Here is a 68,097-nt window from a genome sequence, read left to right on the forward strand (position 1 = left end):
AACCCTTTGCATGGGTGCTCCGGGGGGTTTATATAGGCCTACCCTCCGGGGGTACAATGGTAATCCGACTGGGCGCGGGGCCCAGCCGTCTGTGACTGCGCTCGCCGGCTTCTGCGCCGGCTGCTGGGGCCCGCCGACTGGTGGGTCCCGCCGGCTGCCGGCCCCTTGGTCGACAGGAAGGCCCCACTGTCCAGGGCCTGGTCGGCGGCTGGTTACTGTGGCTTCATCTTGTTGACGTGAGCTTCATCGTGGTAAGCGTGGCTACAGTACCGCCGCCTGTCAGGCGATCGCTGTAGCCTTACCGCGTCTTGTCTCCTTAATGGGGCGTCTTCTTCGAGGGAGGCGGCAAGCCGGCTGCGGGGAGCCGGCTCTGTCTTGGGCCGACTGGTTGGAGGCGTGGCCGCCTTCGTGCGTCTCTCTGCTCAAAGGGGCCCACCGCCTGTGGGCCATGCTGGCAGCCCGTCGTGGGTGATGCCAGGGTCAACATGGCAACAGTGCTGCGCCGGACGGGTCATGCCTACCCCGTACGGCGCACTGTGCCAGGCGTGCTCCGGGATTCGGGGGTGGCAGGCTCTTCTGTAGCCACGCCCCTTCGCACCGCCATTAGGTGGGTGCAAACTTTTGTGAGTACGGTCTGGACCGCTTTATGGGGAGCCGGCTTTTTGGAGTCGGCCTTCTCATGGCCGGTTTCTTGGAGTCGGCCTTCTCATGAGGGCTAAAGTCGGACCGCCTTCCGAGAACCGGCCTGGGTGGCAGCCAGCGAGGGGAAGGCGGACCCATGTCTTTGATTCTTGAGAGCCGGGCGGGCTCGTAACTTTTTTCAGAAGGGCCAAGGGGAGCCGGCTAGGCTACCCATGGCTATTTACTCCGACACATACGTACCAGAGTTTATATGAGTTTAGTGTATTTCAAAATTTATGATGCCCCTGTCATGCTCATGCTAAAGGTATGCATGCATCCTGGAATACACAAGGCATTTTGCAAAAGTTGATTACTTCTAAAGTACATGCAGACAGGCATCAACCTGGGTTATGGACTGTTAAGTCCAGCAGGTTTCTGAAAGAAAACTGCTGATTGCAGAGTAGCTATTTCAATGTGTACTGTAGCTCGACGGCCGACTAGTTGTTTAATTGTGATCACACAAGTACCATTGAGAAAATACTAAGACGTCGGTCGAGATTACTCATAGAGAAAAAATAACAAAACTAGTAAAATGGCAGTGGTCTGAAGGGACCCAAATCGTATTTTCTGAATTTGAAAAAAGTCCTTTAAAATCTTCAGAACCTAGACTGTTCAAGTGCATAGAGATAATTTTGGTGTACATACATTAACTCAGCAAACACTACTCGGGTGAAACTATGGTGCGTTAGTACTAATCACCGGACTGATCGAGGACTATATAGTTGGCGTCTGACATCTAAATTCAGAAAGGGTCGTTGCAGCCTTGCATGTGTGCAAGTTTCAATGTGTAGTCAACACAGAGAAATACGTGTGTGCTGGGCATGAAAGAGATGAGCGCCTAACCTGGACTCCTGGAGTCGTCGCGCTGCTACCTTCAAGCGGCGATCATCCCGTCTTGCCCCGCCGCCGTCTCGTCGAAAGGAAATAAGGGAGACGATGCCCAAACAAACCGGAGGAGCAGTTAAGTCTCAGACCCACCCTACCAAGCCGACGTGGCCATCCTGTACAGCCACGCAAGCAAAACCATCGGCAGATACCACTTTAATTGGGATTAGGGGGTGCCTTGGCTGGTATTAGATATCTCAGGGGATTAGTTAACTGGTTTCAGAGTTGGGGGGTGGGTTAGCCGGTTTCTGAAACCACAGGGGGTGATGTGGACTTCTTTCTTCATTTTCTGTATTTTGGATAGAAATTATGAAAGGGATGGATCGTCTGAAGCGATAAGGTTAGAGTGAACTCAGTGGACACGCACAAATGGACGGCCACCGAAGAATGAACCCTACTGTGATTGCACATCCAATTAGAACACATGCACATCACCTAAGTTGAAAAGATGCGAAAGAACACACACAAGACGTGGCAAGGGAAGAAAGAAAGACACGCACATCAACTAATATAAACATGAGCAGAGTGCACTGTACCCGCGTCGCAGTGCGACATATACATGGACGCCTCGTCGCCTTTTGCATTGTTGCATTCACCCCTGCTCCTCCTCACCCTGCTCGTGCCGATCTTCGTCTCTTTCCTCCTCTTCCTCACCGAGAAGCCTGGTCCATCCCGCAGCAATGGCGGCGCGCGCCTGCCTCCGTCGCCATGGGGCATTCCCGTCCTTGGCCACCTCCCTCTTCTCGGTTCCCTGCCGCACCGGAAGCTCCGGTCCCTGGCCGAGGCGCACGGCCCCGTCATGCTCCTGCGCCTCGGCGGCGTGCCCACCGTCGTGGCCTCCTCGGCGGACGCGGCGCTGGAGGTCATGAAGACCCACGACCTGGCCTTCGCCAGCCGCCCCGCGGTGCGCATGGCGGAGCGCCTCCTGTACGGCCGCGACATGGCCTTCGCCCCCTACGGGCAGTACTGGCGGCAGGCGCGCCGCGTGTGCGTGCTCCACCTCCTCAGCGCCCGCCGCGTGGCCTCCTTCCGCCGCGTCCGGGAGCAGGAGGCCGGCGCCCTGGTCGACCGCGTCCAGCGCGCTGCCGCCTGCTGCTCGCGGCCCGAGGATAACGTCGTGAACCTGACCGACGAGCTCATATCCTACACCAGCGCCGTCATCTCGCGGGCCGCGTTCGGCGACGATGGCGGGTACGGGATCGACGACGACCTGACGGAGGTGTTCGCCGAGTTCGAGGAGCTGCTGGGCTCGGCCACGGTGGGGGAGTTCGTCCCGTGGCTGGCGTGGGTGGATACGCTCATGGGGCTGGACGCCAAGGTGGCACGGGCGCGCAAGGTGATGGACGGGCTCCTCGAGCGGGTCATCTCCGACCACCGCCAGCGGCGTCTCGGCAGAGGACGGCGGCTCGTTGGCGACGGGGAGGACGATCACCGGGACTTCGTGGACGTGCTGCTGGACGTCAGCGAGGACGATGGAGAAGACTCCGGGGGTGTCCGGTTCGACACGGTCGGCATCAAGGCCATTATCCTGGTACGCAACGTTGGCGCTACAACTATTTAGCTTCACCATCACCATCATCAAATCAATGAAATGAAATGTAACCCTATGCCTTTCTACACGGTTGATGAAACAGGACATGTTCGCCGCGGCCACCGACACGACCTACACGACTCTGACATGGGCCGTGGCGGAGCTCATCAACAACCCATCCGAGATGCACAAGCTCCAGGACGAGGTTTGCGCGGCCGTCAATGGCGCCGGCCACGTCACCGAGGACCACCTCGAGAAGATGAGCTACCTGAGGGCCGTGATCAGGGAGACGCTCCGGCTGCACGCGCCCCTGCCGCTCCTCCTGCCCCGGGAGACGCTGGAGGACACGGAGCTGCTGGGCTACCGCGTCCCGGCGCGGACGCGCGTGGTGATCAACGCGTGGGCCATCGGCCGCGACCCGGCGACGTGGGAGCGCGCCGAGGAGTTCGTCCCGGCGAGGTTCGCGGATGGCCCGGCGGAGTACGTCCTGGGGCAGGACTTCAGGTTCGTGCCCTTCGGCGCCGGAAGGAGGGGCTGCCCCGGCGTCGGCTTCGCCGTGCCGTCGATCGACCTGGCGCTCGCCAGCCTGCTGTACCATTTCGACTGGGAGCTGCCGGCGGCGGCGGCCGGGGCGAAGCTGGACATGAGCGAGCTGTATGGGTTGTCCGTCCGGCTCAAGGCCACGCTGCATCTGGTTGCTAAGCCGTGGACCCGTGGTCTCCTTGAGCTGCACCTGCCACTGTGGACACGACTTTGGGATTGCTTGAAGAAACAGAAATGATTTTCTATCATGCACGAGATATATTGTGCATGTATCCATCGTCTATTGGTGCTTACAGATTAAAGATTTGTGCCCAGTGTTGCGGTCGAGTCTAGGTGGCACAGAACACTAGACTGTGCACCAAACGAAAGTGCCCAGTGTTGCGGACGACACGCCATGCACGACAGTGGAACAACGCCGAATCCAGCCGTCGAATGCACTTCATTCATGTACATGGACGGACTGATATATATATGATCGCTCACAAATCGTTCGGACACCATCGTGTGCATAGCATCGCTCGTGCACCAAATTGCTATTATATAATTTGTACTCCGCAATTCATGCAACTTATGAATGCCTCAAGTGAGGATGGAGCGTCGACCTGTTGGCTGAGCAGCTGAGGTTGCTGTCAGCTCACCCGAGCTTGAGGCCCTGTTTGGTAAGTCCTAGGACTTTTTTTAGTCCCAACTTATAAGTCCCAAGTCTTTAAAAAGTCTCTAACTGTTTGGTTCCTGGGACTTAACAAGGATTAAAAGACCATACTATAATTATAAGTCCGTATAAGTCCCTCCTTGAGAGTCCTATTTCATAAGTCTCAAATGCCCACTTTAAGTCTCTATAAGTTCCTCCTGTTCGGTTTAGATGGGACTTATAGGGACTTTTTTAAGTCCCTAAACCAACAAGTCCCTGAAAACAAACACGCTCTGAGTCCCGGCATGGACGCGCGATGCTCACGAAGTTTCTTCTATAAAGAAAAGCAAACGAGGATTAGCTTTTGGGTTGGTCTCATTTTTTTTATGAATGCCTCAGCGATCCTTTTACTAGCCCTATGACAAGCTTGATGTGAAGAATATTGTGCCAATAGGAGACTTGTCATCTTGTGAAACATGAGCACACGTCTCCAGCTTGTTAAGCTCCAAGCTCTTCCAATTTCAGATATGCACTAGAGGCTAACGTGCGCTTTGCCGCGCCACTTTCACTCGTGGAATATTTCTCTCTAGCAAGTTGCTGTGGTTGATTATTTTGTTTTGATTTTACCCGTGTGCACCTGATTTTTAATTATATTACGATGGTGTTTTTTTGCATTCACATATCGTGCTAGAGTGCCCATAAAGACAATATTTGTGTTGAGAGAAAAATGAAGTTGTTGGATGAATGGGTGTGGTGTCTTTACATATTTTGACCATGATGTAAGACGGTGGCCATTGTGTTAGCCCCTTGGGAGCTGAACTCATATTTCAAGGTGAAACGGTAGAATTGCTGATATAAAGTTCACATGGGTTGGCCCACAAATCTCACGCTAGCCCAGCTCAGCTCTCTACTCCACTCGCATGCTTAGTAATATTAGAAGAACGTGCGTGCGTTGCAACGGGGTCACATTAACTTTAAGAGTTTAATATTAATCATGTTAATAATACATTTAATATTCTCATATATATCAAGTGATACTGGCGGCCTTTTTTGTCAATTTAGCAATGGACTCAATTGCAACGGGTTCTTTATACATATCAGACAACTCGCTACTACTTAAACTACAACTATGGCTACCAATATTTTTTTGTCAATTTAGCTCAGCAATAGTGCCTGACTTAATAGACTGCTTTGCATTCACCCTCTCAGAAGACAAAGAGAACCAACTCAACGTGTCAGAAGATTAACAGAAATTTCATTTGTATGACATGAGCATATAGCAGAAGCACCAACACATAGATCAGCAGAGAGCAGAGCACAGCATGCACACACTCGGGCCATCTATATCATACACACACAGCAACGCACACACGCATCACGCTGCCATACACATACAGAAAAGCAGGCACACACGCATTATGCGCATTGGCCGGTGCGACGCACGCAGAGCAAGTACGTACGCACGGAGAGCAAGCTAGCAAGCACGCACGCGTCCAACCCCGCCGCTGCATGCGCTGGCAGAAGGTGAGGCAGCAAGGGAGACTGTACATTGAAGCTGTCCATGCAAGGCTGGAGGTGCTGGGCCGGCGACGGCGGTGTCGGGACGGCGCTTGATTCGTTACCGGTGGCGTGGAGCTTGGGGCGGCAACGCGGCGATAGCTAGTGCTCGGGGATGGGGGTTTGGAGCGGGGGCAGTCGACCCGATGGCTGGCGAAGTTAACGGGCTCGGGCGGCTGGAAATTCGGCGGGTGGCGGCGGCACAACGCGAGGATGGGACAGGCGGAAAACCTAGCGGGCGTTCAACTACCAATACCCACGCCTTTTTTAGGGAAATTGCTTGTGAAAATAACGTGCGACGACGACTTAGCGAGCGGATCCCCTTAAAAAAGACATAGCGAGCAGATTCCCTTAAAACTGGTAGGAATGGATACGATTGATGACGTTGATAAATAGTGGTGAATGTTGGCCTAATTTACTATCATCATGCATGGAAACGAATCATCAAGAAAAAGAATACTTCCTATTACTACACTCATAGGAAGCTTCCTAATCTCTGCTACCAAACAGTTTCTGCCCAAACAAGAAAGGAAAGTTATGGACGTGATTCGGAAGAAAATAAACGTTATGAAGATTAATTAATTTAGATTTGATCTTTAAAAATTGATTGTGATTGATTCTTTTACATAAAGACATTACTAAATAATTTACGTCCGTATGGAAAGTTCTGATCCGTTCAGTTTTTTTCGTTGTGTGAGAGGGTGAAGTAAAAATAAACCGATGAAGTGGGGGAGGCGACGAAAAAAATCTACGATGGTTAACCTACGAAAAAACCCGGACGAAAGTGGTGGGACGAAAAAAAACCTGAAAGCGAGACTACCAACTGCTCCATTAGGAGTAGAGATTGTGTTTGCTCTCACTCCACTGTTATCTTATAAAAGCCGGCTATTTTTTGTCAAATAAAAAGATGTTCGCATATTTAAAAAAATCTTGGATTTTAAAAAATGTTGTAAATTAAAGAACCATGATTTTTTTAAATGCGTGGGAATTTAGAGAGTATTCATAGATTTAAAAACATTTACTAATTTGAAATAAAGCCCATAGGCTTAAAATATCTTCATAGCACTCTTAGCAATTTAATTTATAACATTGTCAATTCAACCCGTCATCCCGACATGCCGCTACAGCCGACCTCTCCTGGAGGCACAACAGAGCAAACTCAGCGGCCCACGAAGGCATGCAGCGCCTAGCTAATCTGATTAACCCCGGCCATCAACAATCTTCCACGCTACATGAAGGAGACGTACGAAAGCAAAATGGACGCACAAGAAACCCAGCTGCCCACACAAAACTATAACCCACTGTAAACAGGGTCCTATACACTCTCCACACCCACGATTCACCATGAGAGCTCCCATCGAGGGAGCTTAGAGTTTTAGATGATGGCAAGATGGTGGTGAAGCTACATGGGATAGCATCATTTTTTTACCGGATTCACTGGCATATTTTCACTGGATTTGTTAAAACTGATGCACACTGAACATAACCTATCATTCGCAATCCAATGACCAACGGGCAAATCGAAGTTTGGAGATATATCTTCGTAAGGAAAAAAAAAAGGCCTTTGTTTGGACCGACGCGCTTGTACCGTCATTGTCAGCGTCAGCGTCAGGGTGGTGCAAGTGCCAAATGCCACAGTGACCATCTAATGAAACATCCATATATAACTAGTTGAATGCCTGTGCATTGTCACGGGAATACAAAATATGATGTAAAAAGATAACTCGACATGAATTAACAATATTCATATCTATTAGTGACACATTCTGCAAAATGAAATACATATACAACTATATGAATTAAATATAGTACTACAATTTTTTTCTTGGAAATAGTATCATAATTCATATGCAACATGGAAAATAAAAGGTTAAAAGGACATACATCTAAGAAATTTGATAGCCCTCACAGAGCGTCTAAATACCTTGGTTCTACTCCTTCTGTTCCTAAATACCTTGGTTCGAACATGAACTACATACAAAGTAAAATAAGTGATTCTACACTCTAAAACATATCGTTATACATCCATATGTAGTGGGAAGTGCAGCACTGGACGCAGCGGCATCTGATCCCACGCCATCGACGGCGCGCAGGCCTTCGTGATTCGGATCAGAGTAGGCTGCTAGGGTATATGGGTGTCAGACATCGTTTTGTAGCGTATATATATACTCCCTCCGTTTCAAAATATAGCGCGCCCACGCTTTTCGAGGTTCAACTTTGACCATAAATTTAACCTACGAGACCGACTGCGGCGGGATCAAAAATTATATAATTAAAAACTTTTTTTGAATACGAATTCATTGGTATAATTTTTTCGCCTGCCGCAGTCGGTCTTGTTGATTAAATTAATGGTCAAAGTTGAAACACGGAAATCGAGGACGCGCTATATTTTGGAATGGAGGGAGTATGTATTATAGGCAGTATAACCTGACACAAAAGCAAGTGCATGCTGCAAATGTCAGTATGGAGCCGACAGTTGCCCCAGGCGTGGGCCTTCGTGATTCTGGCAGTATGAACGCAGATACCATTGTTGTGTGCCATTGCGATAGTGTAGGACGTAATTTCTTTTTACCAGCTATATAGAAGAGCACGCACCTGTACAACTTTGTGCTCCCTGGCATCCATTTCTACAAGTGCCCGAGTCAATCAGTAAGTAACTAGCTTGTTGATTTAACATGCACATGTCATTTTCGTTTGGGACGTGCAGAACCACGGACCATGTGATTTTTGGCTTTGGGAGGATCTTTTGACGGGAATAGCAGGAGCTCTGCTTTTGCATTGTAATGGAAGAGAGGAAAAATCAAGCAGTACAACATCCTTCTGGGACATGTCCCCGGATAGGATAGGGACTGCTCAAGAACACACAATGTTTCTCACAGGGCAGATTTTATGCAATAACCTGATCCTGACCAGTTGCCTCAACATATAATTTTACATCATCGCTGATTAAATCAGCCAACATGAACACAGTCAATTCCTTCTGCTGAAAGATCCTCTTGTTGTGTTCCTTCCACAGGTGCCAGGCGATGTAGGCCGCCAACGTGATATCCTCCTGTACCTTGTTCTTCGGACCGCGTGCGGAGCATAGCCTTCTCCACCAGTCTATAATCGAGCTAGCCGAAGACGCAATACGCCACACCCTACTGTTAGATCCGTGGAAGTGGAACCATATTTCCTTTGCAAAAGAACACCCCCGCGTCAAATGCATTGTAGATTCAGCCTCTTAATCACACAACTTGCATCGATCATTATGTGGCCAATTCCGCGCTAGTAGTCTATCCGCCGTCCAATTTCTGTTCTGCAGGAGTAGCCGAAGGTAGAATTTGACCTTCCCCTCCATCTTGCATCTCCATATTCTCTCCAGATCCAGCTGCTCGATCCCGGCCGCAAACTGGATGGCATAGGCAGAGCATGCAGAGTAGGAGCCGTTTGCCGTGAGTGACCACCTGATCACATCCTTTGCCTCCGAAAGGCTCACCTGCTGAACCTCCTCCCAAATTCTGACAAATTGTGCTAGCTGCTCCTCGTTGTTCATTCTTTGTAAACCTTGCATCCACCGGCCGTTTGTCAAAGCCTCTTTGACAGTAATTCTTTTAAAACGCGCCAGCTTGAAGATCTTCGGTGCAATCACATAAGGGGCCTCCCCATGCATCCATCTATCCATCCAGAACAGCGCAAGCTGACCATCACCCAACTGAATAGAGGAGCAGCTCGAGAACAACTGTCTATCAATGGCGTCGCACGGAGTAGGAGATCCTTTCCACGGTCGATCGACGTCATCCCATCTGAACCATTCCCATCTCAAGCGCAAGGCCCGACTGAAACACTCGATGTTCTTGATACCTAACCCACCAACAATCTTGGGGGAGCAGGCCCGCTTCCAGTTTACAAGACACTTGCCTCCAGCCGCTCTTTCTTCAATTTCCCATAGGAAATTTCTCCTGAGTTTGTCCACCTTTCTAATGAACCATTTATCCGGTTGGAAGGCTGTTAAGAAGTAAATGGCCGTGCTGGTGACCACCGAGTTGATGTAAACCAGTCTCCCCATCCTGTTTAGCAATCTACCCTTCCTAGGCGATAGCTTTCCCGCCATCTTGTCCAGAACCGGCTGCACCTCGGCCCTCCTGGGCTTCCTGACACCTAGAGGCAATCCCAAATATTTACATGGGAGAGCCCCTTGAATCCCACCAAACACAGCCAGCATGGGGTCCAGCTCAATTTCATCACAGGCAATGGGATACGCCACCGTTTTGCTGATATTAGTGGACAGACCAGAAGCATTACCAAAGATCTTGAGAATGGCCTGAACTGCAAGAAAATCATCCATGGTGGGGTTGATGAACAGAGCCGCGTCGTCAGCATAGAAGCTGGAGCGGAAGCGGGTAATCTGAGATCTCAGTGGGGATAGAATGTCTCGCTCTGCAGCCATCGATAGGAGCCGCTGCAATGGTTCCATGGCAATGATGAAAAGCAGCAGGGACAAAGGGTCTCCCTGCCGAAGCCCTCGCAAGTGAACAAAAGGTGAGCCAGGTATTCCGTTTAAAAGCACCCTTGATGATGTGGAGGACAAAATCAGTGAAATCATATCGCGCCATCTCTGACCAAACCCCATCGCCTCCAGGACCTCCATCAGGTATGCCCAGCTTACCGAATCAAAAGCCTTGGCGATGTCAAGCTTCAGGAATATCAAGGGCGACTTTGTGGAATGAGCAGCCTTGATCACGTTCTTGACGTACAGGAAGTTGTCTTGAATAGCCCTTCCTCTTATGAAGGCACTCTGATTATTTGTGACAAGCCCCTTGATCTCAGGAATCAGCGGGAAGCCAACATCTTGCTGACAATTTTTGGAACACTGTGCATTAGACTCACCGGCCTAAAGTCACTTGCCTCCTGAGCATCGTCCTTCTTGGGCAGCAGCACAATATTTGCGGTATTTAGCAGCTTCCAGTTGTGTCCATGGAGCGAGTGAACACAATTCACCGCAGCAAGGAGGTCCTCTTTAATCAGTTGCCAACAATGCTTGAAAAACATCCCCGTGAACCCATCCGGCCCAGGTGCTTTCTCACCGTGCATCTCAGTTACGGCCGCGTGCAGCTCATGCTCGGTGAAGGGGTTGTCTAAGTGCTGCAGATCTCGCCTTGGCAATCCCATGGCCTCCCAATTCATTTTTGTGGTCCTCGAGAACGGTGTGCCCATAATGCTTTTGAATCTATCGAATAGGATCTGAGCCTTCCCCTCATGATCAGTCACTCTTCCACTCCTTCCGTTCAAACTTGGTATGTGATTCTTGCGGCGCCTTCCACTAGCTCTGATTTGAAAGAACCTAGTGTTGGCATCTCCTTCTCTTATATCAGTTAGCCTCGATTTCTGCCTCCATTTAGCTCTGTCAATAGCCGCCAGGCCCAACAACTTGGCTTTCAGCATAGCACGCAGCCTCCTCTCCTCAGCGGATAGATCCCTCTCCTCTTGCGCCAAATCAAGCCTGAAGATCACCTCACTCGCCAGGCTCGACATGAAACTAGCCCATCGTACCTTTTTCTTGTTCCAAAGACGCAGAGCCTGCGCGGTTCTGGAAAGCTTGGTGTGCAAAACCCGAATAGGATCAGTAGATTTCACCTCTCTGTTCCATGCCATCTGAACCACTCCCTGAAAATCAGAACACTTACGCCAATGGTTCTCAAAGCGGAAGGCCTTATAATGCGAGCACTCCATCTTCTTTAGCACAATGGGACAGTGATCAGAAATATTAGTGGAGGCTGCCGATAGTTGATACTGAGGGAAGCTGGCCTCCTAGTCATTTGTCACCATGATTCTATCAATCTTCGAGTGAGTAACATTCTCCCGTTCATTTGACCATGTGAATCTCCTTCCCAGCAACGGGAAATCAATCAGCTCCATCTCCTCAATGGCAGCCCGAAACCGCCCCATCATTCTCAGATTTAAATTGTTATTGCTCTTATCACTTGCCCTGCTGATCATATTAAAATCACCGAGGATCAACCACCGCGGCAGCATTTGCATCTTGATCCTTCGCAGTTCATCAATGAACTGGATCTTCTCCTCTTCCAATTGCGGTCCGTAAACGCCGGAGATGGACCAGCTCTCCCCATTGGCTCTGCACCTGATCATCCCCGAGACTGAAAACTCCCCAGCCGCAGATGGATCATTTTTTATCTCGAAATCCTCATTGCAAGCAATGAGCACACCTCTCCTAGGGCCGTTCGCACGGAGGGAGATGAAATTATCCTTGAATCTCGGTCCTAGTGCCTCCACAACCAGCCCATTTGAAGGATCGTTGAGCTTCGTTTCTTGCAAACATACTATGTTGCATTTGAGGTCAGACACAAAAATCTGCACAGCCCTTCTCTTCGCGGGATTGTTTAAACCCCTCACATTCCAGCTCAATATGGAGAGATCCATAAAACAGTTTGACTCCTCTCAAGCAGCTTCCTTTCATGGCAACCATCATATTCCAACAGAACATTTAGACTTCTACCACTCCTCCCAAAGGGGATTACAGCTGAGCAGCACCACCACACCACAACCACAATACAACTCACACAGCCAGCACTAACAGGCGAGGGAAGGAAAAACACTAACATTGGCAAACTAGGAGGAACACCACTTGACCGATTTTGCTGCAAACAACGCACCAATCAGACCGGCACACCCTGCGCCAGTCCCTTCTTGCCCCCTTTCCTCTGCTTTTCTGGCCCCGTTGCCTCAAGCATGGCCTCCACCGCTGCGATGAAGCTGCCAGGGAGCGGCTTCTTGAACATCTCCCTATACCTTTCTAGATCTGCCGGCGCCGGGGTTGCAGGCAGCCCCTCTCCATCCCATACGCCACTCTTCTTGAGGAGGATGAACTGCACCTTGTCCATAGCCGACAACCTCGCCGTTGGCTTGGATGCCAGCCTGCCGCTGCTTCGCTTCGCGGCGAGCCCCGCCAGGCCAGGCCCCAAGTCGCCGCCGGCCATCGGGGTGGGAAGGAGAGGTGTGGGAGAGGGGAGACACAGCTAATGAGAAAGCGGCTCAGCGGGTCAGGTCGGTCCTCAATCTGTGTTCCAGTCCCAGCCTTGTCAGCCCCAGCTCCATCAGTGGTCGACAAGGCCTGGGCCGCAAAAGACGGCCCAACTTGACCATCTCCAACATCCGGCTCTCCCATCCTTCTTCCTGGGCTTTTGCGTGGCAAATGCGGCCTATACACACCGACGCCCGCCACACCATCCCCACTGCAAGCCACCAGTGCATCCTCCTGGTCAAAGAGCTCACGCCTGTCAGCGCCCCGTTCTTCTGCCTCTGCGGGCCCCACTGTTGCACGAAACCCCACATCTCGTTGTTGGGGAACGTAGTAATTTCAAAAAAATTCCTACGCACACGCAAGATCATGGTGATGCACAGCAACGAGAGGGGGAGAGTGTGATCTACGTACCCTTGTAGATCGACAACGGAAGCGTTAACTTGGTTGATGTAGTCGTACGTCTCCACGGCCCGACCGATCAAGCACCGAAACTACGGCACCTCCGAGTTCTAGCACACGTTCAGCTCGATGATGATCCTCGGACTCTGATCCAGCAAAGTGTTGGGGAAGAGTTCCGTCAGCACGACGGCGTGGTGACGATCTTGATGTAGTACCATCGCAGGGCTTCGCCTAAGCATCGCTACAATATTATCGAGGACTATGGTGGAAGGGGGCACCGCACACGGCTAAGAATATGATCACGTGGATCAACTTGTGTGTCTAGGGGTGCCCCCTGCCCCCGTATATAAAGGAGCAAGGGGAGGAGGCCGGCCGGCCCTATAGGCGCGCCAAGGAGGAGTCCTCCTCCTAGTAGGAGTAGGACTCCTACTAGGAGGGGGAAGAAAGTGGGGAGGGAGAGGGAAAGGGAGGCGCCGCCCCCCCTCTCCTCGTCCAATTCGGACCAGGGGGGGAGGAGGCGCGCGGCCCACCTTTGGCTACCCCTCTCTCTTTCCACTAAGGCCCATATGGCCCATTACTTCTCCCGGGGGGGTTCTGGTAACCCTCCGGCTCTCCGGTTTTCTCCGAAATCACCCGGAACACTTCCGGTGTCCGAATATAGCCGTCCAATATATCAATCTTTATGTCTCGACCATTTCGAGACTCCTCGTCATGTCCGTGATCACATCCGGGACTCCGAACTAACTTCGGTACATCAAAACTCATAAACTCATAATATAACTGTCATCGAAACCTTAAGTGTGCGGACCCTACGGGTTCGAGAACAATGTAGACATGACCGAGACACGTCTCCGGTCAATAACCAATAGAGGAACCTGGATGCTCATATTGGCTTCTACATATTCTACGAAGATCTTTATCGGTCAGACCACATAACAACATACGTTGTTCCCTTTGTCATCGGTATGTTACTTGCCCGAGATTCGATCGTCGGTATCCCATACCTAGTTCAATCTCGTTACCGGCAAGTCTCTTTACTCGTTCCGTAATACATCATCTCGCAACTAACTCATTAGTTGCAATGCTTGCAAGGCTTATGTGATGTGTATTACCGAGAGGGCCCAGAGATACCTCTCCGACAATCGGAGTGACAAATCCTAATCTCGAAATACGCCAACCCAACATGTACCTTTGGAGACACCTATAGAGCACCTTTATAATCACCCATTTACGTTGTGACGTTTGGTAGCACACAAAGTGTTCCTCCGGCAAATGGGAGTTGCATAATCTCATAGTCATAGGAACATGTATAAGTCATGAAGAAAGCAATAGCAACATACTAAATGATCGGGTGCTAAGCTAGTGCAATGGGTCATGTCAATCAGATCATTCACCTAATGATGTGATCCCGTTAATCAAATAACAACTCATTGTTCATGGTTAGGAAACATAACCATCTTTGATTAACGAGCTAGTCAAGTAGAGGCATACTAGTGACACTCTGTTTGTCTATGTATTCACACATGTATTATGTTTCCGGTTAATACAATTCTAGCATGAATAATAAACATTTATCATGATATAAGGAAATAAATAATAACTTTATTATTGCCTTTAGGGCATATTTCTTTCAGTCTCCCACTTGCACTAGAGTCAATAATCTAGATTACACAGTAATGATTCTAACACCCATGGAGCCTTGGTGCTGATCATGTTTTGCTCGTGGAAGAGGCTTAGTCAACGGGTCTGCAATATTCAGATCCGTATGTATCTTGCAAATCTCTATGTCTCCCACCTAGACTAGATCCCGGATGGAATTGAAGCGTCTCTTGATGTGCTTGGTTCTCTTGTGAAATCTGGATTCCTTTGCCAAGGCAATTGCACCAGTATTGTCACAAAAGATTTTCATTGGACCCGATGCACTAGGTATGACACCTAGATCGGATATGAACTCCTTCATCCAGACTCCTTCATTTGCTGCTTCCGAAGCAGCTATGTACTCCGCTTCACATGTAGATCCCGCTACAACGCTTTGTTTAGAACTGCACCAACTGACAGCTCCACCATTTAATGTAAACACGTATCCGGTTTACGATTTAGAATTGTCCGGATCAGTGTCAAAGCTTGCATCAACGTAACCTTTTACGATGAGCTCTTTGTCACCTCCATATATGAGAAACATATCCTTAGTCCTTTTCAGGTATTTCAGGATGTTCTTGACCGCTGTCGATCCACTCCTGGATTATTTTGGTACCTTCCTGCTAGACTTATAGCAAGGCACACATCAGGTCTGGTACACAGCATTGCATATATGATAGAGCCTATGGCTGAAGCATAGGGAACATCTTTTATTTTTTCTCTATCTTCTGCAGTGGTCGGGCATTCAGTCTTACTCAACTTCACACCTTGTAACACAGGCAAGAACCCTTTCTTTGCTTGATCCATTTTGAACTTATTCAAAATTTTGTCAAGGTATGTGCTTTGTGAAAGTCCAATTAAGCGTCTTGATCTATCTCTATAGATCTTAATGCCTAATAAGTAAGCAGCTTCACCGAGGTCTTTCATTGAAAAACTCTTATTCAAGTATCCCTTTATGCTATCCAGAAATTCTATATCATTTCCAATTAGTAATATGTCATCCACATATAATATCAGAAATGCTTCAGAGCTCCCACTCACTTTCTTGTAAATACAGGCTTCTCCAAAAGTCTGTATAAAACCAAATGCTTTGATCACACTATCAAAGCGTTTATTCCAACTCCGAGAGGCTTGCACTAGTCCATAAATGGATCGCTGGAGCTTGCACACTTTGTTAGCTCCCTTTGGATCGATAAAACCTTCTGGTTGCATCATATACAACTCTTCTTCCAGAAATCCATTCAGGAATGCAGTTTTGACATCCATCTGCCAAATTTCATAATCATAATATGCGGCAATTGCTAACATGATTCGGACAGACTTAAGCATCGCTATGGGTGAGAAGGTCTCATCGTAGTCAATCCCTTGAACTTGCCGAAAACCTTTTGCGACAAGTCGAGCTTTGTAGACAGTAATATTACCGTCAGCGTCAGTCTTCTTCTTGAAGATCCATTTATTCTCAATTGCTTGCCGATCATCGGGCAAGTCAACCAAAGTCCATACTTTGTTCTCATACATGGATCCCATCTCAGATTTCATGGCTTCAAGCCATTTTGCGGAATCTGGGCTCACCATCGCTTCTTCATAGTTCGTAGGTTCATCATGATCTAGTAGCATGACTTCCAGAACAGGATTACCGTACCACTCTGGTGTGGATCTCACTCTGGTTGATCTACGAGGTTCAGTAGTATCTTGTTCTGAAGTTTCATGATCATCATCATTAGCTTCCTCACTAACTGGTGTAGGTGTCACAGAAACAATTTTCTGTGATGCACTACTTTCCAATAAGGGAGCAGGTACAGTTATCTCTCAAGTTCTACTTTCCTCCCACTCACTTCTTTCGAGAGAAACTCCTTCTCCAGAAAGTTTCCAAATTTAGCAACAAAAGTCTTGCCTTCGGATCTGTGATAGAAGGTGTATCCAATAGTCTCCTTTGGATATCCTATGAAGACACATTTCTCCGATTTGGGTTCGAGCTTATCAGGTTGAAACTTTTTCACATAAGCATCGCAGCCCCAAACTTTCAGAAACGACAACTTTGGTTTCTTGCCAAACCACAGTTCATAAGGCGTCGTCTCAACGGATTTTGATGGTGCCCTATTTAACGTGAATGCGGCCGTCTCTAGAGCGTATCCCCAAAACGATAGCGGTAAATCAGTAAGAGACATCATAGATCGCAACATATCTAGTAAAGTACGATTACGATGTTCGGACACACCATTACGCTGTGGTGTTTCGGGTGGCGTGAGTTGTGAAACTATTCCACAATTTTTCAAATGTACACCAAACTCGTAACTCAAATATTCTCCTCCACGATCAGATCGTAGGAATTTTATTTTCTTGTTACGATGATTTTCTACTTCACTCTGAAATTCTTTGAACTTTTCAAATGTTTCAGACTTGTGTTTCATTAAGTAGATATACCCATATCTGCTTAAGTCATCTGTGAAGGTGAGAAAATAACGATATCCGCCACGAGCCTCAATATTCATCGGACCACATACATCTGTATGTATGATTTCCAACAAATCTATTGCTCTCTCCATAGTACCGGAGAACAGTGTTTTAGTCATCTTGCCCATGAGGCACGGTTTCGCAAGTACCAAGTGATTCATAATCAAGTGGTTCCAAAAGTCCATCAGTATGGAGTTTCTTCATGCACTTTACACCGATATGACCTAAACGGCAGTGCCACAAATAAGTTGCACTATCATTATCAACTCTGTATCTTTTGGCTTCAACACTATGAATATGTGTGTCACTACTATCGAGATTCAACAAGAATAGACCACTCTTTAAGGGTGCATGACCATAAAAGATATTACTCATATAAATAGAACAACCATTATTCTCAGATTTAAATGAATAACCGTCTCGCATCAAACAAGATCCAGATATAATGTTCATGCTTAACGCTGGCACCAAATAACAATTATTTAGGTCTAATATTAATCCCGAAGGTAGATGTAGAGGTAGTGTGCCGACTGCAATCACATCGACTTTGGAACCGTTTCCCACGCGCATGGTCACCTCATCCTTAGTAGTCCCTGTTTCGAGTTGCAAATATTAGCAACAGAACCAGTATCAAATACCCAGGTGCTACTGCGAGAATTAGTAAGGTACACATCAATAACATGTATATCACATATACCTTTGTTCACCTTGCCATCCTTCTTATCCGCCAAATACTTGGGGCAGTTCCGCTTCCAGTGACCAGTCTGCTTGCAGTAGAAGCACTCAGTTTTAGGCTTAGGTCCAGGTTTGGGTTTCTTCTCTTGAGTAGCAACTTGCTTGTTGTTCTTTTTGAAGTTTCCCTTCTTCTTCCCTTTGCCCTTTTTCTTGAAACTAGTGGTCTTGTTGACCATCAACACTTGATGCTCCTTCTTGATTTCTACCTCCACAGCTTTCAGCATTGCGAAGAGCTCGGGAATAGTCTTATTCATCCCTTGCATATTATAGTTCATCACGAAGCTCTTGTAGCTTGGTGGCAGTGATTGGAGAATTCTGTCAATGACGCAATCATCTGGAAGATTAACTCCCAATTGAATCAAGTGATTATTATACCCAGACATTTTGAGTATATGCTCACTGACAGAACTGTTCTCCTCCATCTTGCAGCTATAGAACTTATTGGAGACTTCATATCTCTCAATCCGGGCATTTGCTTGAAATATTAACTTCAACTCCTGGAACATCTCATATGCTCCATGACGTTCAAAACGTCGTTGAAGTCCCGATTCTAAGCCGTAAAGCATGGCACACTGAACTATCGAGTAGTCATCAGCTTTGCTCTGCCAGACATTCATAACATCTGGTGTTGCTCCAGCAGCAGGCCTGGCACCCAGCGGTGCTTCCAGGACGTAATTCTTCTGTGCAGCAATGAGGATAATCCTCAAGTTACGGACCCAGTCTGTGTAATTGCTACCATCATCTTTCAACTTTGCTTTCTCAAGGAACGCATTAAAATTCAACGGAACAACAGCACGAGCCATCTATCTACAATCAAGCATAAACAAGCAAGATACTATCAGGTACTAAGTTTCATGATAAATTTAGGTTCAATTAATTTACTTAAAGAACTCCCACTTAGATAGACATCCCTCTAATCCTCTAAGTGATTACGTGATCCAAATCAACTAAACCATGTCCGATCATCACGTGAGATGGAGTAGTTTCATTGGTGAACATCACTATGTTGATCATATCTACTATATGATTCACGCTCGACCTTTCGGTCTCCGTGTTCCGAGGCCATATCTGTATATGCTTGGCTCGTCAAGTATAACCTGAGTATTCCGCGTGTGCAACTGTTTTGCACCCGTTGTATTTGAATGTAGAGCCTATCACACCCGATCATCACGTGGTGTCTCAGCACGAAGAACTTTCGCAACGGTGCATACTCAGGGAGAACACTTCTTGATAATTAGTGAGAGATCATCTTATAATGCTACCGTCAATCACAGCAAGATAAGATGCATAAAAGATAAACATCACATGCAATCAATATAAGTGATATGATATGGCCATCATCATCTTGTGCTTGTGATCTCCATCTTCGAAGCACCGTCGTGATCACCATCGTCACCGGCGTGACACCTTGATCTCCATCGTAGCATCGTTGTCGTCTCACCAATATTATGCTTCCACGACTATCGCTACCGCTTAGTGATAAAGTAAAGCATTACATCGTGATTGCATTGCATACAGTGAAGCGACAACCATATGGCTCCTGCCAGTTGCCGATAACTCGGTTACAAAACATGATCATCTCATACAATAAAGTTTAGCATCATGTCTTGACCATATCACATCACAACATGCCCTGCAAAAACAAGTTAGACGTCCTCTACTTTGTTGTTGCAAGTTTTACGTGGCTGCTACGGGCTTAAGCAAGAACCAATCTTACCTACGCATCAAAACCACAATGATAGTTTGTCAAGTTGGTGTTGTTTTAACCTTCGCAAGGACCGAGCGTAGCCACACTCAGTTCAACTAAAGTTGGAGACACTGTCACCCGCAAGCCACCTATGTGCAAAGCACGTCGGGAGAACCGGTCTCGCGTAAGCGTACGCGTAATGTCGGTCCGGGCCGCTTCGTCCAACAATACCGCCGAACCAAAGTATGACATGCTGGTAAGCAGTATGACTTATATCGCCCACAACTCACTTGTGTTCTACTCGTGCATATAACATCAACATATAAAACCTAGGCTCGGATGCCATTATTGGGGAACGTAGTAATTTCAAAAAATTTCCTACGCACACGCAAGATCATGGTGATGCACAGCAACGAGAGGGGGAGAGTGTGATCTACGTACCCTTGTAGATCGACAACGGAAGCGTTAACTTGGTTGATTTAGTCGTACGTCTCCACGGCCCGACCAATCAAGCACCGAAACTACGGCACCTCCGAGTTCTAGCACACGTTCAGCTCGATGACGATCCCCGGACTCCGATCCAGCAAAGTGTCAGGGAAGAGTTCCGTCAGCACGACGGTGTGGTGACGATCTTGATGTACTACCGTCGCAGGGCTTCGCCTAAGCACTGCTACAATATTATCGAGGACTATGGTGGAAGGGGGCACCGCACACGGCTAAGAATATGATCACGTGGATCAACTTGTGTGTCTAGGGGTGCCCCCTGCCCCCGTATATAAAGGAGCAAGGGGAGGAGGCCGGCCGGCCCTATAGGCGCGCCAAGGAGGAGTCCTCCTCCTAGTAGGAGTAGGACTCCTACTAGGAGGGGGAAGGAAGTGGGGAGGGAGAGGGAAAGGGGGGCGCCGCCCCCTCCTAGTCCAATTCGGACCAGGGGGGAGGAGGCGCGCGGCCCACCTTTGGCTGCCCCTCTCTCTTTCCACTAAGGCCCATATGGCCCATTACTTCTCCCGGGGGGGGTTCCGATAACCCTCCGGCTCTCCGGTTTTCTCCGAAATCACCCGAAACACTTCTGGTGTCCGAATATAGCCGTCCAATATATCAATCTTTATGTCTCGACCATTTCGAGACTCCTCGTCATGTCCGTGATCACATCCGGGACTCCGAACTAACTTTGGTACATCAAAACTCATAAACTCATAATATAACTGTCATCGAAACCTTAAGTGTGCGGACCCTACGGGTTCGAGAACAATGTAGACATGACCGAGACACGTCTCCGGTCAATAACCAATAGCGGAACCTAGATGCTCATATTGGCTCCTACGTATTCTACGAAGATCTTTATCATTCAGACCGCATAACAACATACGTTGTTCCCTTTGTCATCGGTATGTTACTTGCCCGAGATTCGATCGTCGGTATCCCATACCTAGTTCAATCTCGTTACCGGCAAGTCTCTTTACTCGTTCCGTAATACATCATCTCGCAACTAACTCATTAGTTGCAATGCTTGCAAGGCTTATGTGATGTGTATTACCGAGAGGGCCCAGAGATACCTCTCCGACAATCGGAGTGACAAATTCTAATCTCGAAATACGCCAACCCAACATGTACCTTTGGAGACACCTATAGAGCACCTTTATAATCACCCATTTACGTTGTGACGTTTGGTAGCACACAAAGTGTTCCTCCGGCAAACGGGAGTTGCATAATCTCATAGTCATAGGAACATGTATAAGTCATGAAGAAAGCAATAGCAACATACTAAACGATCGGGTGCTAAGCTAATGCAATGGGTCATGTCAATCAGATCATTCACCTAATGATGTGATCCCGTTAATCAAATAACAACACATTGTTCATGGTTAGGAAACATAACCATCTTTGATTAACGAGCTAGTCAAGTAGAGGCATACTAGTGACACTCTGTTTGTCTATGTATTCACACATGTATTATGTTTCCGGTTAATACAATTCTAGCATGAATAATAAACATTTATCATGATATAAGGAAATAAATAATAACTTTATTATTGCCTCTAGGGCATATTTCCTTCACTCGCATGCACCACTATTTAGTCTTGCATGAGCGAGGGCATGCACGTCCCCTGAAGCTCGGCTGGTGCTCGTCCTTCTTTCCTCTTCTTGCCTCGCCAGCATGTTCTCCCTCTGCTCCTCTCCAGCCGGCTGTGCCATGCAGTCAGTCGAGGGATCGCTCCCCCTTTCATGGAAGAGGGCACCCCCGTCGGAGGACAGCATGCCTGCTGCGCTTCCACCCTTCCTCTCTTGGCTCACGGTCCCCTCCGTCCCCTCTTGTACTGACAGCAGCAGCCCGCCGATGATCGGTGCTTTCTCGGAGCCAACGAACGGATCCTGCTCTGGCGAGGAAGTAGTCACCAGTTCGGTCTCAATGAGCGGTGGCTCCTGCGTCGCCGGCACCCCTTCATGCCTTCTACCACCATCACTCCCTTGACCTCCCTCCCTTCTCGCGGCACCACGCTGTTGTCTCCCTCCGGCCTGCGAGAGACCGGTTATGGCAAGTCGATGGTTCTCCCCGGTGGCATAAGATCTCCTGCCCCCGTTTCCTCCTCCTCCTCCAGCTCCGCCGTTGTCCGTGAAACACAGCCGCGAATGGGCAACTGCCCGCGGCGCCGGTGGCGGGAAATCACCATCTTCATAGCTGAGATACCATCGGTATCCCCATCTCCCTGGCCACTCCGCCACCGTGCCATCCTCAGATGGAATCCCACTGATCCCACTGCTACTGCTGACCCCTCTTTCAGGACTCAAGTCTGGCGGATTGGAGAAATCGATGATGTGATCCAAGTGAATGAGCACTGGGTGGCTGAGCAAACCAATCTGACCCCAGCACGGCAGCACCTCCTCCATTAGATTCAACTCCGGGTAATGCATCACCGGCGAGCCAAACTCTCTTGGTTCTTCAAGCTGTTACACTCCCCTAGTCTTGAGCTTCTCTACCTCATCCATCCAAACCCAAAGGCGGAAGCATCCAGTATCCTCCTCAGAACACACCTCCGAATCCACCCCTTCAATAAGCATGGAGGGGTCAAACAGGGTGGCGACGCTGTTGACGTCCCACGCGTGCTCCGGGACACCCTCCAAACAGACCCTTGCCTTGAAGCGCAGCCTGGCCGGCGAGGCACGACGGAAGCGAGACCAAGGCGCCACCATGAAGATGACCCTTCCCAGGACTAGGGGGCCTTGGCCTCCCACCACCTTGTCCGGCACTGTCGCGTCGTCGAAGATGAGCAGCAGCTCGCCAAGGGCGCGAAGCGAGACCTTGACTGCACCCTTCGAGATCCGGAATCGCAGCGCGAGCGCCCTTTTGACGTCCACGAGCTCAAACGGCAGCGGCGATCCCACCACTATCGCCACCACAGCACATCTCGACAGCTTCCTCTCCGCCTCCGCCAAAGCCGCCGTCCTGCGAGCTGTAGCGGTGACCATACCCCGCCTCGCCTCCGGGTCGCTCAGAGGGGCCTCCATTGGCAGCCGGATGCGGATGGCGGGGCTTGGAGGCGGTCCCGGCGGAGGAGGCGGCAACACGCCCGTCGGCCGAGCCCCGGAAGCAACCCCCTGAGCCCTCTTCCTTCCCACACCCTCACACCACCTCGCTCTATGCCCGACCTCGCTTCAGAGCAAGCACCGCTCACGATTTGTGCACTTAGCTATCCTGTGCTTAGGCTCAAGACACCGGAAGCACTTTCCCCAGGCCTTCTTGAACAACAGCTCTTTGAATTGCGAAGGCCTGGATTTCGGAGGAGGGCGCTGGTAAAAAGGGGGGTGCCTCCCCCTCCCCACCATCTTCCACCCATCCCCATGAATGCGCTCTGCAGGGTTGGTTGGGCTTGAATGCGCTGGCGCAGGGTCGGTAGGTCTTGAAGTCTCTGGCGCAGCAGCGGGATTTCGCGGCGGCACCACCACGATGGACTGGAGGCGGCCTCCCACAACCCCATCCTCCGGCCCCCCATCGCAGGACCGGAGATCTCCATTGAATGCGCACCAATGCGCGCCGGCTTTGAATACCCATCTGCCCCCGCAGACGAGAGCAGGGCCTCCAGGAAGGAGACCGCAGGCGGGGCGGGGGGCGGCGCCTCGCGAGCCGCGGACATGGGGCGTAGACAGGCGACGCGGCCGGCCGGCGGGGTAAGCTTGGGCGCTGCCGAGGAGGCGACGCGGGTGAGGGAGGAGGCAAGAGGGGGAATAGTAAACTGGTTATTTTCAAGTACGCGTTCTTCATCACAGGAGTGGACATCAATCTGCTAATCCAAACTGCTGGGGGCGGCAACAATGTCAGGTTCAGGATGGCGGAAGCACTGCAGGACGTACGCAGGCACGCAGCGAACCAAGAACACACAAATGCTATGCGTGTTCATGCTCGTCGTGGTACTCGTGCAAGCCGCGTCTGACCGCTACTGAATAAAATTAGAGATCTGCCATGTAAGAACTACTCCATGGCGACCTGACAAGCGCGTACGAGGCATAGACAAGGACAACACGCTGGCATGCACGGAGCAAATCACCCACAACCTCCAACCATCCGCCACAGTAAATCTCTACTGTTAAAGGAGAATCGAATGTCGTGATGGTTCAACCTCGCTTTAACCCTCCTCCTATCGATAGCTATCTCGCACATCCCGCACGATTTTCTTTTTTCTTTTTTTGCTTGGAGGCATCCCGCACGAGCACGACCCACCAAAGCTGAGAAACAGAAACCGAAAGAGAAAACAACCGCGACCCATGAACTCACCCATGCCCCCATCTCTCGGAACCCCTTCATCCCGATCGCATCTTTCTCCTTGGAAAAATTGCCATCGCGCGCCCACCATCCTGTGCACGCCATTTCGTCGGTCTAGATCCTGATCCATCGCGAGGAGCCATTCCTCAAACTGCAGCGCCACGGCCGAGCCATCTCACAAGGAGGCAAGACGCCGTCTCACCTCCTCGCCTTGCTGCGGCCATCCAGGACGCGCCGCCCCCGCTGCTGAGCCATCTCACCTGGCACCGCCGTCCCCAAGCAGGCAAGCTGCCGTCTCACCTCCTTCGTCCCGGACGCACTGCCGCCACAATCGGCCCATCTCACTTCGCATCGTCATCGCCAAACAGGCAAGCCGTCGTCTCACCTCCACCCTCGTCTCTATTGTGGGCGGCCCCGCCCCTGTACAGCAGCAGACGAAGCGGGCGTGCAGGCTGGAGTTGGAGGCTGCACTGCTGTGTTTGCCGGTAGGAAGCACGGGAGGCGGGTGGCCATGGAGAACGGCCACACTGTTCAAGCGCCGGACTCTGCTGTCGACCTCCTCATCTTCAAGCCCCACCCCGAGCTCGACCCTCCACAGCCATCTCGTTCTATGTTCAAGCACCGCCTGGATATCATTTTCTCCTCCCTACAGCCAGCTCCCCCCTGATCTCCTGCGCAACATGCTGCTCCATGCATTGGCAGCTATAAAAGGTATCGAGTGTGGCATCTATCTCCCTCCCAACTGCTTTGTGTTCTTTATCTTTCAAGAGAATGTGAGATATTTAATGCTATTTGTGGAGAGTGTGCCGTAATGTTGAGTTATTGTGCACAATTTTTTTGCTACTATGTACAATAGTGTTTACAGAATGTGCTATTGTCGATTCTGCAGGAATATTTGTGCTATTTTGCATATTTGTGCTGTCATGGATTGTGCTTCTTTTTCTTATTAAATGATGTAGTTTAAAACAAGATCATGCCTAAATCAGTTTGCCCATGAAAGTGCAGCCCTAGCGATGGATTCGAACACCGGCAGCCATGTGAGCGCCCATAGCTGTGGACGTGGACGCTTGCGGCGAGAGACGCAGAGCAGGAGCACACTGCTTGCCCTTTATTGAGTTAACCATGGTGACAGCTCCGGTGGTGTCATCCTCCCTAGATCTGCATGGCAATGGTGTCATCAATTGTAGTGATAGATGTATTGACACTAATTGTTTTGCAAATGGGGAGGATATAGGTTGTAAAAGAGCCTTTATTTTGTTCTTCTTATCTAGGACAGGAGAAGTTAATTCTCACTTGTTTAACTTACTGGTTCATATTTCCATTAGGCAAAGTGGCTTGAAAATAGACTGCCTTTACTCTTTCTATGAGACATAGGGCCGCAAATTAAAACAAAAAAGAGGATCCAGCCAATTTATTTTTCATTTTTTCTTTGAGATAATAATATCCTACATGCTCTACTGGGTCATCTTCACACTACAGGTTGTTTCAGCTAATGGTTATCACTGAGGTCCTGCTGCTAGCTATGCAATCCAATGATGGTCAGATACGAAATGTTGTAGAATGAAATATCCAACACTTTGAGGAGTAGAGTTTTTCAGTTTATGCAAGCACTTCATCTTCTTCATTAGAGACCCTAAAGGTAATTTCTCAATGGTACGCTTCTGTGTATTCATCAATGAGTTGAGTTGATGGTTAGAATTTGGGAAACTTGTGAAGCTTCAAGAACAAAATTTAAATTTGGTCATTTAAGTTCTGGAGCAACCAAGTTTACCATTCACTTAATATAGAATAGAAGCTAATATCTCAAGAAATATGTTTTTACTCTATCTTGACACTTGACGGTAGGAATGGTATGGATAACATAGCAACTTCTTTTACCAGACATGGAGTACACTTCCATACTTCTATTGTTGGATAGTGTTTCTTTCATATGCCCCTATTTGCACCATTGTCAGTAATGTTCTCTTTCTAGAGTTAATGTCCTTTTGGGATCATTTTTCTGTAAAATATTCCTCATTTTGACCAAATCATGTTTTTAAACTGAATTTCTTTTATTTTAAAATCTCAGGTCAAAGCTATTACTGTGCATGTGATTCAAAAGTATTTTTTGGCCGCTGCCAGGGATGGCCCTTGGTGCTTCTATGATATTTTAACATGTTCCCGCCTTCTCACAGGTCCACTCGCATAGGCTACATTCAGCAGTTCCCATGTGTGCACTTGCATACATGTGTATGCAGTGCTAATTTTTTATCAGATTGGCAGAGGCTTCAGGATATACATATGCGTCTTTCCACCTAAATGTTCTCATGCTTGGAACATGAACTACTGAAGTTTATGAAAATTTTGTATGTGAAGACTCAGGTTCGTACTGCAATTGTCAGGAATATGTTTTAGATGGTCACAAATGTCTGCACTTCATATATATTTCCGAATGGAACTTCTTTTTTGTCAATAGTTAGATATTTCAAAGTTTGAGGGGCATGTTGGACCCAATGCTGCTATATCCTTCTCTGAAAATAGTAACTTCTTGCCATTATGCATATGCCCCATAAAAACAATGTGCACAATGTTGAATGCCTTCATTATTATGATATTTTTACCATCCCCCTAAAATGCCACTGTTGATGGTGTCAAGCTTTGGGATCTACAGAAATTGAGAAATTTTAGGGCTTTGTCACCATATATTCAAGCACGCCAACAAATTTTAGGGCTTTGTCGCCAACTTTGTAGGTCATTTTCGTGTTACATACACATGTCTGATAGAACATGCTACCATCTTTATTGTGCGCTTACATACTGTATACATGGCTGGTACCGTTAACATTCTTTATTCAAGGGAACACATCTATTTTGACTATGCAGGCTGGAGTGTAGTGTTAAACATTGGAGTGAGAGGAGAGTATAAGGGCAAAGATGGATCAGGAGCCTGGCCAGATGGTTTGTGACCCAGCTAAGGCACGTACAAAAGATTGCATTGGAATGTGGTGCTAGCTTAGGTGATCTGCTTTTTGAGGATAAATTTCCATGTGGGTTTGAGGGATTAATTTAATAATAAAGATTTGTAGGGATCTATTGTGATCATGACTGCATTGTGGATACCATAGCAAACAACTTGTGAGATTCAGGAATTGTCATTAGGTTTGATCTAATTGGTTGTTGTACCAAACAATTCATGTTGTTTAATCCTTTTCAATTCTTGTGGCATATAAGAAAAGGGGCAGCACAACCTAAGCATGAGCATGCGAAGCAGGTGAAGGCAAAGCTCAACTTGGTCTAGATCGGATGCCTTGGACATGGTAATGGAGGTTGAACACCGATCAGTTGCAACTTGTTATGTAGGAGATTGAATATGTATATGAAGTCTGTTTTATCAGGTATAACATTGATGTGCTCATTTAAAATTGTTTTAGGGAGTCATTCATAATAATTGTTATTAGTACACATATCATTTAGTACACTGAAACCAGATCCAAGCGTTAATAAAAATAGCCAACTGAATCACTGTAATTCTATTTGCCCATCTAACGAGCGACCATCATTTGGCTAGCCAAGCTCAGGTTTAGGCATCGAAAACATTGTTATAACTTCAAAAGAAGGATGGATTCCCCAATTTTTGTTTAATAGGGTGTGTTTGGATCGCAACCAATAGCAGCCATACCAAAAAATTGGCAAACCCATGAAAATTGGCTAGCGCTTGGATAGCAGCCAAAATTTTGGCTCCCCCGACGTTCCGCCAACGGGCCAGTGCAATTCTTGCCAACGCACGGACGAGTTCGCGGCGCGGAAAAGCTCCGCCAAAAAATTGGCAGCGCCCTCGCCCGCTCCCTTCGTGGGGCCTGCTTAATTATCGCAGCGATTAACTCGCGATTTACCCTGAAAGCGATTTGTAGATCCGCATATTTCTCCCGTTCCCTCATCGTTTGGTGATAGGTACTCCTTTTTTGGCTCAACAAACCCGCATGTGCATGCAGGAAGATAGCTACCTAATTACCACGAAACTAGCATGAGCCGTGTAGGTTTATTAATCCGCTAAGCAGTAATTAATGTGTTTATTATACTAGTACGGTCGAGTAGCAGCCCTACCTCATAGAACTACTCTGAAAAGCACGGAATTTCTTTTTACCTAAAATAAAAAAGGGATATATGTTTTGACGAATGTAACATTGCTTTTGCATGCCCATTTTTTGTTACTTTCTGTGTATTGTAGCTATTAAAAAAAATCATGTCACATTTTTTTGCAGGGCGTGTCACGTTTTTTTGTGACTTGGAATAAAATGAAGCATGGATTAATCCTAATTCCCAAAGTTTCCTATGTTAGTTGACAGCAAACCAAATGACAGCTCAGTGATTTCGCCAAAAAATTGGTAGGTGCATTGGCTCTAAACCAAACAAGAACAATCAACCAAAATTTTGGCCATGCCCTCACTTTGGTCGTGCCAAAAAATTGGTGGGGCTAGTTGGGGCACAAACCAAACACACCCATAATCATTGGTACACATGAAAAGTTGTTACCTTGTAGATCCAGATCACAACTAATGAGAAATGCCATAAACAACGACTGAGAAAATGCCGCTTATATAGATTAGCCTAAAATCCACTGGAGCAGATATTGCAGAGCTGACCATGAGCAAACATAGAGGAACCCTTAAATAAAAAAACCCGAGCAAACATAGAGAAAGAAAGAAGGAAATATGATGCATGATTGAAGAGGGAGAATGTAGGTAAGATGCTCTATTAGATTTTTTTGTTATATTTTTGTGATGTTTCATAGTGTTGCACGTGTATATAATTATCTCTGCCTAAATTTATAGTTCCTCAATAACTTCGAGCATTTATTTGGGGTCCAGTATCCTTCAACTTGTATGAGTTTTGATCAAGAGCATGAGGATATAAATTTATATTGACTCGTTCATGTTTAGCTGAAATTCAAGTATGAGGCACATATATTTTGTTTTAGTGGTACATTGTATAGGACAAGAAAGTATAATGCGACATTTTATGCGATGAACACTTTTAGTGGAGGGGTTGATAGGGCGACAGAAAACCCCTCCTCCGTTGGTTGACGACGATGAGGGACAAGGGATTTATAACGATGGTGGCGAGACAACTAACAAGGTTGAATCAGAGTCAGCGGCTAGCAATAATGGTGAGTAACATAAATTTATTGTTCCATAGCAACGCACGGGCACTCAACTAGTAATTAGAATATCTCAAACCGTGTCAACCTTTTTATGGACCTGCTTCGTCTGCCAAGTCAGGTACCCTGCAGACCTATGACTGGTATTTTACTCGTAATGCCAATTAACGCCCGACCATGCGCAGATCGCTGGGAGAAAAGCGTGTGGTCAGATTGCAGCGTCCAGATGCCGCTGCGTTCAGGACGTCCGCTCTCCGTATGTAGTCCTTTATTGAAATCTCTAAAATGATTTATACTTCGTATTTAGGAACCAAGGAAGTGCAGTTGTGACTCTTAGTCTCACTCTTTCTTGTAATTAAACTTTCTGTCTTCTATAAAGTTAAGGTACGTCATTGGCGTATTCTTGAAAAAAACTCTCAGGCCTCCTTTGGTTCATAGGATTGAAAAATCATAGGAATAGGAAAGTCATAGGAAATGAGATGACATGCATCTCAAATCCTATGCATAGGAATAGAAAATGAGATGCCCTTTGATTCACACCATAGGATTTTTTCCATTGAGTCTAGGCTAATGTTTATTTTCCTATGAAATGTGGAGGATAGGAAGAATTCCTCCATAGGAATAGGATTTCATTCCTACAAACCAAAGAGCTCTAAAGGAATTTTTCCTATAGAAATCCTATCCTATGAAAATCCTACAAAATTCCTCCAAACCAAAGGAGGCCAGTCTCACTCTCTCCTCACCGCTTAGCCCTTTTCCCTTCACGCTACCAATACTTTTCACTTTCCAGAAATACCCTCCCACCACTGCTCTCACACACTCGAGCTCACTATCTCATCCTCCTCTCACCCACCCCTTATTGCTCCCCTCTAGATCCACGTCGTCGCCGGCCTCTCCTCGCCGCCGTCACCGGCCTCTCCTCGACTCACTTTCTCTCCACCACCAAGCACCTCGTTTCCTCCCATCGCGCACCCCGTACCGTAGGTCAAAAGCTTGACTTTTTAGGCGCCGACGACGAGCTTCTGGGCGGCGGAGGCTGGATCCACGTGCGTCCACGCCGGCTTCGCGGCGACGCTTGATGTGGAGCAGCGGATCGGGGCTTTCTTCTTCACCTCACAGCGCCATCCTCCTCCACGACCACGCAGCCGCAGCGGCGGAGGAGCCGAATCCCTAGCCAGCGAGCTCAGGGAGCCATGGGTCCATGGGTACGAATCCCTCCTCTTCTCTCTCTCTGACCCACCCCCGTCTCTTCTCCCTCCCTCTCTGACCCCGGTCTCCATGACCAGGGCAACGCCATGGAAGGGCCACCAACTACAGCAGCGAGGAGAGGAGAAAGGGAGTATCCTGACGGCTGTCTTCCACCTCCGCCTACGCCCCCGTCCTCCACCTCCACCTACACCCCCGCCGGAAAATAGTACAATGGCCAAGGAAATAGGCAGGAGGCGCCACTTCCCGGATGGACATGGACATGCATCTCCAACTCTGCTTCTTCCTGGGTCGCCATGGAAGGTACTCCATGTTATGCTCTGCTATGCACCATGTTATGCTTGCTGCAACTTACTGATGCATAATTCAGTCAAGATAAAATTGTAGAAATCTCAAACTTTAGCATGGACTGAATAATGTTTGTGCATAATTCAGTCAAATTCAGTTAAGGATTTTGTTACGATTGTTACTGGATCATCCATGGACTGAATAATTCAGTCAAATTCAGGTAAGACAATTCAGTCAAATTCAGCTAAGATCATTCATGGAATTGTTCTTGCAATCAATCGCGAGCTTCATTCATTCGTTCATTCAGAGGGATAATTGTTTACAACCTATGCAAATTGTCCATTTTTTGATTTGTTAGCATCACTCAGTCATCCACCATTACACTTTCCTTACCCTGCCTTTTTATTGTGAATTGTGCAAGCTGTGCTTGCTTTAAATTCCAGTAGAAATAACTTGCTTTAACAGAATTTGCTTACAGCAGCAGTAGCTTGCAATTTTGCGACCTTGCACTGCTTGCAATGCAGTGCACTGCTTGAGTAGTTCCCCCTACAGACTCTGTAGCAAGTGCAGTAGTGTCCTCTCTCCCTCTCTTCTTTTTCAGTACAGTAGGAGCATTCTCTTATCTTCTTTAACTGTAACTTTGACTGAAACATTTTTTTATTAATTAAAATAAATTCAAACATTTTCCTTTAATTAACTTAAACCTTTTAATTTACTCCTCCAGTAGTAATTAACTGAAACCTTTTGTGTTAACTCAAATTAACTAAAACATTTTTTGTTAATAAAAATAAATTGAAGCCTTTTCCTTTAATTAACTTAAATCTTTTCAGTTAAGGAGTACCCCTCCAGTAGAATTGGTCATTCAGGAGTAGTTATATCTGTCATTCAGGAGTACTGTTAATTAGGGAGGAGTAAAATTAACTTGTGCTTGCAGTATAAGGCTAGCTAGATGAGTAGTATCGGTATACGGTTAGGATTAGGTTGTTTATTTAGTGAGATAGGATTAAACCTTTCTTGGGGTTGTTTGGATTGGATACGGAGTTTTTGCCAATTCTGTTTCCCATAAACTCGTTTAAAGGGCTAACCACCTGAAATTTGTTAGCGTAACAAAAATTATATATTTTTAGGGACATAATTAGTAAAACTTGGTTTTAGTAAAACAGGCAAAGTGTCTTCTAATAGTTATTCTTTAAACCATTTTAGCCGTTCCTATTAAAAATGCATGGCGTGAGCATCAGTCGGATCAAAGAAATCACTTACGCCTCAATCAGGCAAAGGCAGGAGCATGGCCTTAACATTGTGTATAGTTATAGTCTACTCTAGAAGATGGTTAACACCTTAACATTGTGACTCACGTGTTCTCGGTGAATGTGCCTGAGTGTCTTGAAACTTCCAAGAAGGAAAAGAACTATGGTCAAGGAGGCTAGCTTCCTCTTCCGGTTCGATCTGCCAATCCTGACCAAATTTTGAATTGTACACACCCACAATGCATTTCAACAAAGCAAAACACAATGGCAGAATCATACAGATTTACGCAAGGTAACCTGACATAAAATTCAGTACTCTATAATGGTGACAATCATACTGATGTACCATCCTCTTGATTCAAGAGAACACCCTCAGCAAGAGATAATTTTTCTGAGCTGGAAAGCGGTGTTGGAGATGGTTTACAACCTTGCAACCCAGCCTTGCTCAAAAGATCAGTTGCATATTTTTCCTGAGACAGATGAAGACCACCTTCTGTGTTTCGTTTGACCTCAATACCAAGAAAGAAGTGAAGATCACCTAAATCCTTGAGAGCAAAATCTGAGTGCAAATCTTGCAAAAGAGCTGTTACGGCCTTATTGGAGGAACTTGTGACAATGATATCATCCACATAAATAAGCACAAAGATAATGATGTGTGCCTTATTGTAAATGAACAAGGATGTATCATATTTGGAAGGAATAAAACCAAGTGTTTGTAACTTGGAGCTCAAGCGAGAGTACCATGCTCGGGGTGCTTGTTTCAATCCATACAATGATTTGTCAAGCTTGCAGATGTGATATGGTTTGTTGTTATCCTCAAACCCAGGAGGTTGCTTCATATAGACTTCCTCTTCCAGAACGCCATGAAGGAACGCATTCTGCACATCTAGTTGACGGAGACACCAGCCTCTGGACACAACAATGGACACGACAAGGTGAATAGTGGCAGCTTTAACAACGGGATTGAAAGTATCCTCATAGTTTAGTCCATACCTCTGCTTAAACCCCTTTGCAACAAGTCTGGCCTTATAGCGATCAATAGTACCATCTGACCTGCGTTTGATGCGATAGACCCACTTGCAGTCAATCACATTTTGTCCTGCTCGATAAGGAACAAGATGCCACGTGTGGTTTCTCTGAAGGGCATGAAATACCTCATCCATAGCTTGTTTCCACTTTGGATCGGCGAGAGCCTCATTAACAGTGCGGGGTTCACCTGTGGAAACAGGGGAAAGAACTAAGCCATATTTAGTTTTATAATTAATAGGTTGAATAGTTCCATCCTGAATACGTGTGTGAGCAGCTGTTGGTGCAGGCGTAGAAGATCCGGACGGAGCTGCAGCCTGCTGCACAGGAGAGTCACCAGATCCTGATGGAGCAGAGACCAGATCCTCTATGGCGGAAATAGTTGAGGACGACGTAGGGGAGGCCGCAGAGGATCCTGCGAGTGGGGCGCACGAGGCAGATCCGGTGCGGATCCCGTGCCTGGCCCAGCCAACACGGCGTCACAAGATGGCGTGGGCCGCCTGGTGTAGACGTGCGGGACTGGCGCGAACCGTGCGGTCGGCTGGTCCCCCACCCCTGATTGGCGCATAGTGGATTGGGTGGGCGGCTCGGTAGTGCGCCGCGACGTGGTGGGGGAAGAATGGCACGGAGGCGGAGATGGTGGGTCGTCCTGAGCCGTCTGGCGGGCCACCGATCCCGAGGGAGATACGGTCGGACCTGACGTGACGCATGCAGGCGCACCGATCCCGAAGGAGATCCTCCTTGATCGCTTGTGTCCGTCACGGGGTCACCAAAAAAACTGTTTTCTGCTCCATTTTCTTCTCTGTTGCTTGCTGAAACAAGAAACTCAGGTACAACAGGAGGTATATTAGTCAAAACTTGATCAGTACAATTATCATTACCTACACAAGGAACACCAGAGAGATGAGAAGGAAGGAGAAGAATTTCCTTCCTGAGAAGTGCGCCGACATTAGGATGGAGTTTTGCGAAAGGAAACTGGGTTTCATCAAAGAGAACATCTCTGGAGATGTAGACACGTCCAGTGGAGACATCAAGGCACTTTACACCCTTGTGTTGAGCACTGTACCCAAGGAAGACACATTGCTTAGAACGAAAGCTAAGCTTGCGAGTGTTATAGGGACGAAGGTTTGGCCAACAGGCACATCCAAAAACTTGAAGGGTGGTGTAATCTGGTGTGACATTGAGTAAACGTTCAGTGGGAGTTTCATTGGATATAGTGCGACTCGGCCACATGTTAATGAGATGTATGACAGTAAGAAATGCTTTGTCCCAAAATTTTAGTGGCATAGAGGCAAAAGCTAAAATAGCTAAGCCTACTTCAACAATATGTCGATGTTTACGTTCGGCGGAACCATTCTGTTGGTGTGCATGTGGACATGACACGCGGAGAGGGAACCCTTCTGGGTGTTGGTGAGTGCGGCGCGAAGATTGTTGGCCCTGGACAGCGAGATAGCAGAAAACATGGTGGCCAAGGCTGTCCATATGGCATGCGACGTCTCAAGCGATGCAACTTGAACGGGGCCTTCCTTGGACAGATTGCAAAGAAGATATGCAACGATTTGTTGATCCTGAACAAGCCAGGGGGCATAGGCAGGGTTTGATATCACCTGATCCTTGTCGTCTTTATCTTTGGAGGTGATAATCTTGGGAGGCTCCTCGATGGTTTGGTCGATGTAGCCATACAAGTCGGCGCCCATTATTTGGGACCTTGCTTGTGCTTTCCAGAGAACATAGTTCGTCCAGGTAAGCGGCTCGGAGGTGTTGTAGTTGAGGCTAGATTGGATGGGTGCGATAGAGGAAGACATGGTGGAGAGGGGATGGATGGAAGGTTGAAGAAGGGCTAACTAGATGTGATGGAAGAGCCTGCTCTGTATACCATGTAGGAATTATGCAAGCGTCTCAACCCTCATACATGAGAGCCCGCATGTATATATTGATAGGGCGATCGTAGGAGATCGAGAGGGTTACAGGTTAGGTGGAGATTGCCAACCGAAAGGAGTTACAGGAGGAGATAGAGAAGAAGAGATAAGGAAGTTTAAACATATAAGAAAAACCTATCTCTATCTCCTATATTTGTGGCGCAAGCTATACAAAGGAGCCCACAACTTTTTGTAACAACATATGTTTAACAATTCGTTGCCTGGCTTCTCTTTGACGGGCAGTCCTCGCCTCCTCTATTTTTTTCCTAGCTTCTCTGCGACGTGCATTGATTTCATCCTTCTGTTCAGGTGTTAATCTATTTCGCCGTGCTATATATTGGTCTCGCCTTTTCTGTTTTCTATCTGATTTAATGATATCATTTGAAGCAATGTGCTCAGGGACAGTGTCTTCAGTGTCGAGTCCAAGTGCTATGTCTGAACCAATATTATGATCAATGGTTCTCTCTGTTCCTCGAAGTGATGCATGGTGATCATAGTAAGTGCCTTCACGAGAATGATTTCCTGAAGAACCATTTTGTTTTAACAAATGTATAAATGCAAACTGAAAAAAAGTCGTGTGTAAGGGCGATACTGATTGATGTTTCCACATGCGGCACTGGCTGAAAGGACTTGAGATTGCCGGCTATAGGAATCATCATAGGAAGTTGCGTGGGCACATTGTCATCATCATTGGAAGACGAAACGCTGTAGTTAGTAGTGCCTGTTTGTTCGCGTATGAAAAAACCAGATGGTGGTCGGTGTGTATTGGTGAGTTGTGATCTGGGTGTCCTCTCATATTCGACAACTGATAAGATTAATGTAAGTCAAGTTGTGAAGCTTATTGAATACCTTATGTGCAGACATGTGATTGGCATACACATACCTTTTTTTCCTTTATCATAGAGATGCTCTCTGTCCTGTGACATCTTTCTGTCCTATAGAAGCTTAAATAAACCTGCAGTATTTTTGCGTTAAAAAATGATATGAATTGAATTACAAAAATGATATGACCTCTGGTGACTCATTTAACAGGCTTTTAGGACTCACTTGTTCATTTTCATAGACATGTTCTTCGCATATGGTTTTCTTCCAAAGTAAAATGATTGTGCTATTATATGTTGACGGCTGAAGTTTGTATATTTCACTTTATAAAGTGCAAGATTTTGTAGAAGTTCAATTTTTTGAAAAGAGGGTGAAAGTGCGTTATATCGACTAGAGGGGGGGGGGGGGTGAATAGGCAATTTTTATGAAAGTCTTCAAAACGTGGAAGTTATGAAGACAAACGATAGAAATAAACCTATTACCCTGCAGCGGAAGGTAGACTACACTAGGCAAGCCATAGTCAAGTATTCAATAGAGTGAAAGCACAATGACTAATAGCAGCTATGTAGTAAGGATCAGGTAGGAAGATATTGTGAAGCCACACAGAACACGCAGTTACTCAGTGAAGACAAAAGATAGTGCGAACATACAATGACTTCACAAGGAGCAACAGTAAGTAAAGGGAAGGGAAGATGAAACCAGTGACTCGCTGAAGACAATGATTTGTTGGACCAGTTCCAGTTGCTGTGACAACTGTACGTCTGGTTAGGGCGGCTAGGTATTTAAACCTTAGGACACACAGTCCCGGACACCCAGTCCTGAACACACGGCTCAGGACACCCAGTCCTCACCGTATTCCCCTTGAGCTAAGGTCACACAGACCTCGCCCAATCACTCTGGTAAGTATTCAAGGTAGACTCCCAAACCTTCACAGACTTCGTTCACCGGCAATCCACAATGTCTCTTGGATCCTCAGAACGCGACGCCTAACCGGCTGGAGGATGCACAGTCCTCAAGTGTAATAAGTCTTCAGATCACACAGACAAGAAGACTTAAGTGATGCCTAATTCTCTTTGGCTCTGGGTGGTTAGGGCTTTATCCTCGCAAGGAATTCTCTCTCAAAGGCTTCGAGGTGGGTTGCTCTCAAACGACAAAAGCCGTACTCTGAGTCTGAGCAGCCAACCGTTTATGGTTGTAGGGGGTGGGCTATTTATAGCCACTTGGCAACCCGACCTGATTTGTCCGAAATGACCCTGGGTCACTAAGGAACTGACACGTATTCCAACGGTCAGATTTCAAACTCACATGGCAACTTTACTTGGGCTGCAAGCAAAGCTGACTTGTCCGACTCTGGACAAGATTCGCTCTCATAGTCTTCACTCGAAGACATATGTTTTGGTTAGGCATCACTTCAGTCATTCCGACTGGTTCTCTTGGACCCCACTTAACAGTACGGTGGTTCCTATGACTCAACACAGAAGAAAGAGAACTACGAAAGATCTAAGTCTTCGAGCTCCATAGGCTTCATGTGGTGTCTTCTCTTGTCATAGTCTTCAATGTGAATATCTTCATATACCACCTTTGACTTTAATGTCTCCATACATTTTTAGGGGTCATCTCTGGTAGGAAAACCGAATCAATGAGGGACTTCTACCTATGTTATCCTGCAATTCTCACAAACACATTAGTCCCTCAACTAGGTTTGTCGTCAATACTCCAAAACCAACTAGGGGTGGCACTAGATGCACTTACAATCTCCCCCTTTTTGGTGATTGATGACAAACTAGTTGAAGTTTTCAACGGGGAATATAATCCGTGAAATTGTAAAGGATAAGGAATTGTCTTCATAAGTTGCAAGGGCTCCCCCTGAAGATGTGCATATAAGTAATTTGCTTTTGGAATGCAAATGCACATGGCAGGTTGTACTTGTGGAGATCCACTTCAACTTATGATGACAATCCACTATGCATGTGAAAGTATATGAAGATAATGACATGCATAATGGAAAATGGACGTCTGCAGAATGATAAGTGCGGAATTTATCGTCGCACATGCGGAATTTATCATCGCAACACAAGGTGGCAGATAAGTAGCAGACGACCATCGAGTTTAAGTGTTACAACTCAAAGAACTAAATGTAGCAAAACAAGAGTTGTAAGCACGAAGCAAAATATAAAACACCCGCCCATATGGACCCGCTTGAAGACTATCAACCTCATATGCTTCTCCCCCTTTTGTCAGTAAGGACCAAAAAGGTTTGAAGACATAGAGCATCTACTCGTTCCCATGAGGAGTAGGTGAAGCAGCAGGGTCATTGGTGGTGTTTGGCGGTGCTGAAGAGCTTGGAGCAGAGTCGAAGCATGCTGAAGGAGGTGGCGGTGAAGTAGCATCGTCTTCATCCTCGATCACTCTGGCATTCACAGTTGCAGCAGAGGAAGAGAACTCAGAGTCTTCAAGGGATGGAGTTCGTCGCAGCACTGCCCTTCGAGGAGGTGTGGAGTCAAACTTGAATTGCTCAGTGAAGCCATCCTCTTGAAGATCATCTTCAGAACACATCAGCATTAACCCTTTCATGTGCGGCGAGAGGTTTCATGGGCAACAAAAGCATTCTTGGTGGCAAGATTGCGAATGCGATTAACATCCACCAAGAGGCTTTGCATATGACGCTTCAGCCAGTCATGATGCCTATCCTGTTTCTGATGAAGAGCCACAAGAAGCTCTCGGTCATTGAGAACACGAGTGCGCTTCTTGGGTCGTGGAGCAGTTGTACTGTTAGTGGCTTCAGTGAGAGCAGGATGCGGTGCACGTGTAGTGCCAGCCAAAGGATACACACGAGTTACGGCTTTCACGCCTTCAACGTTCTGAGTGAAACTTTAATGCTCTGCATTCTGAAGACTGAGAGGTTCCTTGGTAGGCTCAGGATAGATGGCTTCAATAGACATATCCACATCAGGCAAAAAGATCTGATGGTTGCGGGCCGAGGGCTGATATGAGATAGCGGAGTGAAGTTTGATCAGCCGCATCACCCAAGGGGCGTAGAACTTCAAACCAAACAGATCAGAGCCAGATGCAGCAAGTTGGCGAATGAAGAAATCCTGTTATTGAAGCATTTTCCATGAAGAATGTAGAAGACCAAAGTCTTCATTGCACCTTCCAGCTTGGCATGGGGAGAATGTCCTTTGATTGGCCAGAGAGTTCGCCTTATGATGTGATAAATGGTTCTTGGCAGATACTCAAGGTCTTCAACGAAGAACTCCGTGGGATAAGCAACATCTTGGGGCAATGGCTTCATCATACTGAGCATCTGACTCATATTAGGTTCAGTCTTCTGAAAGATGCTCTCAATAGCTTCACTATGAAGCTGATAGCCATGCTCGTAGAGATCACCAGGAGTGGGCAAACCAGTGAGCTCAATGATGTCAAAGGCTTTGGCTTCGTGATGAACGTTTCCTGTCATCCACTCCAGGACCCAAGTCTTCGGATCTCTGCTATACCCGCGGATGTGAAGTGTGGCATAGAATTGGAGCAGCAACTCTTCATTCCAATGCTCTTGGTCAGTGGCGAACAGCAGCAGTCCAACCTCTTTGAAGCAATCCAGAGCTTCTTCCAGACAGTGCAGACCAGCTATTGCTTCAATGTCAAGGCGCTTGTGTGGGAAGATGCGACCTTGGTTGTAAAGAACGCATGAGTAATAGCTTCACTGCGGATAACTCCAGAACCGATCAGATGATATTCTTTCCCTGGAGTAGGGGTTCCTGGAGCTGTTGAAGAATGTGCCGTCTGCTCTGAAACCATTGATATTGAAGGATCCAGGTGCTGATGCAGGATCTGGGAACCTTGGCAATCTTGGGATTGGCTTCTGTACCTGAGGCCTGTGCTCAACATGATAGTCGAACTGGGGACCGGCAGCAGACTCAGGAACAGAAGTGTCGGGATCAGTGGCTTCGCTGACTTCTGGTGCTTTTGTTGGTGAGGAATCCACATTAGCTTCAGCCATGACAGCGTCAGTGGCTTCAGTGGTGTTGGTGGTGGCAGCCTCAAGATGTTCAACCTCCACTTGACGAGCAGGAGGATCGGTCATGATCACGTTCTCCTCGAGAAGTGCTTCTTGGTGGGACAGGGGAGTGGCAACTTGTGGGACTTCTTCTTTCGCAGCTGATGCAGCCGGATTGTCTTCAGCAGAGACTTGAGGCCTTGGACCTTTGCGAAGCCTGCGCAATGCGGGTGACGCCTGTGGAGTTGCTGTTGGCTGGGCCTCAAGGTCTTCATTCTCTTGTGGGCGATCCGCCCATGAAGCATCCTGTGCAATTGGCGTCAGTGGACGACCAATGCTGATGAGTTCGCTGTGCGTTAGCACAGGCGATGATACCTATTGGTGTTCTAGCTGAGGAAGGGCTGCATCATCTTCAACATGGTCATGATGATCAATGTCTTCAGCAGCGATGGGATCAACTGTTGGAAAGTCTTCAGCTTCATGAGCCTCTGTGAAAGCAGGCTCATGGACAGTCGGTTGACGTTCTTGTGGATCGGCGTCGGGGTGAACCATGGAAATGGGTTCAACTATCAAGGGCTCTGTGGGAGCAGCCCATTCCTTCTTGGTCATTCTTTTTTTCTTGGCGGGGGCAGTAGCAGAGGCTTCAGGATGTTTTCTCTTCCTTGCTTCAGCCTCAGCAGTCCTGGTCTTCTTCAGTTCTGAAGCGGTTGACCTGACCTTTGGCTTCGGGCCAGTCATGCTAGTTGGGAAGACAAGGGGATCTGCCTCCTGCCTTGGTGCTTCAGGTTCAGCCATAGCAGGCTTCTTCTGCTTCTTGGCAGCCACCCTGGGGTCGATGCCAGGACGCCCAAGGGCCTTGCGCTTCTCAGCCTCATTGTAGGCTTGCACACACCTATCAGCCAGGACCTTCATGCGCTCACGAGAACCCCGAGCTTCTGCATGTTTCTTTAGAAAGGCTTCCTTGAGCTCGTGCAGCATAATCTTGAAATTCTTCACGTCTTGCATGCTGAGCTTGGCCATATGCTTCTTGAACTGAGATTTCTCAAAGTCAATCTTCTGCTTCAGTTCAACAATGCGCTGGGCGATAGCTAACTCTGAAGCAATGGCGCCATGGAAGGCGACACTGAGGCCAATGGGTAGTTGGAGATCGTCGAAGCTGATGTTTGGCGTGTCAAACCATTCATCAATGAAGTTGTGGGTGATTGTTACATCAAAGAAAGGCAGATCATTGAAGATTTCTGCTTCTTCTTTGCTCTTGATGAGTTGCTCAAGAGCGTCATCTGCAAGATCTTCATCACTTGACAGATCAATGGCATCATTGCGCAGAATGGCAGCAGCTGTTAGCTCTTGGCCGGTGTGTGGCAGAGGCATCTTGACCTTCTGGGGCTTGGAGATGCGGGACAAATCTTCAGACTGCACACTGTCTTCAGGAGGTGCAGTTGCCAGTGGCTTTGCTCGTGAGAGTTTTGGAGCAGAGGCAGGCTTTGAAGCTTTTGGCTACTTCTTTGGCTTCGGTGCTGCAGGCGCTTCATCTGATTCAGCGTCAGCTACAGGCTCATTCACTGCAGTCCCTTGAACCAAGATATGGGTGATGAGGCCTTCAAGGTTGTAGAAAGGACCGACGACATTGGGTTCTGCATCTCGTGTGCCATCAGCCCTTAGAGCTGAGGGACCAGGGTTGAAGTCTAGTCCTAATGTCTTCTTATTTTGCTTCGCTGAGTTCTGGGCAAACTGGAAGTTGCGCTTGAACAGAATGTCATCACGACACCATAGTAGTGACGATGGGTGTGCATCAACAGGCTGTGGCCCATGGACCATGCAGGGATAGAAGACTTGTTCAATGGCTTCATCTCTGGACCTGGGTTACAAATCGGTATTTGAACCATTGTTCTTCCCAATATCTTCGAATCCATTGGATTCGGGTCTTGCGCTGATTGTAATCCTCTTCAGGATCTGTCTTGTATAGTTCTGAGAGGTCATCTGGCAGATCTCTAGATGTTTCTCCACGACGCTTTCTGCCACCCTTCCTTGATGATTTCTCTGAAGCCATGAACTTTAAACTGAAAGGCTTCAACATGTTCAATGGCTTCAAAGATTTTCGCTTGCTGGACAAACAAGAACTTGCTTCGGGAGAATTTATATGATGCTGTAAGAATTCTGCAAATGAATGCAGACTATGAGAACCAAGGGATTCTCCCACGGACATGTACCTGTGACAGCATTAAGGTGCGAGGGAAAGGGAAGAGGTCATATGCATTCTCAGAAGATTTTGAATATAAATCAGTTTGGAAGACATTGACCTCATCGTGCGAAGACATTCACTCATAGATAAGGAGTTGGTTCCAGATTTGTACGAATCCAGAGATCAGTACAAGTGAGGAATCTAACTACTTTGTGAAGCATAAGTGAATATACTAGGCATGTTAGGAGATGTAGTATGAGAGAGATCTAACTTGTGTGAATAGAAACTGCTTGTGGTAGAAAGTGACAAAGCCATAGGATCAACGGTGCCGTAAAAAGGAAGTTTTATTTACCACACTAAGAACTGCTAGACGGAGTGGAAGATGAGGCCGAGCAGTTTGATCTTCCGTGCCCTAACTTGGCGACGGAGGACACCTACGGCGACGCCGGAGAGGACGATGTCCGCGGTCGGCGTGAAGACGGCGTCGAAGAGGTTGCGGCAGCGAAGCGCTTCGTCGCCGGCGTCGTCGAGGGCTAGCGGTGGCGCTAGGGTTCGTGCGAGAGTGGAAGAAGAGATAATGACCGTCGTGAAGTGTGTATTTATAGGTACAGAGGCGGCACTGCGTTATTACACAGGTGCCCCTGGCGATTCGCATCTAAGGAACACGTGGCCATCATGCAGAATTTTGGGGTTTGTTCCACGTCCCACGCACGCCTGGATTGTCGGGTGGTCGTTCCTACTTCTCCGGGTTTCATGTGGAGGAATGAGCATTGAAAGTGGACTTAAGGTTTGTCTTTGTATCTTCTGCTGACAAGGACACAGAGAAGACATTCGACAGTTTCAATAGAATGCATATGATTTGGAGAGATAGAGTTTGAGATAGATAGCATAGAGAGGTTAGGATCCGATCACATTCACTTAGTTCAAAAGATTCAACAAGAAGACATAGCTATAAGTGAATGCTATAGAGGACAGAACACTAGTATATATATATATATATATATATATAATCAACATAGTGAAGATAATCATGAAGACATGTTGAGATTGAAGCCAAACCAAATGTGAAGACATAGCAAGGTAACGCCATGAGTGAAACACTTCAAAAATAGAACATTTGGTGGTGGCGTTACCCACCGTATAGGAAGTATTAGACCCAGACACGGCACACAATTATCGTGGCGCTCCGAAGTCAAATTCCACATTAATGTATTCACACTTAGAATGTATGTCTTCATTGATTGAAGATATACTTTACTTAGTGTGTTGCACATCTAAGTCATCAATATGCATAAGGGTTAGGATGTGTGCCTGATCACAGGACATTTGAGGATTCCAGGATATTTAGCTCACACCGTAACTTGCAAAATCTCTTCTCATCCAAGGGCTTGGTGAAGATATCTGCCAATTGCTCTTCAGTGTTGACGTGTATGATACCAATATCTTCCTTCACAACATGATCTCTGAGAAAGTGATGACGAATTTCAATGTGCTTTGTCTTCGAGTGCTGAACTGGGTTGTTGGCAATCTTGATGGCGCTTTCGTTGTTGCAGTAGAGTGGCACTTGCTTCAGATGAATGCCATAGTCTTTGAGTGTTTGCTTCATCCACAGAAGCTGAGCGCAGCAAGATCCAGCAGCATTGTATTCAGATTCAGCAGTGGAGAGAGATACACAGTTCTGCTTCTTTGAAGACCAACATACAAGTGATCGTCCCAGAAAGTGACATGTGCCTGATGTAGACTTGCGATCAACTTTGTCACCAGCATAATCAGCATCCGAGAATCCAACCAGATCAAACTGTGAGCCCTTTGGATACCATAATCCTAGAGTTGGGGTGTGAGCCAAATATCGAAGAATTCGCTTCACAGCTAAGTGATGCGACTCCTTTGGTGCCGCTTGAAATCGAGCACACATGCAAACACTAAACATAATATCTGGCCTAGATGCACATAGATAAAGTAAAGAACCAATCATGGAGCGGTATACCTTTTGATCAAACTCTTTACCATTGTCGTCAGGACCTAGATGATGCTTGGCTGGCATTGGCGTCGTGAAGCCTTTGCAGTCTTGCATACCGAACTTCTTCAGGCAATCTTTGAGATACTTCTCTTGAGATATGAAGATGCCGTTGCGTTGCTGTCGTGTTTGAAGACCGAGAAAGAACTTCAGCTCTCCCATCATAGACATTTGATATTTCTCTTGCATCATATATCCAAACTCTTCACTGTACTTCTGACTGGTGCAGCCGAAGATAATGTCATCCACATATATTTGGCACACAAACAGTTTATAGTTTGCATCAAGGGATTCATCAATGATAATGGGGTTAGCACAAGTGAAGCCAGATAGATTGGATGGATCTGCTGAAGGTTCCTTTGTAGCAACCCACGTGGTTTTGGGGTACTGCTCAGGTTTCCAGTAAGAGCCATCAGCATTCATTTCCCTTACGAACCCAACACCCTCTTTCCTCGGGTTTCGGTTCAGAATCTGCTTTTGAGGACACCACATAGTGTCTGATGCCCTTTAAGACTTTTGTACATCCCTGTTTCAAGCAATGTCTTCAACCTAGCATTCTCATCAGCAATAGCAGTGGTATCCTCAGCAGAGGGGTTAGTTACCACATCAACAGTTGAAGATATTGCAACAGTAGTAGCAGTAGAACATTCGGAAACAGAAGTAGCATTATCACGCTCAATGCATTTAAGACATGGTGGTTCAAATCCTTCCTGAGCGGAACTGATCTGTTTGGCGCGAAGTGACTCGTTTTCCTTTTGAAGATCTTCATGAGCCGCTCTCAATTTCTCAACATCTTGCTTCCTTTGAAGATAATCATAGGAAAGCTTTTCATGAGTTGTTGAGAGAGTTTCAGGAAGACTTTCAAGTCCCTCATACTTAATGTGAAGATTTTTTATGTCTTCAATTAAGGATTCAGATCGAGTCATTTTAGCACCTAACAGATCATCGCTTCTGTCTAACAGTTTTTGAATATGTTCCATAGCTTTCTGTTGTTCAGTTGCAATTTTAGCAAGTGTTTTGTAGCTGGGTTTTGAACCACAATCAGAGTCATCGTCACTAGATGTTTGATAGTGAGTAGTGCGTGTGTTTACCTGGCACCACGTGCCATGAAGCAGTAGGTAGAAGCGGAGTAGTCCTTGTCATTTGCATCGGTGTCGGTGATGAAGTCATTGTCTTCAGTGTTGAAGATGGATTTGGCAACGTATGCTGTAGCCAGACTTGCGACGCCTGAATCGGACTCCTCCTCAGACTCCACCTCCGCCTCCTCAGAAGCGGACTCCTCCTCTGAATCCATTTCCTTGCCAACAAATGCACATGCCTTGCCAGATGAGCTCTTCTTGTGTGATGAAGACTTTGAGGAAGACTTGGAAGAAGACTTTGAGTATTTCTTCTTCTTCTTGTCGTCAGAGTCATATTCCTTGCTCTTCTTCTTCTTTTTGTTCTCATTGTCCCACTGTGGACACTCAAAGATGAAGTGGCCAGGTGTCTTGCACTTGTGACATGTTTTCTTCTTGTAGTCGTGAGTAGAAACTTCATCATTCCTTGAGCTTGATCGGGAATACTTTCTGAAACCTTTCTTCTTGGTGAATTTTTCGAACTTCTTCACAAGCATAGCAAGTTCCCTCCCAATGTCTTCAGGATCACCCGAACTGCTGTCAGATTCTTCTTCAGATGAGCAGACAACTTTTGCCTTCAAGGCACGAGTTCGCCCATAGTTTGGACCGTAGATATCTCTTTTCTCAGAAAGCTGAAACTCATGTGTGTTGAGCCTCTCAAGTATGTCAGACGGATCGAGTGTCTTGAAATCAGGATGTTCTTGAATCATCAGGGCTAGGGTGTCAAACGAACTATCAAGTGATCTCAGTAGTGTCTTCACGACTTCATGTTTGGTGATCTTAGTAGCGCCGAGGGCTTGAAGCTCATTTGTGATGTCAGTGAGTTGGTCAAATGTGAGCTGGACATTCTCATTGTCATTTCGCTTGAAGCGGTTGAAGAGGTTGCGAAGGACACTGATTCTCTGATCTCTCTGGGTTGAGACGCCTTCATTGACCTTGGAGAGCCAGTCCCAGACCAGCTTAGATGTTTCCAAAGCACTCACACGGCCATACTGTCCTTTGGTCAGATGACCACAGATGATATTCTTGGCAGTGGAGTCCAGTTGAACGAACTTCTTGACATCAGCAGCAGTGACACCTTCTCCAGCCTTGGGAACGTCGTTCTTGATGACATACCATAGGTCGACGTCAATGGCTTCAAGATGCATGCGCATCTTATTCTTCCAGTAGGATATTCAGTTCCATCAAAGACGGAGCGCGCAACAGAGACTTTAATTATCCCTGCAGTCGACATAGCTAAAACTCCAGGTGGTTAAACCGAATCACACATAACAAGGGAGCACCTCGTATACCAATTGAAAGTGCGTTATATCGACTAGAGGGGGGGTGAATAGGCGATTTTATGAAAGTCTTCAAAACGTGGAAGTTATGAAGACAAACGATAGAAATAAACCTATTACCCTGCAGCGGAAGGTAGACTACACTAGGCAAGCCATAGTCAACTATTCAATAGAGTGAAAGCACAATGACTAATAGCAACAATGTAGTAAGGATCAGGTAGGAAGATATTGTGAAGCCACACAGAACACGCAGTCACTCAGTGAAGACAAAAGATAGTGCGAACATACAATGAATTCACAAGGAGCAACAATAAGTAAAGGGAAGGGAAGATGAAACCAGTGACTCGCTGAAGACAATGATTTGTTGGACCAGTTCCAGTTGCTGTGACAACTGTACGTCTGGTTAGGGCGGCTAGGTATTTAAACCTTAGGACACACAGTCCCGGACACCCAGTCCTGAACACGCAGCTCAGGACACCCAGTCCTCACCGTATTCCCCTTGAGCTAAGGTCACACAGACCTCGCCCAATCACTCTGGTAAGTCTTCAAGGTAGACTCCCAAACCTTCACAGACTTCGTTCACCGGCAATCCACAATGTCTCTTGGATGCTTAGAACGCGACGCCTAACCGGCTGGAGGATGCACAGTCCTCAAGTGTAATAAGTCTCCAGATCACACAAACAAGAAGACTTAAGTGATGCCTAATTCTCTTTGGCTCTGGGCGGTTAGGGCTTTATCCTCGCAAGGAATTCTCTCTCAAAGGCTTCGAGGTGGGTTGCTCTCAAATGACAAAAGCCGTACTCTGAATCTGAGCAGCCAACCGTTTATGGTTGTAGGGGGTGGGCTATTTATAGCCACTTGGCAACCCGACCTGATTTGTCCGAAATGACCCTGGGTCACTAAGGAACTGACACGTGTTCCAACGGTCAGATTTCAAACTCACACGGCAACTTTACTTGGGCTGCAAGCAAAGCTGACTTGTCCGACTCTGGACAAGATTCGCTCTCATAGTCTTCACTCGAAGACATAGGTTTTGGTTAGGCATCACTTCAGTCATTCTGACTGGTTCTCTTGGACCCCACTTAACAGTACGGTGGTTCCTATGACTCAACACAGAAGAAAGAGAACTACGAAAGATCTAAGTCTTCGAGCTCCATAGGCTTCATGTGGTGTCTTCTCTTGTCATAGTCTTCAATGTGAATATCTTCATACATTTTTAGGGGTCATCTCTGGTAGGAAAACCGAATCAATGAGGGACTTCTACCTGTGTTATCCTGCAATTCTCACAAACACATTAGTCCCTCAACTAGGTTTGTCGTCAATACTCCAAAACCAACTAGGGGTGGCACTAGATGCACTTACAGAGGGCTCAGACATGGCGACAAGAATGAAGGTGGTGGGAAGGAGTGGAGAGAAAGATGTCTGTCTCCACGTGGTGTGAAAAAGACTATACAGGATTCTGGAGGTGAGCTTAAATGAAAGTATTTCCTTCTATCACTATTCCTGTCGCGAGGCATGTTTGTTCCCATGATGTAAAAGTAAACATGGTCTGAGGTTACCTAATCTTATACTGCAATTTCAGAAATTCGTAGATTTTTTTGACAGTTTCAACACATGTTCTTCTTACTAAAATAAACCGGCAGTCTTTTTGCATTACAAAAATGGTATGACATACTATAAACCCTAAACAGAACAGGGCAATATTCTTTACGGAACAGGGTCTCCAATATATGAACTTAACCGTGCGAACAGAACAGGTGGCATAACTCATTAGATTTTGTAACTTTGGGGAATAAGTGCTAATGTAGTTGGAGTAAAAGTTAAAGATGCAATCTGAGTACTAACATTATGAAGTTTTGAACAGGTCAGGATGGCAAACCTAGGGCGTGATGGGCACCATGAAACATAACAAAGGTGGATATCCGTCCTTTGCCGTCGGAGAGGAAGAAGACGGTAGGCAGGCTCTGGAGATGACGCAGCAACAGCCGTCGAGCGGAGGTTGTGTTTGGACGCCCTGGTTGTGGTTCGGCATGCGAGGCGATCAGCAAAGGCTGCAACTCCCACAGCTCGCGTGCGAACAATGTGGCCGGGCGACGATTGAAGCGGCGTTTCTGTTTTGGCGGCGTGCGTTCGTGTGTGGATGGAGCTCGTATGCCAGGAAGAATTGGCGTCTCGATGGAGCTCATACGCCAGGAAGAACTGGCGTTCGTTGGCGGGTCGAAGAAGTTTTATTTTTGGTCGATGGACCTCGTCCTCGTTCGTGGGTTGCGGAGCTGTTTTTTTATTGACTGGGCGCGATCATGGGGTTCCATGGACTTGTCGTTCGTGTGTAGAACTGTGGATCTCGTACGTGGGCTGAGTTGGTGAATATTTTTTGTTTGCGGGCGCTGAGTTGGTGATTCTTCGTACGTGGGCTGAGTTGGTGGGCTGCTGCGTGCGTGTGGGAGTTCGGGCTATGGTTTTTGTTCGAAGGGAGAGGGATCGAACAAGGTTGAACCATCACGACGTTCGATATATATACATATATATATATATATATATATATATATATATATATATATATATATATATATAGGGTCGCGCTATTCGTCACCCTGGGTGAGGAATAATTATTCTTTACCCCCTCTATTTTACCATCAATACACGTAATTTTACGTTTCATAAGTTTTGTCTTATTTCCGACGCAAAAAGGGACCATAAGAAAATATATAATCGCCGTAAAAAATATTTTATGTTATGTAAAATTACAAACGTAAAAATATAGTCTAAAATACACATAACCTGCAAATTTTCTTGTCTTATGACCTATATTTTTATTTTCTTATGTCAAATTTTACATAGTGAATCAATAAGAATGTAACTATTTGAATTTCAAACGTAATTTAATTATGAAATGATTGTAAGATTACCTTGGGTGAAGAATAACTTATTCTGCACCCTGAATGATAAATAATAATACTATATATATAGGGTCGCGCTATTCATCACCCTGGGTGAGGAATAGTTATTGTTCACCCCCTCTATTTTATTATCAATGCATCGTAATTTTACGTTCCGTAACTTTTGTCTTATTTCCGATGCAAAAAAGACTGTAAGAAAATATATAATCGCCGTAAAAAATATTTTATGTCATGTAAAATTACAAACGTAAAAATATAGTCTAAAATACACATAAACTGCAAATTTTCGTGTTTTATGACCTATATTTTTATTTTCTTATGTCAAATTTTACGTAGTGAATCAATAGGAATGTAATTATTTGAATTCCAAATGTAATTTAATTATGAAATGATCGTAAGATTACCTCGGATGAAGAACAACTTATTCTGCACCCTGGGTGATGAATAGTAACACTATATATATGTATTTAATTAATTTAATTTAATTTAATAGTAGAGATAATTATGGAGCGACAACATCTTATCTTTATTTAGCTGCATTTTGCGCGCGGTACTCCTGAACTTCTGAAGGTTGTGGTCATGTCTAGTGTGGTGTGAGGTGCGTTTGGCTGCTTGCATTAGTTCCAACCAGCTAATAAGCTAAAGCAGTCCTCAATTATTTTGGTTGCTTTTCTGCGTGTGCCTATACCATTTAGATATATTAAAACTGAGCACAATCCCTGCCCTCCCAGACCATCAAGTTTCTGGCCGTCGGATGTGTGTTTTGGGTCGCCGCTGGCTGTCAGATGATTATCTAATCCCGTAATTAATGGGCCAGGTGTCCTAGGGAGGCTATTCCGGTGGAAAAATTGGTGGCCTCTGGTTGATTGGGCCAGGCAGCCCATTTAGTGGTTGGTGAAAGAATAGCCCACCAATTAGCTGGTGTGCGACGTCGCTTTAGTTTAGGTTAAGGACATCGAAGGGGCAGCAAATCCTTCCATTCTCCTCGTAGCCGCCGATGAATCTTCACGCCTCCCATGATGTTGACCAGCCGCCGTTGTCTTCCTTCACCAGCAGCAGCAGAGAGGGGCTCCACTCTCAGAACAGTGAGGCACGACACCATTGCCACATCCGACGGTGCCATGGCTCCGATCTCCACCGATGCGAGGCCGACGCTTGGAGAGGCCATCAGGTTGGTGTTCGGGCAGTGGATCGCGCTGCAGGTGGCAGTGCAGGAGCGGTGGGGCGACTGCGGCTCCCACGCCAACGCCGACCAGTTCAGCGAATCCATCCTCTCCTGGTTCTATCGCTCAAGGGTATGTAGAGATACTTCAGCAATCAGCATTGTTCAGATAATAAATAGTATGTTCTTCCTTGTCTCCTTGAGGTGTGATCCTGTAGTAAAGTTGATAATGTTTAGTTTAGCATCTGAATTCTCCTAGATCTAGCAGCGTGGGGGTCCACTACTCGGCTTTCAGACCAGTGTAGCAGGGTTGGTCTCCACTTTGTGGCAGCATGGGGCTCGAGCCTTAAGGAATGATCGTTTTGAGCGACCTAGGTTTGCCTCTACAAGCATAAATCGGCAAGGAAACGGGGGTGCATGCCAACATTCGATGGAGTCCGCTGGTACAGATCATTCTCTTCCCTTTATCTTGGATATAATGAGTGTTCTCTGCTGGTTTGGAACGTTGGATTTGTCCTTTCCGAGTGCCTAGGATTAGCATTCCACAACAATCAAAATGTCAACCATTTGATAGGAATTTTGAGCACAAAGTCACATACACGTGCTCTTTATAGGAAAAATATTAGGTCCAAGTACTAAAGTGGATCTGTCAATATATCATGAGTAGTGAGGATGGTCTTTTTCATTGAAGAGATTATAATATATAAGACGATATTATGTTCACAGAAAAAGGGAGGATATGTTTTTGGTATTCTCCTCTGTCATTACAGAGTTGCACTATTACTATCAATAGATCAATTGGTTCAGCTTTTCCTATAATTTCAAAAAAGTAAGATGAAGGCTTTGAATTTAGTTCTCTATTTCTCGACAAAGTAGGTCTCTTACTCTTCGTCAACTGATTTCCTTTATCTACATGTTAGACTCTCATTTTCTTCATGCTAACTTATCAGCGACTTGCTCCTCTGCGCAAGATTCTGAATGACCCACTCTTGTGCAGGTCCTCACATTCATGTTATTTTTTGTACTTATCATCTGATCATCATGATGGCACACATTGCACATCATGAATTAGTTACACAGAGAATATACCTTTAATTTTTTTGACTGCCTCTTGAATGTTTCTACTATTGCTTTCAGAAAATTGTAAATTTTGTGTCTACATGTCAGTAATTCATCTCATTTGTCGGTTTATTCAAGGACATTTAGAATACGTGTGTTACTTTTTCATTTCTCCAATAGTATTTTGCAAAAGAAAAAAAATGTTATATTGGTAGGTCATGTCTCCCATTTGTTCTCTTTAGCTTTTAAGCATGCGAGTTTAGATATTTTAATATTGTAGACAGGAATGCTTATGATGATTTAAATTTCATTATAAATCCATATCTTCTTCCAACACATTAGTATATATAATGGCCACATTGGCATGTTAAAATTTCCCTAATTCAAATGATCTAGCTTTCAATGCAAGAAGAGACATACTTACTCCCATGTTGGTTGAGATGCTAAGAAACAACCCACTGAGAGGGCTATTATCATATCTATGTTCAAACATGGAGTCGCTAGAGGTAATAGTCTTGGTTTTCAAATATAATTTATATACCTACAACATACATCTGTTGCCGGAAGTATATATATGCACATGTACCTTGTGTTTACCCAACGCTCACCATAACTGTTGAACTGCAATTCTTTGCCCAAGTAGCTAATATCACTCCACCATTAACATATGAAAATATATCATTATCATTACAGGCACATATACATGCATGCATATACATTGGGTCCCAACACAGGGAATTTCCACTAATAAATCTGCTTCCCTGCGTATCATGTAGTTGTGGAAAATATGCTCATGTGTGACATAAAGCTATCAATGTATGATCTAGGGCATGAGAAATTTCTGTTTGAGTTAGTCATTTGATTTCTGGCCATTGCAAATTGTATCTCAAGTAATGCTGTCAAGTTTGTTAATCGAGTAAATACTCATATTGATAAGTGATTTTATTTCCTGAATCGATTGGTCTATTCTATCTTCAACTCAAGGGAAAGTTCTCTGTATATAGCATTACAACTTTGAATTTGGCATTGTAAAGCTACGCCATGCAAGCAGCCCTATTAACTTAATTTAACTTGATGAGTATTTGATTTGAGTCCATATAATTGCATCAATCCCTAACATTAAAGTGTAAAGTGGACGGGCGCAGCAACGCACGCCATCAATGATCTAGTTCATATCAATACAAGTGCCATCCTTTGCTACAGTGATGTGATTTAGAATGGACAAATGACTTGAAACATATACATGTTGTGTGGTCTCGAACTCTCGAAATAGGCTTTCACATCACTTGAAACACATACACGTTGCCTGGCCTCGAACTCTCTTGAAACACATACACGTTGCATGAGTAGCCGAACTTCAGGCATCCTCCCTCGCGATTGTCAAGGAAGAGAGAGCTCACGTCTCAAGAAGGAACCACCGGACCTCGCCGCAAATCTCCCATGCGCCCAACTATCATCGGAGAGGGCCATCTACCCTCTCGCACCGGTCCGAGGCACGCCAATCTTGCTGGGGTGAGCAGTATGCCAGTATAGGTCGAGAGCGTTGCCAATACGGTCACATAGGTCAACACTAGTGTTCATTTGACAAATTGCCATTTTTCTGAAAAGAACATGCTGACTTTCGCATTTCAACGTTGTCGTTGGTGTTCATATCCTTTGCTGAAATCTGCGGTGGGAAATTAAGATATATATGCCATTTAAATAGGCAGATATAAAAATTGGTGGCCTCTGGTTGATTGGGCCAGGCAGCCCATTTAGTGGTTGGTGAAAGAATAGCCCACCAATTAGCTGGTGTGCGACGTCGCTTTAGTTTAGGTTAAGGACATCGAAGGGGCAGCAAATCCTTCCATTCTCCTCGTAGCCGCCGATGAATCTTCACGCCTCCCATGATGTTGACCAGCCGCCGTTGTCTTCCTTCACCAGCAGCAGCAGAGAGGGGCTCCACTCTCAGAACAGTGAGGCACGACACCATTGCCACATCCGACGGTGCCATGGCTCCGATCTCCACCGATGCGAGGCCGACGCTTGGAGAGGCCATCAGGTTGGTGTTCGGGCAGTGGATCGCGCTGCAGGTGGCAGTGCAGGAGCGGTGGGGCGACTGCGGCTCCCACGCCAACGCCGACCAGTTCAGCGAATCCATCCTCTCCTGGTTCTATCGCTCAAGGGTATGTAGAGATACTTCAGCAATCAGCATTGTTCAGATAATAAATAGTATGTTCTTCCTTGTCTCCTTGAGGTGTGATCCTGTAGTAAAGTTGATAATGTTTAGTTTAGCATCTGAATTCTCCTAGATCTAGCAGCGTGGGGGTCCACTACTCGGCTTTCAGACCAGTGTAGCAGGGTTGGTCTCCACTTTGTGGCAGCATGGGGCTCGAGCCTTAAGGAATGATCGTTTTGAGCGACCTAGGTTTGCCTCTACAAGCATAAATCGGCAAGGAAACGGGGGTGCATGCCAACATTCGATGGAGTCCGCTGGTACAGATCATTCTCTTCCCTTTATCTTGGATATAATGAGTGTTCTCTGCTGGTTTGGAACGTTGGATTTGTCCTTTCCGAGTGCCTAGGATTAGCATTCCACAACAATCAAAATGTCAACCATTTGATAGGAATTTTGAGCACAAAGTCACATACACGTGCTCTTTATAGGAAAAATATTAGGTCCAAGTACTAAAGTGGATCTGTCAATATATCATGAGTAGTGAGGATGGTCTTTTTCATTGAAGAGATTATAATATATAAGACGATATTATGTTCACAGAAAAAGGGAGGATATGTTTTTGGTATTCTCCTCTGTCATTACAGAGTTGCACTATTACTATCAATAGATCAATTGGTTCAGCTTTTCCTATAATTTCAAAAAAGTAAGATGAAGGCTTTGAATTTAGTTCTCTATTTCTCGACAAAGTAGGTCTCTTACTCTTCGTCAACTGATTTCCTTTATCTACATGTTAGACTCTCATTTTCTTCATGCTAACTTATCAGCGACTTGCTCCTCTGCGCAAGATTCTGAATGACCCACTCTTGTGCAGGTCCTCACATTCATGTTATTTTTTGTACTTATCATCTGATCATCATGATGGCACACATTGCACATCATGAATTAGTTACACAGAGAATATACCTTTAATTTTTTTGACTGCCTCTTGAATGTTTCTACTATTGCTTTCAGAAAATTGTAAATTTTGTGTCTACATGTCAGTAATTCATCTCATTTGTCGGTTTATTCAAGGACATTTAGAATACGTGTGTTACTTTTTCATTTCTCCAATAGTATTTTGCAAAAGAAAAAAAATGTTATATTGGTAGGTCATGTCTCCCATTTGTTCTCTTTAGCTTTTAAGCATGCGAGTTTAGATATTTTAATATTGTAGACAGGAATGCTTATGATGATTTAAATTTCATTATAAATCCATATCTTCTTCCAACACATTAGTATATATAATGGCCACATTGGCATGTTAAAATTTCCCTAATTCAAATGATCTAGCTTTCAATGCAAGAAGAGACATACTTACTCCCATGTTGGTTGAGATGCTAAGAAACAACCCACTGAGAGGGCTATTATCATATCTATGTTCAAACATGGAGTCGCTAGAGGTAATAGTCTTGGTTTTCAAATATAATTTATATACCTACAACATACATCTGTTGCCGGAAGTATATATATGCACATGTACCTTGTGTTTACCCAACGCTCACCATAACTGTTGAACTGCAATTCTTTGCCCAAGTAGCTAATATCACTCCACCATTAACATATGAAAATATATCATTATCATTACAGGCACATATACATGCATGCATATACATTGGGTCCCAACACAGGGAATTTCCACTAATAAATCTGCTTCCCTGCGTATCATGTAGTTGTGGAAAATATGCTCATGTGTGACATAAAGCTATCAATGTATGATCTAGGGCATGAGAAATTTCTGTTTGAGTTAGTCATTTGATTTCTGGCCATTGCAAATTGTATCTCAAGTAATGCTGTCAAGTTTGTTAATCGAGTAAATACTCATATTGATAAGTGATTTTATTTCCTGAATCGATTGGTCTATTCTATCTTCAACTCAAGGGAAAGTTCTCTGTATATAGCATTACAACTTTGAATTTGGCATTGTAAAGCTACGCCATGCAAGCAGCCCTATTAACTTAATTTAACTTGATGAGTATTTGATTTGAGTCCATATAATTGCATCAATCCCTAACATTAAAGTGTAAAGTGGACGGGCGCAGCAACGCACGCCATCAATGATCTAGTTCATATCAATACAAGTGCCATCCTTTGCTACAGTGATGTGATTTAGAATGGACAAATGACTTGAAACATATACATGTTGTGTGGTCTCGAACTCTCGAAATAGGCTTTCACATCACTTGAAACACATACACGTTGCCTGGCCTCGAACTCTCTTGAAACACATACACGTTGCATGAGTAGCCGAACTTCAGGCATCCTCCCTCGCGATTGTCAAGGAAGAGAGAGCTCACGTCTCAAGAAGGAACCACCGGACCTCGCCGCAAATCTCCCATGCGCCCAACTATCATCGGAGAGGGCCATCTACCCTCTCGCACCGGTCCGAGGCACGCCAATCTTGCTGGGGTGAGCAGTATGCCAGTATAGGTCGAGAGCGTTGCCAATACGGTCACATAGGTCAACACTAGTGTTCATTTGACAAATTGCCATTTTTCTGAAAAGAACATCCTGACTTTCGCATTTCAACGTTGTCGTTGGTGTTCATATCCTTTGCTGAAATCTGCGGTGGGAAATTAAGATATATATGCCATTTAAATAGGCAGATATATGACTATACTTCTACTTTATTTGAATTATTGCGGGATGATGTGCCATTTCCGTCACTGTCAGCACCAGCAGCCAAGGCGCAGGACGACATGTACGTGGACCTCTTCTCCTCCTCCTCCTCCGACTGAACTCCTCTGCCACCGCAGCGTCACCGCCGCACCCAGATGGCTCGGGTGAGCCAGATTTTGACAGTAGGGTTTACGGTGGCCTCCACTCCTCCGATCTATTTTGTACAAATAGGTTATGTATGAAATATGTATGATGATCAGAACTATGAACGCTACTTGTTGTGCTGAAGTCGTTCTATTTCTCCCACGAAGTTCTAATTTCAAAATTTACAGTTTAATTTTCAATTTTTGTTATGCTGCGGCTATTTTTGGCCCGTATCCAAGGCATTCCACGAACTGTAAACTCATTTTACATGTCCACGATATAAAGAGTCTGTTAGAGTTGCTCTTAGCACGTACGACCACGTCTCTGTCTCTAGAGAATGGTCGACATGTGTGGCTTAATGCTTCACCTGATCATCTAGATATACCTGTAAACATTGAAATAGTGCAATAAAATGGCCCTGTGATTCTAAAAAAAGGATAGCCTCTTTGCTAGCATCATTTTTTACTGGATTCACTAGCATCTTTTAAGTGGATTTGTTAAAACTGATGCACACTGAACATAACCTATCATCTACAATCCAATGACCAACAGGCGAATCAATGTTTGGAGATATATCTTCGTAAGAAAAGAAAAAAGGTCTTTGTTTGGACCGACGCGCTTGTACCATCATTGTCAGTGTCAGGGTGGTGCAAGTGCCAAATGCTACAATGACCATCTAATGAAACATCCATATATAATAATTGTGGAGCCACAACATCTTATCTTTATTTAGCTGTATTTTGCGTGTGGTACTCCTGAACTTCTGAAGGTTGTGGTCATATCTAGTGTAGTGTGAGGCGCGTTTGGCTGCTTGCATTAGTTCCAACCAGCTAAATAAGCTAAACATAGTTCTCAATTATTTTGGTTGCTTTCTGCGTGTTGTCTATACCATCCATATCAATACAAGTGCCATCCTTTGCTACAGTGATGCAATTTTGAATGAAAAAATGACTTGAAATATATGCATGTTGTGTGGTCTCGAACTCTCGAAATAGGCTTTCACATCACTTGAAACACATACACGTTGCCTGGTCTCAAACTCTCTTGAACACATACACATTGCATGAGTAGCCGGACTCCAGCCATCCGCCCTCGCGATTGTCAGGAAGAGCGAGCTCGCGTCTCAAGAAGGAACCACCAGACCTCGCCGCAAATCTCTCGTGCACCCAAGTGTTGTTGGATAGGGCCATCTACCCTCTCGCACCGGGCCAAGGCGCGTCGGTCTTGTGGGGGTGAGTAGTATATGTCAAGAGCGTTGTCGATCGGTCACATGGGCCAACACTGGTGTTCATTTGACAATTTGCCATTTCGCTGAAAAGATCATGCTGACTTTCGCGTTTCAACGTTGTCATTTGTGTTCATATCTTTTGCTGACTTTCGCCTTGTTAAGCCCAATCCATCTGCGCTGGTGCTCAGACAGCTCCGTTGCCTATCAGAGATAGCGGCGGGTATCAGTTTCAATGATGAAGTGGAGGACACGGTGACTTGGCGCTGGACCGCGGGTGGCAACTACACCGCCAAGTCGGCGTACCTATGCCAATTCGAAGGAGCCGTGCGGTCAGACGATAGAGCACTCATACGGTCCACCAGGGCGGCGCCTGACAACCTGGCTATCGAGGGCATCCCACACAACCCATTTTGCTCGCTTTGCTGTGCTACGCCGGAGACGGCCACCCATTTGCTCGCAGATTGCAGTTTCTCCAAGCAGCTCTGGATGATGATCATCAGCAAGCTTGGCGCCCTTTTCTCAACCTTGCACCAATGGTGAACTCCCATCAATAATGCCTTCCTCTCAAAAACAATTGGATGATGCAACTGCAGTTGCTCCCAGCTAATAAGATAAAAGAATGGAAGTCAGTCATTTGCTTGGTCTCCTGAATGATATGGAAGGAACGAAACAACCGTGTGTTAAATGATGACATATGCTCCGCTCCACAACTCATGGGACGAATCATGGATGAGGCAAGATGTTGGTCAACGGCTGGGCTTAGCTTGCTCGACAGAATATTTGAACCACCTTGATTTTCCCCTTGTTTCTTACTGGGTTTTCCCCCTTGTTTGTTGCTGGGTGCCAGCTCCACCTTCTTCTTGTCTCTCAGACTTTGTATTTTGCCTCTCCTGATTAATCAATGAAATACGGCCCTAGGGCCGTCTTTTCGTCAAAAAATATCTTTTGCTGAAATCTACGAAGGGCCTCACCGCTCCTCACATCGCCCACGGAGTTGTTCCTCGTGCTGAGGCTCCCAGACGCGGTGCGGCTCACCAGGTCGAGGCTCGCCGAGGCGATGCTTCGCGACGCGGCTCCTGGAGCTCGTCTGGTTGGTCTCGTGGGCATTGCTGGGGGGCTCGCTGGGCCCTGGAGGAGACCAACAAGGCCACGAGCAACATCCTGGAGAGCGACGAAGGCGTCGCCTTGTTGCATCAGAGCGGCACGGTCAGCGGCGTCCTGGAGCGCGATGGTCTGCGGCGTCCTGGAGCGCGACGGTTTGTCGTGTCCTGGAGCGCGACTAAGGCACCGGCTTCTTGGACTAGAGCGCCACGGTAGGCGGCGTCCTGGAGCGCGACGAAGTCGCCGGCTTCTTGGACCGGAGCGCCACTGTCGGCGCCATCGTGGAGCGCGACAAAGTCGCCAACTTCTTGGACCGGAGCGCCACAGTCGGCGCAGCCTTGGAGCGCATGAAAGGTGGAGGGAGCGAGCCCGGGGCTCGCGGTTGTAGGCAGGAACCGCTGGGGCTCGCCACGAGCAGAAGGGCGGGGGCCTTCGTCGCCGCGGTTCTTGGCCTCTAGAGTCGGGGCACCACAGCCGCAACCGAGGCGGCGAGCCTGGGCCCGCGGGAAGCCTGGGGACACCGGCGGTCGACGGGCACACTGGCGGAGAAGTGGTCGGCCCCACCGTTGGAAGAAGGCGCCTCTTGATCAACAACGCCGGCGACCCCACGGACGAGGGCGGCACCGCAGCCGACGGGATCGACTAGAGCAGAGGGAGAGAGAGAGAGAGAGGGGATTGATAGGATTGAGTATGAGGGATTAACTGCAGCCATGTTTCCAAAGAGCCACCCACGTACGCCTCTGAAGCATCGCTGCGGCCTGGCTCTCAAGAAACTGCCGATTTGGCCGTTTTCAATGGGCCAGCCCATGGGTGCTTTAAGATATGCAAGAAACCAAACAACTGGAGTCCAAAAAGATGCTGTATCGCGCGGGACTGATTGAGCTCGATGCGGGCAACCAAACTCACCCTTCGTGCTTACAGATTTCCGCCAAGTGTTGCGGTTAAGTCTATGTGGCACAGAACACAAGACTGTGCACCAAATTGCTACTACCTTCGTCCTGGTTTATTAGTCCCTTTGTATTCTGTGCCAAAATTTGACTTTAAATTTAACTAATAAAATATTAAAGCATGTCATAAAAATTAATATAATTGAAAACTGCCATATAATTTTTTATAATATGCATTAATGTTTTGTTAGTTAAATGTATAGTCAAATTTTGGTATAAAATACAAATGAGAGTTATAAATCAGGACGGAGGTACTAGTATATTATTTGTATGTGCAAGTGCATCTAGTGCCACCCCTAGTTGGTTTTGGAGTATTGACGACAAACCTAGTTGAGGGACTAATGTGTTTGTGAGAATTGTAGGATAACACAGGTAGAAGTCCCTCATTGATTCGGTGTTACTACCAGAGATGACCCCTAAAAATGTATGAAGACATTGAAGCCAAAGGTGGTATATGAAGATATTCACATTGAAGACTATGACAAAAGAAGACACGTTATGAAGCCTATGGAGCTCGAAGACTTAGATCTTTCGTAGTTCTTTTTCTTTTGTGTTGAGTCATAGGAACCACCGTACTGTTAAGTGGGGTCCAGGAGAACCAGTCAGAATGACTGAAGTGATGCCTAAACCAAAAACCTATGTCTTCGAGTGAAGACAATGAGAATGAATCTTGTCCAGAGCCGGACAAGTCAGCTTTGCTTGTAGCCCAAGTAAAGTTGCCATGAGAGTTTGAAATCTGACCGTTGAGACACGTGTCAGTTCCTTAGTGACCCAGGGTCATTTCGTACAAATCGGGTCGGGTTGCCAAGTGGCTATAAATAGCCCACCCCCTACAACCATAAACGGTTGGCTGCTCAGATTTTAGTGCACGACTTTTGTCGTTTGAGAGCAACCCACCTCGAAGCCTTTGAGAAAAAATTCCTAGCAAGGAGAAAAGCCCTAACCACCCAGAGCCAGAGAACATTGGGCATCACTTAAGTCTTTTTGTCTGTGTGATCTGAAGACTTATTACACTTGAGGACTGTGCATCCCCAGACGGTTAGGCGTCACATTCAGAGCATCCAAGAGACATTGTGGATTGCCAGTGAACGAAGTCTGTGAAGGTTTGGGAGTCTACCTTGAAGACTTACCAGAGTGATTGGGCGAGGACTAAGTGACCTTAGCTCAAGGAGAATACGGTGAGGACTTGGTGTCCTGAGCTGCGTGTTCAGGACTGGGTGTCCGGGACCGTGTGTCCTAAGGTTTAAATACCTAGCCGCTCCAACCAGACGTACAGTTGTCACAGCAACTAGAACTGGTCCAACACATCATTGTCTTCAACGAGTCACTGGTTTCATCTTCACTTCCTTTTACTTACTGTTACTCATTGTGAAGCCAGTGCATGCTTGCTATACCTTTTGTCTTCACAATGTAACTGTATGATTTGTTTGGCTTCATGACTTCTTCCTACCTGATCCTTATTACACTGCACCTACTTGTCATTGTGCTTTCACTCTATTGAATACTTGACCATGGCTTGCCTAGTGTAATCTAACTTCCGCTGCATAGTGATAGGCTTATCTCTACTGTTTGTCTTCATAACTTCCACGTTTTGAAGACTTTCATAAAAATCGCCTATTCACCCCCCTCTAGTCGATATACGCACTTACAATTGGTATCAGAGCAAGGTGCTCCCTTGTTCTGTGTGATTCGGTTTAACCACCTGGAGTTTTAGCTATGTCGACTGCAGGGATAATCAAAGTCTCCGCTGCGTGCCCCGTCTTTGATGGAACTGAATATCCCTACTGGAAGAATAAGATGCGCATGCATCTCGAAGCCATTGACGTCGACCTATGGTATGTCGTCGAGAACGGCGTTCCCAAGGCTGGAGAAGGTGTCACTACTGCTGATGTCAAGAAGTTCACTCAACTGGACTCTACTGCCAGAAATATCATCTGTGGTCATCTAACAAAAGGACAGTATGGCCGTGTGAGTGCCTTGAACACACCCAAGCTGGTCTGGGACTGGCTCTCCAAGGTCAATGAAGGCATCTCAACCCAGAGAGATCAAAGAATCTGTGTTCTTCGCAACCTCTTCAACCGCTTCAAGCGAAATGACAATGAGAATGTCCAGCACACATTTGACTGGCTCACTGACATCACAAATGAACTTCAAGCCCTCGGCGCCACTGAGATCACCAAACATGAAATCGTCAAGACGCTGCTGAGATCACTTGATAGTTCGTTTGACATCCTAGCCCTGATGATTCAAGAACGTCATGATTTCAAGACACTCGATCTGTGTGACATACTTGAGAGGCTCAACACACATGAGTTCCAGCTTTCTGAGAAAAGAGATATCTACGGTCCAAACTATGGGCGAACTCGTGCCTTGAAGGCAAAAGCTGTTTCCTCATCTGAAGAAGATTCTGACAGCAGTTCTGATGATCCTGAAGACATTGGAAGGGAACTTGCAATGCTAGTGAAGAAGTTCCAAAAATTCACCAAGAAGAAAGGCTTCAGAAAATCTTCACGATCAAGCTCAAGGAATGATGAAGATTCTGCTCATGACTACAAGAAGAAAACATGTCACAAGTGCAAGAAAACTGGACACTTCATCTCTGAGTGTCCACAGTGGGACAATGAGAACAGAAGGAAGAAGAAGAGCAAGGAATATGATTCTGACGACAAGAAGAAGAAGAAATACTCAAAGTCTTCTTCCAAGTCTTCCTCAAAGTCTTCATCACACAAGAAGAGCTCATCTGGCATGGCACGTGCGTTTGTTGGCAAGGAAATGGATTCAGAGGAGGAGTCCACTTCTGAGGAGGCAGAGGTGGAATCTGAGGAGGAGTCTGATTCTGGCATTGCGAGTCTGGCTACAGCATACGTCGCCAAGTCCATCTTCAAGACTGAAGACAATGACTTCATCATCGACACTGATGCAAATGACAAGAACGACTCCACTCCTACCTACTGCTTCATGGCACATGGTGCCAAGGTAAACACACGCACTACTCGCTATCAAACATCTAGTGACGATGACTCTGACTGTGATTCAAAACCCAGCTACAAAACACTTGCTAAAATTGCAACTGAACAACAGAAAGCTATGGAACATATTCAAAAACTGTTAGACAGAAGCGATGATCTGTTGGGTGCTGAAATGACTCGATCTGAATCCTTAATTGAAGGCATAAAAAATCTTCACGTTAAGTATCAGAAACTTGAAGATCGTCTTGATACTCTCTCAACAACTCATGAAAAGCTTTCCTATGATTATCTTCAAAGGAAGCAAGAACTTGAGAAATTGAGAGCGGCTCATGAAGATCTTCAAAAGGAAAATGAATCACTTCACGCCGAACAGATCAGTTCCGCTCAAGAAGGATTTGAACCACCATGTCTTAAATGCATTGAGCGTGATAATGCTACTTCTGTTGCTGAATGTTCCACTACTACTGCTGTTGCAATATCTTCAACTGTTGATGTGGTAACTAACCCCTCTGCTGAGGATACCACTGATATTGCTGATGAGAATGCTAGGTTGAAGACATTGCTTGAAACAGGGATGTACAAAAGTCTTAAAGGACATCAGACATTATGTGATGTCCTCAAGAAGCAGATTCTGAACCGAAACCCTAGGAAAGAGGGTGTTGGGTTCGTAAGGAAAATAAATGCAGATGGCTCTTACTGGAAACCTCAGCAGTACCCCAAAACCACATGGGTTGCTGCAAAGGAACCTTCAGCAGATCCATCCAATTTATCTGGCTTCACATGTGCTAACCCCATTATTATTGATGAATCCTTTGATGCAAACTATAAACTGTTTGAGAATCAGAATGGTGAAGTGTTTGCCAGGTACACTGGTACTAACTACAGGAATGGACCGCCTATGAAGAAGATCTGGGTTCCGAAAAAGTGTCTGGAAAATCTTCGTGTGAATGTCTTCATGACACCTCACTTGAAGAAGACAAATCTCAGACCAAAGGCTTCATACCGTCCAAAGGCCTCATACAAACAGAGGACTCACCTGAGTCACACTAACGCAGATGTTTTGCAGGGAAACCATACTCAGGCATATGAATATGAGAGCGGTTCATCGAACCGTCATGTTCATATGACCAAAAATTGTTCTGCTTATTCCTATGAGTATTATTGTCCACCTGCAAGACTGTTTGCTAAGGCTTCAAAGCCAAAATTCTCAGATGCTGCACTTAGACTTATTGCTTCTAAGCCACCCTTAAAGATGTGGGTGGTTAAGAAAGCTTAACTCTCTTTTGCAGGGAAAGGTCTCCAGCAGAAAAACAAAATCTTCTGACGCTATTGCTGGGGACCTTAAAAATCTTGTAGGGCGCAAGATAAAATGCCCGAATGGCATCATTATGTACTTCGTTCCTGAATCGCATGCTACTCTCCCTATTAGTCCTAATCTGGATCTAAGTTTTCATAACCCACTGGTTCGTCAAATGTTTTTGCTTCACAATTCTCTTCGTGAAGCCTATCCCCCTAACTGCTCTGTAGGGTACGACACCAGTGTCTTCAAAGTCTTCAGAATGGATTATTGATAGTGGGTGTACAAATCACATGACTGGCAAAAGAAGCCTTCTTATGGACTCAACCTTACGTCCATCCGACAAGAGCCACATCACATTTGCTGACACTGGTAAAAGTAAGGTATTGGGTCTAGGTAGAGTTGCAATCTCAAAGGATCAACACATGGATAAAGTCATGCTTGTTGAATCCCTTGGCTTCAACTTAATGTCTGTCTCAATGCTTTGCGATTTGAACATGATCGTAATGTTTGGAAAATATCATTGCCTAGTACTAATGGAATCTGACAAGTCTCTAGTGTTTGAAGGGTATCGAAAAGATGATCTGTACGTGGTAGATTTCTCAGCAGGGCCACAACTTGCAGTATGTCTTCTTGCAAAAGCTTCAGAATGCTGGCTTTGGCATCGGAGGCTTGGGCATGCTGGCATGAGGAACCTCCACACCCTTGCAAAGAAGAAGCATGTCATAGGCATCGAGGGCGTCAAGTTCAAGAAAGATCACTTATGCGGTGCCTGTGAAGCAGGGAAGATGACAAGGGCAAAACATCCTTCGAAGACAATCATGACTACTACTCAACCCTTCGAACTGCTTCACATGGATCTTTTCGGCCCCACTCACTACTCAACTTTTACTACTACTGCTTGCCTCTATGGCTTCATCATTGTTGATGATTACTCTAGATACACTTGGGTGCACATAATCCTTTACAAGACTAAAGTGCAGGATGTCTTCAGACGCTTCGCCAATCGTGCTATGAACAATTTTGGCGCCAAGATAAAACACATCAGAAGTGACAATGGCACTGAATTCAATAACACTGGCCTTGATACATATCTTGATACCTTGGGCATCACACATGAATTCTCAGCTCCGTACATGCCACAGCAGAATGGCGTCGTCGAACGCAAGAACAGAACACTCATTGAGATGGCCAGAACAATGCTAGATGAATACAAGACTCCAAGAAAATTCTGGACTGGAGCCATTGACACTGCATGCCATACAATCAATCATGTTTATCTTCACAAGCTTCTGAACAAGACATCTTATGAACTCCTAACTGGCAAGAAGCCAAATGTCAGTTACTTCAGAGTATTTGGCGCAAGGTGCTGGATCAAGGACCCACACCACACCTCAAAATTTGCACCAAAAGCACATGAGGGCTTTATGCGTGGATATGGAAAGGATTCGCACTCCTACAGAGTCTTAAATCTCTTTCACTACAAAGTGGTTGAAACAGTGGATGTGCGGTTCGATGAGACAAATGGTTCACAAAGAGAGCAACTGCCAAATGTGCTAGATGAGATTCCAGCTAGTGAATCAATCAAGCTAATGGGAACTGGAGAGATTATACCTTCTGAAGCTCATCCTGAAGAAGAAATTATCATCTCAGCACCTGATCAACATGAAGACAATGCTCATCCTGAATACATTCCTCCCAACAACAACACAGATCAGCAAGAGCAAAGTCTTCGCCCTGTACATCCTCGTGTTGCCAATGAAGTGCAGATTGACAGAATAATTGACAGCATCAATGCACCTGGTCCACTCACTCGTTCAAGGGCAACTCAGCTAGCAAATTTCTGTGGGCACTTCGCATTCGTCTCGATATCAGAACCCAAGAAAGTTGAAGAAGCCTTCATGGAACCTGAATGGATTCAAGCTATGCAAGAAGAGCTTCAACAGTTTGAGCTGAATAATGTATGGGAACTGGTTAAGCATCCTAATCCACGGAAGCACAACATAATAGGCACCAAATGGATATACGGCAACAAACAAGATGAGCATGGTCAAGTTGTCAGAAACAAAGCTCGTCTCGTTGCTCAAGGATATACTCAAGTGGAAGGCATTGACTTCGATGAAACATTTGCTCCCGTGGCTAGGCTTGAAGCCATACGCATTCTGCTGGCCTATGCAAATCATCATAACATACTTCTATATCAAATGGATGTGAAAAGTGCCTTTCCCAATGGCAAGATTGAAGAAGAAGTGTATGTTGCACAACCGCCTGGCTTTGAAAATCCAAAACATCCTGACATGGTATACAAGCTCAACAAGGCACTGTATGGCCTCAAACAAGCCCCTAGGGCCTGGTATGACACACTCAAATACTTCCTGAAGAGCAAAGGCTTCATACCTGGTTCCCTGGATCCCACTCTTTTCACGAAGACATATGATGGTGAACTTTTTGTGTGCCAAATATATGTGGATGACATTATCTTCGGCTGCACCAATCAGAAGTACAGTGAAGAGTTTGGATATATGATGCAAGAGCAATATCAGATGTCCATGATGGGGGAGCTGAAGTTCTTCCTTGGTCTTCAAATACGACAACAACGCAATGGCATCTTCATATCTCAAGAGAAGTATCTCAAAGATTGCCTGAAGAAGTTCGGTATGCAAGACTGCAAAGGCTTCACAACACCAATGCCAGCCAAACATCATCTAGGTCCTGACGACAATGGTAAAGAGTTCAATCAAAAGGTATACCGCTCCATGATTGGTTCTTTGCTTTATTTATGTGCATCTAGGCCAGATATTATGCTTAGTGTTTGCATGTGTGCTCGATTTCAAGCGGCACCAAAGGAGTCGCATCACTTAGCTGTGAAGCGAATTCTTCGATATTTGGCTCACACCCCAACTCTAGGATTATGGTATCCAAAGGGCTCAGAGTTTGATCTGGTTGGATTCTCGGATGCTGATTATGCTGGTGACAAAGTTGATCGCAAGTCTACATCAGGCACATGTCACTTTCTGGGACGATCACTTGTATGTTGGTCTTCAAAGAAGCAGAACTGTGTATCTCTCTCCACTGCTGAATCTGAATACAATGCTGCTGGATCTTGCTGCGCTCAGCTTCTGTGGATGAAGCAAACACTCAAAGACTATGGCATTCATCTGAAGCAAGTGCCACTCTACTGCAACAACGAAAGCGCCATCAAGATTGCCAACAACCCAGTTCAGCACTCGAAGACAAAGCACATTGAAATTCGTCATCACTTTCTCAGAGATCATGTTGTGAAGGAAGATATTGGTATCATACACGTCAACACTGAAGAGCAATTGGCAGATATCTTCACCAAGCCCTTGGATGAGAAGAGATTTTGCAAGTTACGGTGTGAGCTAAATATCCTGGAATCCTCAAATGTCCTGTGATCAGGCACACATCCTAACCCTTATGCATATTGATGACTTAGATGTGCAACACACTAAGTAAAGTATATCTTCAATCAATGAAGACATACATTCTAAGTGTGAATACATTAATGTGGAATTTGACTTCGGAGCGCCACGATAATTGTGCGCCGTGTCTGGGTCTAATACTTCCTATACGGTGGGTAACGCCACCACCAAATGTTCTATTTTTGAAGTGTTTCACTCATGGCGTTACCTTGCTATGTCTTCACATTTGGTTTGGCTTCAAGCTCAACATGTCTTCATGATTATCTTCACTATGTTGATT

At 46.0% G+C, this 68,097-nt stretch overlaps 2 protein-coding genes and 2 long non-coding RNA genes across 5 annotated transcripts; 3 read left to right on the forward strand and 1 right to left on the reverse strand.

Annotated features, from left to right (window-relative positions):
- Window positions 1-2,089: 2,089 nt before the first annotated feature.
- On the forward strand, window positions 2,090-4,137 carry LOC119267663 (cytochrome P450 71A1-like). Its single transcript, XM_037549092.1, has 2 exons — window positions 2,090-3,097; window positions 3,201-4,137. The coding sequence occupies exons 1-2, from the start codon at window positions 2,126-2,128 to the stop codon at window positions 3,876-3,878; spliced, it is 1,650 nt and encodes a 549-aa protein (XP_037404989.1). The 5' UTR covers window positions 2,090-2,125; the 3' UTR covers window positions 3,879-4,137.
- Window positions 4,138-24,533: 20,396 nt separating this feature from the next.
- Window positions 24,534-27,727, forward strand: LOC119271408. Its single transcript, XR_005134518.1, has 4 exons — window positions 24,534-25,232; window positions 25,527-26,160; window positions 26,696-26,882; window positions 27,384-27,727. It is a non-coding gene; the product is annotated as an uncharacterized LOC119271408 (long non-coding RNA).
- A 2,747-nt stretch (window positions 27,728-30,474) lies between these two features.
- Window positions 30,475-49,243, forward strand: LOC119267664. Of its 2 annotated transcripts, XR_005132542.1 has the most exons (3): window positions 30,475-30,863; window positions 30,945-31,167; window positions 48,619-49,243. It is a non-coding gene; the product is annotated as an uncharacterized LOC119267664 (long non-coding RNA). The 2 variants fall into 2 exon arrangements; XR_005132541.1 differs by lacking the exon at window positions 48,619-49,243 and having other exon boundaries at window positions 30,945-31,319.
- An 8,519-nt stretch (window positions 49,244-57,762) lies between these two features.
- On the reverse strand, window positions 57,763-59,701 carry LOC119271409. Its single transcript, XM_037553253.1, has 3 exons — window positions 59,096-59,701; window positions 58,735-58,950; window positions 57,763-58,663 (listed from the first exon to the last, which is right to left on the reverse strand). The coding sequence occupies exons 1-3, from the start codon at window positions 59,218-59,220 to the stop codon at window positions 58,342-58,344; spliced, it is 663 nt and encodes a 220-aa protein (XP_037409150.1). The 5' UTR covers window positions 59,221-59,701; the 3' UTR covers window positions 57,763-58,341.
- Between the last annotated feature and the right edge of the window lie 8,396 nt (window positions 59,702-68,097).

Source organism: Triticum dicoccoides, chromosome 3A (genome assembly GCF_002162155.2).
Source record: "Triticum dicoccoides isolate Atlit2015 ecotype Zavitan chromosome 3A, WEW_v2.0, whole genome shotgun sequence".
NCBI lineage: Eukaryota > Viridiplantae > Streptophyta > Magnoliopsida > Poales > Poaceae > Triticum > Triticum dicoccoides.

Bases quoted from the DNA above. Each gene is read 5' to 3' on its own strand.
- LOC119267663 (XM_037549092.1), top strand. From the start codon at position 2,126: ATGGACGCCTCGTCGCCTTTTGCATTGTTGCATTCACCCCTGCTCCTC. The intron at 3,098-3,200 runs GTACGCAACGTT...TTGATGAAACAG, and splicing joins GCATCAAGGCCATTATCCTG to GACATGTTCGCCGCGGCCAC.
- LOC119271409 (XM_037553253.1), bottom strand. From the start codon at position 59,220: ATGTTGCTCGTGGCCTTGTTGGTCTCCTCCAGGGCCCAGCGAGCCCCC. The intron at 58,951-59,095 runs GTGAGCCGCACC...TTGATTAATCAG, and splicing joins CCTCGGCGAGCCTCGACCTG to GAGAGGCAAAATACAAAGTC. The intron at 58,664-58,734 runs GTTGTTTCGTTC...TTATCTTATTAG, and splicing joins ATGTCATCATTTAACACACG to CTGGGAGCAACTGCAGTTGC.